Source organism: Medicago sativa, chromosome 4 (genome assembly GCF_051527215.1).
Source record: "Medicago sativa cultivar Bolivia chromosome 4, Bolivia_mono, whole genome shotgun sequence".
Taxonomy (NCBI): domain Eukaryota; kingdom Viridiplantae; phylum Streptophyta; class Magnoliopsida; order Fabales; family Fabaceae; genus Medicago; species Medicago sativa.
In genome coordinates, this window is record NC_140752.1 from 80,423,711 (window position 1) to 80,477,238 (window position 53,528).

At 34.4% G+C, this 53,528-nt stretch overlaps 1 protein-coding gene, 1 long non-coding RNA gene, 1 other non-coding gene and 3 pseudogenes across 4 annotated transcripts; 3 read left to right on the top strand and 3 right to left on the bottom strand.

Moving 5' to 3' along the window:
- Positions 1 to 2,864: 2,864 nt before the first annotated feature.
- Positions 2,865 to 4,836, bottom strand: LOC146932455 (berberine bridge enzyme-like 17 pseudogene; annotated as a pseudogene).
- A 10,011-nt stretch (positions 4,837 to 14,847) lies between these two features.
- On the bottom strand, positions 14,848 to 16,534 carry LOC146932456 (uncharacterized). The gene is made up of 6 exons (XR_015008397.1): positions 16,444 to 16,534; positions 16,043 to 16,203; positions 15,885 to 15,959; positions 15,632 to 15,718; positions 15,389 to 15,543; positions 14,848 to 15,112 (listed from the first exon to the last, which is right to left on the bottom strand). It is a non-coding gene; the product is annotated as an uncharacterized LOC146932456 (long non-coding RNA).
- Positions 16,535 to 26,495: 9,961 nt separating this feature from the next.
- On the bottom strand, positions 26,496 to 32,095 carry LOC146932457 (uncharacterized). Its single transcript, XM_085707762.1, has 2 exons — positions 31,243 to 32,095; positions 26,496 to 31,208 (listed from the first exon to the last, which is right to left on the bottom strand). The coding sequence occupies exons 1-2, from the start codon at positions 32,093 to 32,095 to the stop codon at positions 26,605 to 26,607; spliced, it is 5,457 nt and encodes a 1,818-aa protein (XP_085563888.1). The 3' UTR covers positions 26,496 to 26,604.
- On the top strand, positions 31,434 to 31,540 carry LOC146932458 (small nucleolar RNA R71). Its single transcript, XR_015009191.1, has one exon. It is a non-coding gene; the product is annotated as a small nucleolar RNA R71 (small nucleolar RNA).
- Positions 32,096 to 33,575: 1,480 nt separating the features above from the next.
- Positions 33,576 to 35,276, top strand: LOC146932459 (berberine bridge enzyme-like 17 pseudogene; annotated as a pseudogene).
- A 10,736-nt stretch (positions 35,277 to 46,012) lies between these two features.
- Positions 46,013 to 47,729, top strand: LOC146932460 (berberine bridge enzyme-like 10 pseudogene; annotated as a pseudogene). Its single transcript, XR_015007108.1, has one exon. The product of XR_015007108.1 is annotated as a berberine bridge enzyme-like 10 pseudogene (transcript).
- Positions 47,730 to 53,528: the final 5,799 nt, after the last annotated feature.

Below are 53,528 nucleotides of genomic sequence, written 5' to 3' on the forward strand. Positions count from 1 at the left end.
TTTAATCTTGTTATCTACTAATTCATTTTGTGAGAATTTGTTTCATGAGAACAATCTGAGAACGTTCTGGCAAATACGATGAAAATGAAACAGTACATCAAAAGTGAACAAGTCTGCACAGCAAGAAAGCATGGCAAAATAGCATTTAATAAATGTCTCTTGGGCCTTAGGAAAAGGGTTCGACCCATTTGGATCCAAGAAGCCCATTAAAGAAAAAATGCACATGGCTTAAAGCATGACATCACTAAAACAAAGGACAATGACATCATCTGCATTGGGCAACAAGTTATACAGCTCATAACAGCTGGTTATCTCATGCGCAAGCAAGCAACAGTGCTGTAAAAGCCAGGCTGTTCATACAGAACATTCTGAGAACGTTCTGGCTATTTTAAAGAAGAAAAGAGAAATCAATTGAGTCTTTGGACAGCTATCAAAAACGTGTCCAACAGCTCTATTTTCTCCCTTGATCACCAAGACACTCCTCACCTATAAATACAAGGGCCTTTGAAGGTTATAAGCAAGAGTTTTGCAAGCTAATATCTCTCTAAGTGAAAATCATCACTACAAACAAAGCTCTTCGCAAACAAAGCAAATTCCAAGCTCTCTCACTATATCTCTTGGATCTTCTCTTTCGAATTTGCTATTGTAAAACTCAAACTACGAGTTGAGTATTTTATTTGATCCACACAAATCTCATTATACAAAGTGTGTTGTATTCTTCTCAAGTCTATTGGGCTTAATAGTTTGAGGTAGAAAATTCCAACCTTTCTTTTGCTAGTGCGCAAAGAATTGTAGAAGCCTGCTGAGGTTGATAATACAGGTGTAACGGACTGATCTGGTGTGATCAAGATCTTATAGTGCTAGTCAGAAGTTTCTGTTAGCAAGAAAACTATAGTGGATAATCTCACACGAGGTGTGGGGACTGGAAGTAGCCGGGTTTGGTGAACCAGGATAACTCTCCTGTGTTATTCTTCTTTCTCTCTCTCTTTATTTAAAGTTGCACAACACACACACTTTATCACACTTACATTAATCTCCAGAACATTCTGGTCCAAGATAAAACATTTACTTAAATATTTAACTAAGGTTTAAAATCAGCATATAATATTGTTTTATCATTCTGTCATCATTCTCCAGAACATTCTAGTCTTTGTTAAAATAAACTTATATTTTAACTTAACATCATTTTTCTCATTCTGCTTATAATCATTCTTTAGAACATTCTGTTTTGATTAAATTGTTATATACTCTAAACTTGTTGAACTAACGTACACCAAGAACATTCTTGAGTATATAAATCCAAACTTAACTTTCAGGAATAATTTTTAAAAGGGTCACAATTCAAACCCCCCCTTTCTTGTGACGTTTATTGCTACTTCAACACTAACGGTCTGTTTGGTAGAGGAGAAAAAGGGGAGAGAGAGAGGGGGAGAGAGAGAGAGAGAGAGAGAGAGAGAGAGAGAGAGAGAGAGAGAGAGAGAGGTTGAAGAGAGAGAAGTTGAAGAGAAATACAACACTTCTCTTGTTTGGTGGAGGTTAGAAAGTGGGAAGAGAGAGTTAGAACATGTGGACCCCACACTTTTTAGAGTCTCCCCACATCAATGAAGAAACACGCGAGAGATATATCTTTTGTGCCTTTTCCAATTTTATCCCTCCATTGTGTCGTAAAAGACAAAGAAACATGCATATGAAAATGGAAACTGTTACTAGTGCTTAGGCCATGTGTATTTGAGAAAATGTTATGGTACGGGGATAATAGAAATTGTTATTGAATATTTATTTAAAGGGTTAATTAAGTAAATGGTCCCTATAAATATTCAGAATTTTGTTTTTAGTCCCTATAAAATAAAATCACACTTTTTAGTCCCTGTGACATTTTCCTTAAGCATTTTAGGTACCAAAAATGTTGACGAAATTTTTTGACATGGACTAAAAATGATGATGGAAATTTTTTATAGGGACTAAAAATGCTGACGGAAAATTTTATAGGGACTAAAAAGTGTGATTTTACTTTGCAGGGACTAAAAACAAAATTTTGAATATTTATAGGGACCATTTACTTAATTAACCCTTATTTAAAAAGTGAAAAACCAAATGATATGTTGTTTAATTTAATTTGTACAAAAAACAACTTAATTAATCATAAATTATATGTTGTTTCTATTTGAGGATATTTGTACAAAAAACAACTTAATTAATCATAAATTATATGTTTTTCTATTTGAGGATATTTTTGTCTTTTCAAAAAATAGTAGCATCTCTTTCTCTTCAATTTCTCTCTTCTTTCTCTTATATCAAACAACCCATTAAAACTACTATATTTCTCATCTATTTCTCTTTTCTCAAACTCTCTTACCTATTTCTCTCTTCTCACTTTCTTCTCACAACCAAACTCACCTTAAGGGTACGTTTGGAACCATAGATTGTGGAAGGAAGGGGACCTAAGAGAAAATAAAGTTTTTTAAATTTTGTGCTTCCATCGTTTGGTTTGATTATAACCAAGGAAGGAAAGAAGCTTTCTCATGGATCCCACAACAAAAAACAATCCTCTCCAAATTAGAGAGAAAGGTTGCGGAACGTGTATTTTTATTGAAAAGACACAAAAGCTACCACCTTTTTTTATAATATATATATATATATATATATATATATATATATATATATATATATATATATATATATATATATATATATATATATATATATATATATAGCGCACACATATATTAATTGAGTTTATGATATATAATTGTTTTTTACTAATAATATATAATAGCTATATATCTGTCAGTACCGAAAAGTATTAGGTGTGGCAAATAATTTATATGTATACATTATTGGTATGCTATATAATGTATGCTATATATCATTTTTATGAATGGGTATAAATGTCATTTACAAAATATAGCTTATTCTTTCCTTCCATTTTCTTTTCACTTTCATTATAACCAAACAACCATCAAATCATCTCATTTTCTATTTACTTTCCTCTTATTTTCTTTCCTTTAACAATCTTTCCTCTCACTTTCTTTCCTTTAACTTTCTTTCCTTTAACAATCTTTCCTCTCACTTCCTTTAACCTAGTAGGTATACTCTGTTCGTGTCTAAAAAAATTCTCAGGATCAACATTAGTTTTCACACTAATTAATCTTTCAAAATTCTCCTTAAAATACTTGCTTCCATAAGTTTTAGCAACATCAATTTTTGTTACATTACTTGGATGATTGGCACCAATATCAACATCCCTATAATTGAGGAATGCTTCCCTTGGAGAATTCGAAACATAGGGTGTCATGAATTCATAAAACAATCTTGAAAAATTCACATGACGTTCAATAGCCTCGGGAGATTCTTCTATCCAAGAATTAAAGTATTGAATCATGAACAAGTTCCCTGCTCTATGTGGAAATGGTGTTTCTGATGGCAGTATCTCTTCCATCCTTCCACCGTAAGGATTCCATTGCATCAACAAAGTCTCACCTTCAATCATCAATTTCCATATAGACTCTAAAGCCTCCCTTGGAATCGGTTTCTTCACATAATCTGACTTACCTTTGAAATAAACTGGTTTAGGATCTTTTGGTTCATCCAATAAAGCTTCAAGAGGAGTATCAGTTGGCTTACCATACCAAAAAAAAGTGGAATTAATCCAAGACATTGAAGAGCAATCGCTTTTCTTTAAACCTAATTCAGGGAAACTCTCATTGATCAAAGGTAAAAGTCTTTCAATTGTCCCCAAAAATTGACCAATGAAACTAACTTGCACTACTTTTTCACCCTGTTGACCAATTCGAACAACATTAGGTTGCGCTCTAATAAAAAGATCTTTATGCAATTTTGGTGCAATTAATTGCCATTTGTAAAAAACATCGGTCACATCTTCATTCACATTCCTTTTCACATTAAAAACAGTAACTTCTGGAGTTACTTGAATCAATTTGAGTTTCCATGAAAGAATAACACCAAAACTAGAACCACCACCACCTCTAATAGCCCAAAAAAGATCTTCTCCCATTGATTTTCTATCAAGGATATTACCATTGACATCAACAATTTTTGCGTCAATGGTATTATCAATAGAAAGACCAAATTTTCTCATTAAGTTTCCATACCCAGCACTAGATAATTGGCCACCAGCCCCTACTGAAAAACATACCCCAGATGGGAAAGCAAGAGAGTTATTTTTCATTGCAATCGTATAATAAATCTTACCAAGTATTGCACCTGATTCAACCCATGCAGTTTCTTCTTCTAAATTGACATCAATTGAATTGAGATGAAGCAAGTCAATTATAACATAAGGCACGTCTGATACATATGATAAACCTTCGTAGTCGTGTCCTCCACTTCGAATTCTGATCTGAATGTTGTTACTTTTGGCACATTTAACTGTTACTTGGACATGGGAACTATCCTTTACTGTTATAATTGCCAAAGGTTTTGGTGTTGTTGCTGTTTTGAATCTCTTGTTATGTATTTTCTTGTTGAGGATGGTTAAGAATGAGGTGTTATTTTGAGTGTAAATGATGTCAGAAACATGAGAATTCAAAGATTGAGAATAATTAGAAAAACAAGTGAGAAAATTTTGAATGGGAGATTGTGATGTTGTTGTTGAAATAGACAAGACAATTGTTATGGTTGTCAAGAGAAAAAACAAAATCCTCATAGTTTACGTGGAATAGAACAATGTGGTTTGTATTTGTTGTGCATCTCATTGTGCAACATTGCACTCTAAATATATTGATGCATCCTCTACTTGTTAACTACATAAAGAAAAATGCTATTTAAAGCGAAAAAGTGGCAGGCGAAAGTTTCACGATACACTGTGGCATGTATGCAGCTTACCTATTATCTCATGATTTCCATCTTTTTGTCCCCATCTCCCATGAAATCCGCTCAACACAACTTTCTCATTGGCTTGTTTTTAATTCGGGACAACTGTTGTCGCTATGTATAGCACTTATGCTAAATAAAATCTGAAAATTTACTAAATAAAGTCCAATAAAATAGAAAATAACCAGCCAATATCATTCCCTTTCAGAACCAGTTACCAAAAATTTAAAACAAAATCAAACATTCATAAATAACTTCCAAACGGGGCAGTCCAATTTTAGTATATGCAAATATTATTTTAGATTTTATCTATATCATTTAAGATTTTTTAACTTGTAGCCCTTCCTAAAATTTGATCATTTGAAAATGTTGAGGTACCATGCATAGTCAACAAATTTTTTTTTTAACGATGTGGCTACCTGACTCACTTTTTTCAAAATAATTTAAGTATGAAAAGTCTCGAAGTTTTTAGTAAGATTGTTGAAGGAGTGTATTACGTCTAGTTTTAACTAAAAAAAGAAGTCTTTGAAGAAGTATGAAAAGTAGATTTTTAGTAAGATCCTTGAAATCCTTTAAAAGCTGTATACTTTTAAATATCAAAAGACATTTTTGAAGTGAGGAATCTCAATTGAATACCTTTTGATTCGTCCGATGAGGAACTGATGGAGGCAACGGTGGCGGAAAATGTTCCGGTACGGTGGCAACGTGTCTTCGCGGTGGGACGAAAGGTGCCTGCAGACACTTTAGCACTTCAATGCTCAAGTCGGTATGGAAAATGAGATGGAATGTGTGAAAAGCGTGGGAAAAAGGAATCATACATTTGGGTGAAGCTAAGTCATCCTTGTATAGGCGTGTGTAAGAATAACCATCTCCGTGAGATGCGGCGCATCATCAGGAGGCCGTTGGAGGACACGTGTACGATGTCTGATGCACGTGGGAATGCTTCAGTGGGACGACGTGCATCGTTGTTGGTGTGCTCCCTCAAGCAATGCGCCTTGGTCAGGTGGACTTCTGGGTCCATGTCTCATCATAGGATTGATCTTTGGCAAGTCCAGAACAACTTTAGATTTCGTTGCGTTGAATATCACAAGATTTATTTATGTTTTTTTGTTAAAAAAAAATATTCATTCATTCAAATTGATAGCTTGATCGAATAACAAAATATTTTTTTATAATGAACTAATCTAATACACCCCCTAATCAAGATCCGTTTTGTGAGATTGTTCTAGATTTAATTTTTTTCTTTTCAATAACCCCTTTTAAACTCCACGGTGGCAACAGAACTTATGATTCGGATTAAATCATTAAATTTGAATTTAGATTTATGAATAAAGATGTTTATATGATGCTATATTCATAGTTATATGCATCTATCTATTTGAATACCATATGTACTTTTTAGCCTACACGAGTTTGAATGTGATTCAATTGTCGGATATTGTTATGTTCTTGGTGAGTAAAGTACGTTAGTCTTCTTGTTTTGGTAAATCTGACGAATTTAGATTAAATTGATTTGCTGATATCCGGTTATGATTGTTTACCGATTTAGAATTAGTGAATTCAATACTGTCATCATGTGAATATATGATATTGCATAACAAACTTGGTACGAGATATTGGGTTTTCCTTTTGAATTGGATTCAATTTTTATTTATTTTTTGTATATGAGTTAGAATCCTCTCCAAAATACATCAAATTGAACTGCGTCTCAAAACTCTTTGGAAAATGCTTCGTTATACGGTATCTCTATCAACCTTGCTCACAAAACTACTCCCTCCATTTCAAAATGAGTGTCGTTTTAGGTGTTTACACACATATTAAGAAATGCAATGATTAAAAGAAAAAGAATGGTTATTTTACCAAATTATCCTTATTAACTATTGGTTAGTTTTAAAAGTAATACTTTGGAAGTAGTGTGCAGAGTATTAATTGAAGGGTACAATTGAAAAGAAAAAGTTATTATTGCATTGGAAACTGAAAGTGACATTCATTTTGAAACAATTTTTTTGGCTAAAGCGACACTAATTTTGAAAGGGAGGGAGTAGTTGTTTGTTACATAAAACAAAATCATCATGTCAGGATTTGCCTTTTAATTCATGATCAATCCAATACTTCGCAAAATATTTAAGATATGGATTATATCTTAAAGGGTCTTGTTAAGGAATTAAAAGTAGAAATAAAAGTTATAATTTGCATTGAAAAGAGATAATTTGTTAACTTTTAAAACATAGAATACACAATTTCTAAGGAAATGTTTGCTTTTATAACTCCTTAACCAGTGTCCCGAGGCACCGATTAACATTTCCCTATCTTTTAACTTACAGTTCTGTTTTTTTCTCGGCATTATTTTTTTAATTGGTTTTCCAAAGCAATTTTTTTTTGGGGTACAGAAAACAACGGTTGTTTACTTGTTTATTCAGAACAATTTTGGAATTGAATTTTTTTTTTTTTTTGAAGAATTTTGGAGTTGAATTGTCAATTGAATACTATCACAAAAAAAAAAAAAAATTGACGCATAATCAATTGTGATTTGTTTAGCAATTAAAGGCGATTTGGTTTTAGCTATTTGATTTGATTTGGATATTCTCTGTCTGTGCTTTCAAGAGCATTAGACAACATTCCTTTACTATTTGATTTGGTAACTGAAAGCGAACATCTCAAATAATGGTCGCATATGGTTTTATCTGGCAACGTGGTATAGTCGTATGGCCTGAAATAATTTTTTTTTAAGGAAGGCCTAAATATGTTAATTAGCTTGATATGCGATATCTGATATAATTATTAGGGGTGTGTAGTTATGGCTTTAGTATATTTGTTTTTTAGTTTGTTTAATTAATTATAAAATTACATGCATGTCGTGATTTATTTGTAATCGTGGCTTGAATGTCGTCACATTTATTTATTTTATTTATATTTATGTCAAATAATCGTAAATTGCTCGTGATGATGGGAGGCAACGTCAAACAAGGACGTCAATGAAGTAACTTGACAATCCAACTCAAAGACCGAAGAGTTTTAATTATTTTAGTTTAGTTTCATGCGTTAGATGGTCATACCCATATTACCTAATATTTTACATTTTGCATGATATATAGGTTGTTTGTTTGTATACTTTATATAATTGTTTTATATGTTTTAAGTTGTGAGTGTATATATATTTGTATGTTGTGAGACTTTTGTATGAGATACTTGGTGAGATCAACTAATTAAAATCTTCAAAATACTTATCAAGACTAATGTATCTAAAATGCAAGTTTCACCCATCACAAGGTACATTTTATATGCTAGTAAGAAATGTAAATATTAAGTTGAAATTCTTTCTAAAATCTAGCACTCATCAAGACTAATATCGAATAATGTATGTTTCTCCTACCGTGGGATGCATTTATATACTATTAAGGTGTGATGGGATAATTGTAAAATCCAACTTCTATTTTTTTTGTCTAACTTAACTAATTATAATAAGATAATTTAAGTTTAGAAGCAGGAGTTATGAAACAATTCATATGATGGATTAGAATAAGGAGTTATTCACTCAACTAAATAATATTCGAGAGTTGTATGATACACAATTGGAAGGAGTCCTACCCAAATAACTGAGTTTTGTATAATTAGCCTACCATTGACTTGAAACAAAGTGAAATATTTCAACCCATTAGAAAATCTTTCAATGAAATTTTTTAGGCCCATTAGAAAATCTTCCAACGGAATTTTCTGAATCAAATGTTGAGGGTCATTTGACTTGGATTAACTTCAACGCTTGTATTAATATTACACAGCCTCAAACTAGACATCACACCATGAAAGGATTTTGAGCTAGCATCTCCCTCTTTTAACAAAAGAATATGCACATTTTTCCATTGCATACTACACTAAATTTAGGAAAGAGATAAAACCACGAAAAATTTGGAATGCAAATCCTCGCGTTCAGAATCATCTAATCCCACCTCTTACCTCATTTTATCAAGTTGTAGCAACCGATCCTTAGGCTCTGCAATTTCGTCGTCAATATTGGAGCTATGAGCCGAATTCCGTTCTCTCATACTACACTTGAATGTTCAACTTCTTTAAAACAAAGACACCATATCCTTTGACATCAAAAGACCTCCACTTTTCCCTAAAAAATTCATCGTAGGTTGGAAATTCCTTCCAACATTTTAGCATATGAAATGACTTAGGTCCTTGGTTTTCATCACCAGCAGACAACATAAGAGGGCAATGATTTGACAAGTCACACTGCAAAGCTACTTGAGAACAGTTAAACCAACATGAACTCAGCTCTTTCAACAACAAAAAAAACCTATCCGACCACTCATAGACAACTCATCTCTGCTATACAAAGTGAAACGTCTCCCATTCAATGATAAATCCACCAAATGAGAGTCTTCACTAAATGAGTTAAAGAAATCAACATTATCTACCATCGACACCGTCCTTCTACTTCTTATTTCTTTCTCCAAATAAACCGAGTTAAAATCCCATCAAACACACCAATTAGAGTTGCCCTGATTAAGAATGAAGCTACTTAATTTTTTCCACAGAGCCTTTTTCTCCCTCACATCACAAGGTGCATACATATTAGCCAGCAGTAAAGGAAAATGATATCTCTTGAACCTAACATCAATTACAAGAACATATTCAAAGATACTCGAAACACCTACCGTCACTGCCTCAGATCGTAAGAATACCTCCAACAGCTCCCACTGAGGGCCTAATCAACAAAGTTAAAATTATTGGAACTCCAAAGTAATGCACCGATAAAATCATCAATCCTTTCTAACTTTGTCTCTTGAATACACTCAATATCTGGCATTTTTCCTCTAATCAAGCTTAAGACCTCATTTTTCTTAGCCACTCCCCCAACCCTCTAACATTATAATAAATAATCTTCATTGCGAACATCCAACACCCACAAGAAAACTAATCCACCAGCTCTAATTAACCACCATATGACCCTCTTCCACATGGGCATCCAACTTCCTCCCCTTCCTTCAACCTAAAAAATTTCTTTAGTAATTAAATTCTTGTATCTTCCTTGTAGTTAACTCCAATTGCCTTACCTAACCCCTACAAATCATCAACAAAAACTTCAGCTTTATCATGTAATATAACCCGGTTATTCCAGTCACTAGAAATATCATAAAGGCCAAAACTTACTTTATTATAGGGGTTACCCACATCGTCCAACCCTTGTTCGATTCCTTAAGCATAATTTTTATTTCTAATAGTGATAGCCTAGAAGTCTTGAAAGGAAAAACAACAACATTATGAAACCTTCTACGAGCATTTTTGTCAAAAAAATGAGCTATCGCATAAAGTTCTCTTCAAGCTTAAACACAAACTCTTTCGACTAACACCATTGGCCTCCTTCACAATTTTCCCATCTCCTAACTCAAAGAGTAAAGGCATATTTTCTTTAAGAAGAGGGAAGAGAACAATTCAACCCACATCGGTACGACCCAAAGGAAGGGAAGAAAAACAATTCAAACCAACTTTCCTTATATTGACTCCTGAACCAATGGCATGAAGAGAAAAAGTTTTAAAAACCTTGTGTCAACCCACTAGTAACTGGTCTAACATATCAGACTTCCACCCCATATCATTAGTACAAGAGAAATTTCCATTGCTCGTCGACACTAACAATCCAACCTCCACAACCCCACAAGAGCTTACATATTGCTGACCCACTAGCGCCACATTTCTACTACCGCTAGACTCAATTGCACCCACCGATGTTTGCAAGTCAACCTCGTTACCCTCCTTTCATACACCAACGCAAACATGAACCAGCCAATATTTTTCTCAGGCAAAACCACCTCCATACCATCACCATTAGAGATATCCTTCACATTGGTCCTCACTTCATTTTGAACAAAACTACCAAAAGGCTGAGAATGGAGAATTGAGTGAACTTTATTATTATTACTATCAAAACCAACGTTATTCCCATTTGCATGCAGCATGGACTGATATTCCGCATGTTCCCACTTTGTCGAATCATCATTCAACTCCTTAACAACGAAAGCTACCTTACTACCATCAATGTCCAAAACCACAGAAACATAAGACCCATTATCAGACTCTGTGTCAGTAATAATATGGCTTACAAATATCACAAGCAATTTGAAACCATGTTCGGAGTTTGAAAATAAATTCTTGCAAAATCAAGACAAGACTTGTTCGCCATATACATGAATCGATCAACAAGATACACCCGTAACTGAAAGAATCTTGTTAAACAAAATCCTTGTACCAGACGTGAATAGGAACCCCGTACATACCCAACCAAACTATTATCTTCGAGTTAGAAACCTTTGGGTGGCACTCCGACAGATTTTCAAAGAATAGACTGAAAAAGATAATTGCATCATTTTGAGAATAAAGAAACACCTTCTTTCCCCCAACAGCGTTGCTGCATTGATGAGATCATAGAAAATCATCCTTAACCTCTCCAACTTTCCCTTTTTGTGCCCATTGCACATCTGACATAGATGCATTATGCACACTAACCCTGTTGGAAGAGGAGAAGGTTATATTGAGAACTTTGTGAGGAATTTAGGTGGAGAGAATATTTGAGAGAAGAACTATTTTATTACTTAGAGAGGGTACTTTGATTCTTATTTGCTTGCTTTAGAAATGACAAGCTCTCTCCTTTTTATAGTCTCATCTCTAAGGGAGAGTTCTAGACACATCCTATGATAACTCTCTACACACTTCAATAGAAAGTTCTACACACTTCAAGAGAGAGTTCTACACACTTCTCTCAACTACATACATGAGAGTTCTACACACTTCTCTCAATGATATTTCTACCAACCTAGTTCTACATGACTCTAGAACTTTCTAGGGGCTACACCATTTATTATCTAATTGGGCCTAACACTTGATTAGTCCAATGGACCAAATCAAGTTTATTATCCAACAAACCCTCTCCCCTCTTCATTCACACGTGCAGTAACCGGTTTTGAACAGCCGTGTGACCGATCACCTTCTTTAAGTTATGGAATTTATACTTTAACCATAGATTAAGTTTATGCAATTTATGCCTTGATAACTTTAAGTTGTATGCGATTTATACTCACTGTGCAATTTATATAGTGATGGGGTGACTAGAGGTAGCATTCTCCATCACTTTTTTCTTAAACCGATTATACTTTTCATATCGGGGTGTATTTTTAATTACTTAGAATTTTTTTAATGGAAAATTACTCAGCATGTCATTTTTTCATATACAGAGATATTTGACTCAATTGTTGCTTTTATTAACTCTGCAGATTAATTAATCACAAAATATAAGATTGAAGATAACATAAAGTAGACGGTGGTTTTGCTGTAAAGAAGAAAAAAAAACAAGAAACCTCGACCAAAATGGGGCGTCTAGAAAGAATATACATGACACACATAGATTTGGATTCTCTGCCTTTCAAAGTGGAAGTGACATTTTCACAATAAATGTACAATGCAGAAATAATTCAGTTGAGCTTCTGCTCAATGTCAATTTTAACATTCAACATGTTTATTCAATTTTTAGGGCCTTTAGCTTTTATGAAATGGGGAAGAAGAAATGGAGATTAAAATACCTTAACAAATCTTAAGAAAAAAAATATTAATTTGAAGATTATTAGGTTTGTAGAGGATGAAGATGATGAAGAAGAAGGCAGTGGCGGAGTCAGACAAAAAAGTTTGGGATGGCCGCCAAACACAAAATTGTTCTGGACCAGATGAAAAAATTATAACTTCATATTCAATATCGTCGGTCTTCCTCTTAAAAAATGAATTATTTTTGGATGTTGCAAAGAAACAAATTTATAAAAATAATATAATCTGTGCTAAGAAATAAGAAATAATTGACAAATAAGAAATAGAGAATCCTATTTTACCCACAAAAAAAAAAAAATTAGAGAATCCTATTCAAGTGAACCACTAAATATATGAGATACATTGGTTAATTACTTATCCAGTCATTTTGCAGCTTGAATAAGACCATTTCAACAGTAGAAGAAAGACAATTGCATGAACAATGTAAAGAGTAGACACTAACAAAACCATTGTGCATAAACGATTCAACAGCATAATAACAAAAAATAACAATTTGCTCAGTTTCAATTTCAACCAATATATATTCACAATTTCAATTGAATATATATTGAATGGTATATAGGAGAGTTTAGAATAATTGCTGGAACACCAAATAACATAAACCATTCAACAACATAATCCCAAAACTTTTTTTTTTGTTTTCATTTTCACATGCCATAATGTAACAAAAATTTAATTTCTTCAGTTTCAATTTCAACTTATGTATCTTCACAGGTTCAATTTCAGTTTATATTTCCCTTCCCTTTTCCTTTTTATTTTGATTAGGGTTATGGGAAAAATTGAAGTTTGAAACCAAATCAAATTCATTAACAAATAAAAGGAATTTGAAGTAGTATCATTATAAATCATATGAAGAATGAAAGATACCCTTACAGTTACTCATTTAGGGTTTGTGGAGAGATTGAGACAAATGAAGAATCAAAGATTAGAGATCGATGCAGAGACTGAGAGAGGAGATGGAGAATTCGAGTTCTACAAGATGGAAGCATTGCCGGTCGCGGCGTGCTTGACGGCTGGTGATGGAGGTTCACCATTCTCTCCATTCCCAAGAGGAGAAGATACGCGCAGGAGAAGAAAAATACAGTGACATGTTTGTAATAATCAACTTAATTCAAGGGCAATATAGTAATTTCCATAAATTAATGGGTAGGCCATGGCCAACCCATGTCCTCACGTGGCTCCGCCACTGGAAGAAGGGATGAAAATGGTTGTGTTTCTAGATTTGTTTTCTTTTCTTAACTTATGTTTGTAGGGGGAAAGAAATTCAAGCAAATTGATCCCTTCCAAAGGCAGAGAGACTAAATCGACAAATTTCATATAATTTAGGCACCATTTATTATAATTACATAATTTAAGGGTTGAATTGGAGACAATTTTAATTTAAAGATTAAATTGGAGTTTTATTAAAAAAGAACTTTAAAATGTTGATTCAAATATTTCAAAAAAAAAAAAACCATGATACAGTGTACCACATCAAGGATTTTGCATGGCCAGATTCCATGAATGACCAAAAGTTGGAGAATCTCAAAGCAATGGATTTTGGTTCTTGCAATATGCATAAAAATGCTTTTTTATAGATTCTCCAACTTTTGGTCATTCATGGAATACATGGATTCTCCAAATAAATCATTTTAATACATGGATTCTCCAACTATATTAGCAAATCATTTTAATACATGGATTCTCAAACTAATATATTAGCAAATCATTTTAATACATGGATTCTCAAAATAAAAAGCAAATCATTTTAATACATGGATTCTCCAACTATATTAGCAAAAAAGCAATCAAAATAAATTTTCCGCAGCAACATAACTATGACTTCTCAAAGCAATTTCGCAACAAATCTACAGCAATAAAACTGAGGACATTTCATAGCAATTTCGCAGCAAATCTATAGCAAAATTTTAAAATTAGAATATACCAAATTTAATGCCTATCCATAACCAATCCTAAACAAATACATAAATTTGAAACTATAGATCACCTTTTGCGGCTATTTCAAATTAATTTCAGAAGACATGTTTTAGTAAAGTCAGAGAGATAAAGTTTTCAGAGGTAAAACACAAATAAAAACTATTATCAATGCTCTAATACATAGTAACCTCGAGAAGACATTGCCATTAGCTACTCCCATGCAGAGCACTTTCTTAAGCTAGAATTTGACCATAGCATCAGTCCTATTGACCTTAGTCTCAAGATATTATTCGTTGGAACCAAGACTAGGGAACTTCCTTGAAAATTCATGCAGAATATCCAAATCAGCCTAAGCAATAATTGAAATTGAAATAGAACATGTTACAGAAACTCCTTCAAAAAAAGGCAGGTGATAAAGTACGAAACAAGTACAAATAATATCATGCAATAGTGCAAAAGGACAAGAGTGGACGTATATCATGTATGGATAAAATCTTGAAACATTATAAATTTCTTTTAGCAACATATATTAATCTGAGCCAAATTTGAAATTGAGAAGGATTGGAAGGTGTGTACCTCATAACCTAACCATTTGGCTCAGGAATCTCCATAGAGAGAGTCTAGCTCATCAGTGTAAACTTGGTTACCTGAATCTCCTCAAATGGTCCACTTGCATCGCCTCTAAAATAAAAGGATCAGCTTGCAACTGTTCAATTTGATTATGCATTTTCTGCACTTCAGCGGCCACTTGATCACAATTAATCTGAACAAAACCATATTTCAAAACAGAATGAAGCACTTGTTAAAAGTGACAGCACGCAAGATAGAAGAAACATTTGTTAATATTTACACTAATAAAGAAGAATTATTTAATCAACAATCAATAATACTACAATATGACATATCTAACTATCGATCAATAATATTAAATTAAATAAAGAACTATTTACACTAAACAACAATCAATAATAATACAGCATTGCATCTAACTATCAATCAATAATATATATATGATGTTAATATAACTTTAGTTAATTACCTCCATCTTATCAGAGTTTACTAAGTCACATTTCCTTCCTCTGCTACACAAGCTTCACACACCAAATTTGTTTTTGCATACACGTACTTTAGGTGACCCCAAACCAAACTCTTTATTTGTATAGATATCACCTTTTCGGTCACATGCTCTATCATCTAAATAAAACTAAAATCTGTCAATTACACTCGGTCAATTCAAGTTACACTCAGTCAATTACAAAAGTAAAATCTATCAAATGCATACCTTGTGTTTGATTCTATAATCTATCAAATTACACTCAGTAGCTGTAATTTCATTTGTCGCTTCTGCATCAGGCCTACACATTGTGTTCTACAATATGATAAATTAGCTAAAATTATCAACTGCTGATGCGGATGTAAAAACATCCCTATAATCTATAATCTATAAATTAACATTCAGACATTCGCAAAAAACACAAGGCATAGAGGCAATATATTAAAATGATTCATTAAGAGAATAAGAATTTGAGGCTCACGGCTTCTGTAATACACTGTGTGTGGTTCTGAATGGTGTCTCGGCCAAACATTGGTCCACAGTCAATGCACGAAAGCTACATCGCGTAAACAACAGAAAAATTAAGCATCGTTTAATTAATTAATATGTGAAATGAACATGAATTGAATAAGAACGAACCTTGTTGGCGGAGCAAGATCAGAAGTAATTGGGTAACTTAGGTTTTTTGAGGTTGTATCCACAATCTTCACATTGAAACCAAACCATAGTCTTAGTTTTAAAGTTGCTCTAATATGCACAGTGAAGCAGAACGATGGCTCTGTTCTGCAACTGGCGTTAACCTAAAACAACAGAATAAGATACAATCAAGGAGACGACTTTAATTAATTAGGAAAATCAAGCATATAACTACCAGTCACATTTTAAAAAAGCCTCCAGAGTTACATTTCAAAGTCTTAACTGCAGACCAAATTATGAATCAATAGGTACAAATTTAACAGACCCTGATAAGATACACCACCCTCATTAAAAACCAGACTCTGAATATATAAGCAAAGATATTGAGACTACTAATAGTATACCTAACAATAGTTTCTGCCCATTCCTGCGCAAACTACAATAACACCAAATATCAGATGTCAAATCCACTAGCTTATCATCCATCTGCTATCCCCTACTTTATGCCACTCAAAGCCTAATATAACCAAAATATAGAAATTAAAATAAAAGATAATTATTCTAATAAGCTGTACTTACTTAACAAAGAATGAGAACCCCCTTCTTTTTTTCTTGACAGGCCTCAAACTCGTAACTGACAAGAAATCATTATAAGTTAGCAAACAAATTAACGAGTATTAGCAGCATACCTATTGACAACAAAAAGTAATGCTTTGCATCCTCCTGGGTTTGTGCTGCAACAAAGGCTAGTGGAATTACAAAATGGAGCGATGCCTTCTCATGCACATGCCACCCAAAAAGAAAACCACAGGTATACACATGTGATATCCATCTAGTAATCATTTGTGGCTGTGTGGATTCTTCCAAGCCTTGAAAAGACAAGGAGATAAGGCAAACAGAACCATTATAAATGTCACGGATGGAGTGATCTGCATATTAGTTTACAAGAAAGTGAATATTTTGATGAAACTTTTAAATGACAAAAGCGAAGTGGTAAAACTAAACAGACATTGACCAGTTATCAAGTTCGTTTGCGGACGTCATGGTGCATGATTACAAACTTGAAGTGATATAAATATAACAACGATGGATTCATCTAAAAATCATATTTAATCTATTTATCCAATCAGGGCAAAAATTCACTTACAATTTCGTGCTAAATCTAGATAAGGGATCAAAGCTGGATTATCTTGATACATGTGTACTATGACAGACAAAGAACCATGACCTATGTGGAAATGGTGCTCCTGAAATGGTAAAACCATAATCAATATTCACAATGAAGTATGTAGCACCAAAATCAACAAAAAAAGGTATACAAACAAATATGAAATCAACACTATCTTCCTCTTAAATCTTACAGAAAGAAGCTGCTTGAGAAATTCTACTCTCTTCCCCTAAACTCTTGCAACAAGAAGAATCAACACTGTCCTGAAACCTAAAACAGAAAATTCTATAAAATCAAAAAATTCAATAAACATACACATTAATATATCACTATCAAACAGTATAATAAACTGAAACCAAGCTTAAATCAAATAACCTAGAGTACCTATTTGAAGTTGAATCTACATGCTCGATCAATGAAGCCTAAACATGCTCAAACAGTCCAATACATGCTGGAGCAGTGCATACGATACATGCTAGAAATATCGAATTTCAGAATCAGTGATCAAAGTTAAGAATCAACTTGTAATTAAATCAGAAATATCAAATCTAAACAAGCACAATATCGAATCAGAAAATCAAAACCCTAATGTGTTCAAAACCAGAAAAATTGAATTGAAATTAAGAAAAATAGATCCAGAGGAACTACATACCGCTGATTTGTGAGATTTAGAGGGAATTGCGAGAGATTCAAAAGGGAATGCGCGACTTCAGAATGGAGAATGATTCAGAATCGATTTTGGAATCACGAATCGATTTTGAGAAAACTTGGATCAGGAATGGAATTCAGAATCGATCAATCAACCAATAAACATGTGAAGAATCAATCGATTGAGAGTGAAGAGGATTCCATTCGAGCGTTTGGTGCAGATGAGAGTGAAGGGAGAATGATGAATCGCGGAAGAGAAAGAGGTTAGAGAAGAGTTTGTATCGCACGCGCGAGAGAGAAAGATGTGTGTTTCGGCGTTTTTTGTTTTTTGAGGAAAAAAAAGAAAATAGTAAATTTTCAACGTGTGACTTATCAAAAATAAATTAAAATTAAATAGTTAGAGACTGCGTATCCAAATGGTAGTCAATTGATCTAACATTAACTACCAATTCAGTTTATAGCAAATTTCCATAGCAAATCTAGTTTTTTCTTGTAGTGAAAATTTAAAAAAAACACAATCTTAAAACTTATTAATAAATCCAACAGATTTAGAAAATCAATCTCATTATATTTCTTTTCAAAATCGATTTCCAAAAACTTAAAATCAAATCAAGTATATTCATAAACTTGATAGCAAAGTGCAACTTAGTTGGTTAAACACTTTATCTACACCCAAAGGATTGTGGATTCAAGTTATGATGGTTAAAGTGAAGAACATTATTTATCCTCTTAAATAAACATATTCATTACATAATTTTTTACTTACTGATAAGCTCGTATATCGTAGGATTTTAAGAGGGTTTTTACTCTCTTTTTAAATACTCATAAGCTCTTATTTAGGATTTGAATCTCACTTACCCTTATTTATTACTCATATTTGCGAAATTGATCTAGATCAGATAAATAAATATTGCATACTGGTGAAATTTGAAAAAGGAATATAAAAAAAAGTAAAAGAAAAAACCGACTTTGGTAAAAGAAAGAGCATTGTGCAGAGAGGTCAAACTGAACAGCCTCATCATGGTCCCTTGACAGACAAGCAAGATGACATTCCCACTAAGATAGATACTGAGCCATATAGCTCCTCATGATAACACATCTACCTTAGTATCACAAGAAGTTTGCCTGAATTCAGAAGCAGAAACTACACCTCCAGTTCTGTCACATAATATGAATGTTATGCCTGCAGCTGATACTCAGAGAGAGGGTATCCAAGGTGTTGGTGCTAACACTAAGGAAAGGAAGTAGTAGTGAACCTTTGTGCTCGCATTGACCTGGGTTCTAAGGGTAGCCATTCTATCTTCGTATGGAAGCAAGATGATTAGGTTGACCAAATTCTTGAGCTTCATAACACTTTTGATGTTCTGGATGTTGAGAATATTAAGCAAGATGGGGAGGCTTTAATTACCTGAAGTATCAGATAATTTGGATGTTCCCTATGGTATGGAGGTAGCTGCCAGGAACACCTCCAAATCTATCCTAGATGAGGGTGTTTCATCAGTAATCCCCAATTCTCTAGAGCCACCTACTTCTGAGCAAGCAAGGCCCTATGAGATTATGTGTTGCTCAACTGATAAGTAGTTGAAGATGAATTATGGGAGGCATTCATTCCCCCGTCATTCATATAGCTTCTGACACGCAAGTGTTGGATCCTGCTCTAGTAGAACAATGGGCCGGCTCGCAAGTTTTACCTCCTACCTATATGGATTCTTTTGGTTTGGATAACACACTCATGTCTAGTGCTACGCCTCAACCTATCACCACTTACCACACCTCTCTTTCAGCAGACAAGCTTCCTGTTTTGGAATCTGTCAACACACCAGTGCATACTGCAGTTGTTTGTTCTGCTAAAGCTCAGAAAAGTGTGGACATTTTACAAAAGTTTTGGGGGGATTATACCAATAAGGAGCATGAGTCTAGCCTTTTCTATCCATCAGTTGCTAGAAAGAAGGAAGAAAAGTAAAAGAGGCAGAAAAATAGACAAGCTTCACCAAAAAGCACAAGTAGTGAGCACATACAAACTCGTTTCAAAAAGGGTGTAATCAAAAGCAATCCCAAATATTTGTGATTAAAGGATTAGAAAGGTTTAATACTCAAATATACTGCATAACTTCCACTATGTCTGATTAGATTTCTTTAGGGGTTTGTGCAGCCTTTTGCTTATCATGGCAGACTTCTCTTTGTTTTTCTTGCTAAAGGATAGCCTTAGGCTTCCTTTCTTTCTTTTGTGTAATCAGATTCAGGCCATAATCCTGGTTTGCAATTTATTTTCATTGCTTTGATAAAAATAAAAAAATTAATGTATAAACAAAAGCAAAAAGGTATAGGGATCTAAAGATATCACACAAAAAAAAAACTTGTTTGTTTTGATTGCATGTGTTAATTACAATATATGAACATACTCCCTCCGGTCCTATTTACAAGAGAAAGTTGACTTTTTAGATACATTGAATAATGTATGTATCTAGTCAAGAACCTAAACCAAATACATAAATTATTTAATGTATCTAAAAAGTAAATTGTCTCTTGTAAATAGGACCGGAGGGAGTAGTATTTATAGTGTTTCTATTTTTTTTATTAGTCAAATGACGCGACCTTCAATAAATGATAACTCCCTTGTTACATCAGAGTTCCCCACATTCGGCTTCAGTCTCCTCTCTTTAACATGATTAGTTGACAAAGTCGTTTTATCTGTATCTCCATTGGCAATCATGTCTTCAAGAGCTGTCAAAACGGGCTACCCGACCCGCGACGGACCGGCCCATGACGGGATCGAGCTTTTTCGGGTCGGGCCAAAAAGACCCGGAAGATAAACGGGCTCACAAATATTTGTCCAAGCCCGACCCTTTGTGGGCTACGGGCTTTCGGGCCAGCCCGGTTACTTAATATTATTTTTCTTATAGTAAGTAATAACAAATTATAAGAATTTTGCTCTAAAAATATTCACACCCAGGAATCACCAACTTCATCGAGTATTTAGTACGTGTTTGATTGCACGTTCTCCAACTCACGGTGCCAAGTCAAAACGTGATTTGACATTCTTGAATGTGTTAAAATTTGATTTTAGAAATCATTTCTAATGTCCAAACTCAAACAGTAGCTTCTATAGTAGTACATGTCTATAAATTGAGTTTGCTAGTTTGGCTTGACTGCTTCCCCAACTACCCTTGCTAGTTAATATTTTTACTTAGATATGTCCAAACATCAATCACATTAATCAACTCACTTTTAAATAAAATCAATTCTCCCTCAAAAAAAAAATCAATTCATTCAAAAAATAATTACAAATTAAACGGGCTACCCACGGCCCGATCGGGCTAGCCCGCGACGGGCTCGGGCTTAAAAGGCTCGGTTTTAAACGGGCCTAAATTTTTGTGTTCAAGCCCTACATTTTTTTGGGCTGCCCGACCCGTTTTGACAGCTCTGGACTTCCCCATGTTTTAGTAAAAAAAAAATAAAATTTGAATTTTGAACCATATTGCACGTTTTTGACTTAATATAATTCTCTCCATTTTAAAATTTTATTTAGTATTATCATTGGAAAGGATCGATTACATGTTCGATATTGAGGATTTTATATTCTAAAAAGATTTTTAACAAAACAAAAGTTAGAGTGAAAAACATCACATGATGACTATGACATTTCCAACTCTGTTTTCATTTCAAAACCACCACCTATCTTTTGAAGAACCCTAATGATTTTACTAAAATAAAATCAAAATAGAAAACTTTCATCTTGGGGAACTAGGCAAAAACCAAGGAATAAGTTTTATATTTGACATTTAGGTGTTTTTATTGAATGAAATAACTTATTTAATACTTTATGTTACATTTTTAAATTCATGTTTTTTGGAGAATTTTTAAAATTCATGTTAAACCTCCTCAATATACAGGGAATAAAAATGCAATCAAATTTATTAGTTACAAACCCTTTTTTTACACAAATATATTATATATTATTTTTTTTTGAAGGAAAATATATTATATATTATTTGTTTGTTAAAAAAAAAATTAAAGCGTGGTTAACTGTATTTATATATTGTAACCAAAAAAAACTGTATTTATATATTATTTTCATTTCCATTCAATGCAATTTCTACATTCAAAATTTAGCAACTGTTTAGTAAAAAATCTGAAAAGGTGTTGACTAAATTTATATATTCTTTTCATTTCATTTTAATGCAGTTTAGTAAACAATCTGAAAAGGTGTTGACTACATTTATATATTCTTTCCATTTCTTTTTAATGCAGTTTCTCCATGATACAAATTTAGCAAGTGTACTAACTTATATCGACGTAATAAAATAATTCGTATCCACAGGGACTGTTATGATTTCGACTAAGCAAGAATGTAATTGTTAAGACGTGTAAATCGGGGTTTTTGCCCTAGGCAGTTGGTTTGATTGCAATGATAATTCGAAACAACAAAGAAAGTAACTTTGGTTTAAAAACAATTTAGAGAGATGATTAGGTCATTCGATTCATCTGCGTTTCACTTACGAGCAACCTGATTCTTATGCTTATGAATATTACAAAGTCAACGACGAACTAACAAAGTGACTTAGGTCAATCCCTTGATCCTAAGTCCGCTTATCTAATCATAATTCCCTAATTCCTTAGGTGAACCTATAATCATCAAAGGCTATGAATTCCGTTAATCCAATTATCACAACCTAACAATTCTCTATCCATAGATCATCCGTTAGATTGAACAGCATAACTATGTCTGAGTTACAAGCTATTGTCAGTAGTCAAGTAAACCCTAAGATCAATTATATAGTGTCAATATCATAAAAGCATTAAGCACAAGATATACTGAATAAACTAGATTAATATTCATAAAACGATAAGAGTTTCAGGTTACAATTGGTGCAAGCTAGTACAGAATCATCTATTGACCTAATCAAAATGGATCTAGCTACTCATGATCAAAACACAAATAACCAAGTACAAAAGAGAAATCATTACATGAAAATTGATGACCGGCTATGAGTTTTTGGTGGTATTCCACCGTTTTCTCAGTTATCCAGCTCCAAAAGTACGATTCCTCCTCTAAAATTGCGAACCCTTGCTCCATAAATCGACTCCCCTTTTATAGATAAGTTTCCAGAAACGCGTAAATCGTACTCCGATGCTGCAGATCGGAGCACGATGGATCATTCAAGTCAGATTTAATGCCAGGAGCGTTGTCAAATCGTAGCCCGATTGCATGAAATCGTACTCCGATTTTTTACGAGACAACATGTCTCAAATCATCACCCAAATCGTAGCCCGATGTAACCAAATCGGAGTACGATTTCCTTCATCTTCAGAATTACAAAAGAGTCCTTTTTCAGCTTCAAATTCATGTCAAAACACCTGAACTCAACTAAATTTACATAAAAACTGAGCTAAAAATAGTGTATGACCTAGTGTCATCACAACCCCAAACTTGCATCATTACTTGTCCTCAAGGAATAAACTTTAAAAATTGAAAATCAACAGTAATATAGCATTTACCTCCACAATGGCAGTGTCAAAAGTTCATCTTCTTGCTAGCAATTAGTGGGCTAACATGCTTGCCAACCATCATCCCACAACTTCACACAACAAATTGAATACAGGGTGCACACAGTCGACATACTAATACTATATTGCCAAAATTTGAAAACCTTCTAAACATCAATCAAAGTTGCATCACATTCCACACTTTTAAGGACTTTCAAGGTGTAACGGGGCCAGGGTTAATAAGGTGGGATAATTTGGGAAGTAGGTTAAAATAAAAACTTTGGAGTTATGCTACTTCTTGAATGAGAACACCCCACAAATTGGAACCACATAAACATTTGGGAATTTAGAGAACACCATGAAGCTCTTAGATCACTTATAATTACAAAGTCTCTATTTATTATATAATATTTTTTTTTTTTGTAAGTTGATTTTTCTGTACTTCAACTTGATTTTCATTCATATTATTATTTTATATTTTTTTTAGAGACATAGTGATCTTCCAAAAGAGTATAAAATTTTGTACTCTAAACCCCCTACCCCAAACTTAGAAAGTTGCTATCCCATGAGCAACCCCGAACTTATATTTCTACCAACATATAACAGTGCATAACTCCAACAAGAAACGGGTTCAACATCCTAAGGCTCTAGGCATATAACATGGTTTGTCACCGAAACAAAGGGGTCTAACCTATTGGCTCAAAGTTGGCTTAAAAATGGAAAAATTCAATGCAAAGGGTAGGCTTCAAAGGCTCAGGGTACAAGCACTTTGCCTTAGTGTGTTATGAGATGCAACCAATTGACATAAAGAAAGTCCGCAAATCCTAGAAATAGCATAGCATGGAACACTCATATTTGTGAAAATTGAAAAATAAGAATTTGGCTTATGAACTTACAAGTTGAGGTTTATGGAAGTTGTGACCATTTACACTGCCGTACACTTCACCGTTGACACTTGTGCAAGCTCTACCTCCTTTGAACCTTTGACACACCAATGAGGAACCACATGCTACAAAACTGGTAAACTTCAAAATCAAAGAAAATTCATCAATAACAAATTCCGATGCAATTACAAAACAAGGGGAATGTCAAATTATAAAGACACTAGCAGCAATCACACATGAGTTTTTATTATACAAAGTACTAAATCAAAAACAGAAATAAAGACTACACTACTGAAATGACAAGTGAGGATCACTCATCATGCTGTCCTGGCTGTCCATCCTGAGGAAAGAAATCTGACTGTGATGGCACATCAGCTAAGTCAATCTCAATGTCCATACTTTCACCATAGTCGTAGTCTTCCTCAATGTCTTTCTCCCTCTGCTGAGCTCTCTCCCTAGTCACCCGGAAATAATTCTGCATGTTAGCTCGAGAACCAAACCTCTCATAAGAGTAACCCGGCTTCCTCTTGTACTGAATCTGCATTGCTGCGAACTGCTCTGAGAAACGCGGGGGCTCAATCAGCATCTGTGAGGATGCTTCATCCATCCAATTCGCCGAGGTATAGATGTATTCAGCCAACGCCGGATGCATAGGCGGATATTCAGCTTCTGGTGGTGCCTGGTGCTGCTGGTGGGGCGCCTCTGGTGGTGCTTGGCCTTGCTGGTGGGGTGCTCTTGCGACTTTCTTCTCCAACCTCGCCATTGTAGACTCGGTGATGGGCACTTGAGACTTGAGAATCACATCTCCCGGTTCTGGTAACACACCAGCTTTTTCACACAACAGATTGATTAAACAACAATGACCCAAAGCAGTGTTTTTGTGGACCATCTCATGAATGTTGTAGGCTATCAGCTTCCCTACGTCCATCTGCTCTTGTTCAGAAAACAGCACCAACAGGATAAAAGCACGAGACAATATCATCTCCGCGGCAGCAGAAGTACTCACAATTGTGGATAGGATGAACGACGCCCAGGCCCTCGGTATTGGTAGCAAATCAGCGGTGTCAATTCTTTGAGGGTTGTTGGTTGGGTGCTTCCTTACCCAACCCTTTCCTTCTTTCATCAATCCTACAAGTAAATTATCCCACGCCTCTTGACCACGGGGCCAATTTCCCGAAAGTCTTCTCCTTTCAACATCACATACAGCAGGTACCAGTAGCCCTAAGATACGGTTAATTGCGTGGGGGCTAAAATCAATGACCTTACCTCGAACTTTACTCACATAACTCCCAGCTTTCTCACAAACAGCATTTGCGAAAAACTCCATGGCTATTGATTTGTTGCTTGTTTTATCCACCATGGCGTTCAAACTTTCCCATCCTTTCTCTCTCAATGTCCTATCAAACGTGTTATACCCAGTAAGCTTCGTAAGATCAAATGCTCTCTCACCAGTGAAGTCTAACGTCTGGATGACTTTGAATCTTTCCTCTGCCTCTTCGTTGGTGAATCGCTTGTAAGGGGGTGGTTGATTTTGTGGTGGTTGAACTGGTGGTTGGTTTGGTGGTGGAGGGTTAGGATTTGATGAAGAAGCTTTTGTCTGATTTCGTGTGCGTTTGCGTGGTGGTACTTCGGTGTTGTCGGATGTTCGGGCCATTTGTGTGGTTTGGGTGAAGGATTAGTTGTAGGAAGGGTGTTTGACGGTTTGGGTAGATGAAAATTTGTGAAAATTTTAAGGTTAGAGATATGGGTTGGAATTTGTTTGTGAATTTGAAGGTATTTTATGCAGGTGGGATGTTAGAAGATGAAGATTGGGTGGTTTGTTATGTGGAAGATGATGAATTGCGGTTTCACACAGAAATTTTGGCAGGGCTTCGCCAGGAAAGGAATGACTGTACGGTCAGAGAGAATGGTCTGATATTTAAAGACTCAGAAAAATCGTAGCCCGATGATATAATCGGAGCACGATTTGTTTTGTAACGGTCAAACCTCTGGAAAAAAATTTGAAAATCGTAGCCCGATTCCCTAAAATCGGAGTACGATTATTTACGTAGCAAAACGTTTTCAGCTGCATAAAATATCGGAGTACGATGGAATGAAATCGTAGTCCGATAGTTTATTATTTTTTTTTTTTTTTTTTTTAGAAAAATCGTAGCCCGATTTAGGGACATCGGACTCCGATTTTTTACGAGAGTGAAGTTCTAATTGAGACAGCAAATCGTAGCCCGATATTGAAAAATCGGACTACGATTTTTCTTTTGCTTCAACACTCTTTTTTTTTTTTTAACAAGAAAATGTAAAATTACCTGAAACATAAAACCAGTGGGTTGCCTCCCACTCAGCGCTCGTTTTCCGTCACTAGCTTGACTTCTGACGACCTTTTAGAGGTCGGAAAGTACCAGGCCCACTCTTTCTTTGGGCATATCACCTCCGTGATAGGGCTTCAACCTTTGCCCATTCACCTTAAAACTCCTCTCACCATCAGGTGTTGTTACCTCAACAGCTCCGTGTTGTGACACTTCCTTCACTATAAATGGCCCGGACCACTTGGATTTCAACTTACCTGGAAACAACTTCAAACGAGAATTGAACAATAACACTGGTTGCCCAGCATAGAACTCTCTAAGAACAAGGTTACGATCATGATATTTTTTTGTTCTTTCCTTGTAAATTAGCGCATTCTCATACGCTTGCAACCTCATTTCCTCCAATTCATTTAGTTTCAGAAGTCTTTCCTTACCAGCTAGAGTCTGATCAAAGTTTAAAAATTTAATAGCCCAATAGGCTTTATGCTCTAACTCAACTGGTAAGTGACAAGCCTTTCCATAAACTAATTGATATGGCGAGAAGCCAATGGAAGTTTTAAAAGCAGTTCTATAGGCCCACAGTGCATCATCAAGCTTTTTAGACCAATCTTTCCTAGAAGATGCTACCGTTTTCTCTAGGATTTGTTTTAACTGTCTATTTGACACTTCAACCTGCCCACTGGTCTGAGGATGATAGGGAGTAGCAACTTTGTGCTTGACATTATATTTTGCAAGAACACTTTCCAAATACTTATTGCAAAAGTGCTTCCCCCCATCACTGATCAAGACCCTAGGGGTTCCAAACCTAGGAAAGATATTTTTCTTTAAAAAATTAACAACAGTATGGGCATCATTAGCTATGCAAGCAATTGCTTCCACCCATTTGGTCACATAATCCACATAGACAAGGATATAAAGATTAGAGTAGGAGGATGGGAATGGACCCATGAAATCTATGCCCCAACAGTCAAATGGCTCAATCTCAAGAATTCCCTTGAGGGGCATTTCATTCCTCCTAGATATGTTACCTATTCTTTGACACTTGTCACAGTGTCTGACAAACTCTTGGCAATCTTTGAACAAGGTAGGCCACCAGAAACCACTCTGTAAGATCTTAGCTGCGGTCCGTTCACCGCTGTGATGGCCTCCATAAGCTGAGCTATGGCAGTGCCACATGATACTTTTCACTTCTTCACCTGCAACACATCTACGCAACAAACCATCAGCGTTAGTTCTAAATAAGTATGGGTCATCCCACACATAAAAATTAGCCTCCTTGAAGAATTTCTTCTTCTGCTGATATGTAAATTCTTCGGGGATCAAATTCCCTGCTTTAAAATTTGCCATGTCTGCAAACCATGGCCTCTCAGCTACCACAAACAACTTCTCATCTGGGAATTCGGCCTCAATGGCCTTCTCCTTCTTTGTAACCTCTTCATTCTCCAACCGGGAGAGGTGATCAGCCACCACATTCTCTACTCCCTTTTTATCTCGGATTTCCACATCAAACTCTTGTAACAAGAGTATCCATCTCAACAGCCGGGGTTTAGAGTCCCCCTTTGTAAGTAAAAATTTCAGGGCTGCATGATCTGTGAAAATAACAACTTTGGATCCAATTAGATATGATCGAAATTTTTCCAAAGCAAATATTATAGCAAGCAATTCTTTCTCAGTAGTTGCATAATTCACTTGGTTCTCATTTAAAACCTTGCTTGCATAATAGATGGCATGGAAAAATTTCTCATGGCGTTGGCCAAGCACTGCTCCAACCGCGTAATCGCTTGCATCACACATTAGTTCAAATGGGAGATCCCACTTTGGTGCAATGATTACCGGCGCAGTGACCAACTTCTTCTTAATTATAGAAAACGATTCTAAACATTCAGCATCAAAGACAAAATCATTTTCTTTAACAAGGAGGTTACAGAGGGGCTTAGCAATTTTGGAAAAATCTTTTATAAATCGCCTATAAAAACCAGCATGCCCCAAAAAACTCCTCACTCCCTTCACATTGATGGGAGGAGGAAGTTTTTCTATAACCTCAATTTTGGCTTGATCAACTTGGATGCCTTTCCCAGAGATTTTATGGCCCAAAACTATACCTTCAGTCACCATAAAGTGACATTTTTCCCAGTTTAAAACAAGGTTAGTTTCAATGCATCTCTTAAGAACAACATCCAAGTGATGTAAACAATTATCAAAGGACTTACCGAAAACAGAAAAGTCATCCATAAATACCTCTATGTTCTTCTCCAGCAAGTCTGCAAAGATGGCCAACATGCACCTTTGGAAAGTGGCTGGTGCATTGCATAATCCAAAGGGCATTCTTCGATAGGCGAACACACCAAACGGGCACGTGAAAGCTGTCTTCTCCTGATCTTCCGGAGACACCGCAATCTGGTTGTACCCCGAATATCCATCCAAAAAACAATAGAAGGCCTGTCCAGCCAACCTCTCCAACATCTGGTCCATGAAAGGTAACGGAAAATGGTCCTTCCTAGTAGCCTGATTCAGCCTTCGGTAGTCAATGCACATCCTCCACCCTGTCACCGTCCGAGTAGGAATCAACTCATTCTTTTCGTTTGCCACCACGGTCATCCCTCCTTTCTTGGGTACCACATGCACCGGACTCACCCATGCACTATCTGAAATCGGGTAAATCATGCCTGCATCCAACAACTTAAGGACTTCTTTCTTGACCACCTCTTTCATTGTGGGGTTAAGGCGCCTTTGGGGTTGGACCACCGGTTTATATTCAGCCTCCAAATGAATTTTATGCATACAATAGGCTGGACTGATTCCCTTTAAATCTGATATGTGCCACCCAAGAGCTGCCTTGTTTTCCTTAAGCACTCTCATCAATTTTTCTTCTTCAAGAGGCGATAAGGTGCTACTTATGATAGCTGGATGGCTGGCATCTTCACTTAAAAACACATACTTCAAATGAGATGGAAGCTCTTTCAATTCTGGTGCAGCTGATTTCTCCTCACTTTTTGCTTCCAAAACTTCAAATTTTCTGCTTAAGGATTCAACTTTTAATGCCTTCAATTGCTGCACACACTCATCAACTTCATCATTAGTGTCCTTCTCACCAACTTCAATTGAATTTGCCATCACTCTTTCTAAGGGTTGCATAGGAGTCACCTCTTGATTTGTCTCATCAACCAGATTATCAATAACATCAATCCTATAGCACTGAGGATGATCATTCCTATGCTTCATGGCCTCAAAAATATTAAATACAACCTGTTCATTCTGAAACCTAAGTATCAATTCTCCCATCTCAACATCAATCAAAGCTCTCCCCGTTGCTAAGAAAGGTCTTCCCAACAACAATGGTGTCTCCTCGTCTTCCTCCATGTCTAATATTACAAAATCAGCAGGAAACATCAGATCATTTACCTTTACCAATACATCTTCCAACACTCCATAAGGATGAGAAATAGATCGATCGGCAAGTGTGAGAGTCATCTTTGTTGGTTTGGGCTCCCCGCATCCTAACTTTTTCATCATAGAGAGCGGCATCAGATTAATGCTAGCCCCCAAGTCACATAGTGCTCTTCCAACATTCACCTTTCCAATAGTGCAAGGGATGGTAAAAGCGCCTGGGTCTTTCAATTTAGGAGGTAGCTTCCTTTGAAGGATGGCACTGCAATTTTCTGACAAGGCAATGTTTTCACCATCTCTAGGTTTCCTTCTTCCGGTTAGCAAGTCCTTCATAAACTTTGCATACAACGGCATCTGTTCAATGGCCTCACTAAAAGGAATGTTCACTTGTAGTTGAGACAATAGCTCCATAAACTTTTTGAATTGACCAGCCTCCTTCTCTTTCTTCTTTGATATATGCGGGTAAGGCAATTTCACATACGGAGGGACAACTTGTTTCTTCTCACCATCTTCAAGGAGCTGGCTCTTCGTCTTCCTCAACCTAGACTCCTCATCAATCAACTTCTCACTTTTTTCTCCCTCTTTATTTTTTTCTCCCTCTGAATTTTTCTCTTCATGTTCATTTTCAACTACGCCCTTATCATTTTCAACTACTTCTTGTTCATACTCCTCCACTTCAACTGTTTCATTCTTTTTAGTCACCTTTTGGGGTAAAGGTGTCAACACCTTCTTACTTCTCAACTCAATAGCCTTGCAACTTTCATTGTTCTTTGGATTGTCTTGAGTGTTGCCTGAAAATCCTCCCTTAGTGTGCTCAGCCATCTGTTTTGCCATTTGCCCAATTTGTGTTTCAAACATTTTCCGGGCTGCCTCATTGTTTTTCCTTTCGGCTTCCTGGCTTGCCTTCATCTCTTCCAAATTGGATTGAGTCATTTGCATAAATTTGGTCATGGCCTCTTCCCAAGCTGCTGGTGGCTTTTGTTGTTGCTGCGGTTGTTGGCGTTGAGGGTTAGGAAGAAGAGGGTTAAGGGTATTTGTGTTGGAGTAACTCAAATTAGGATGTTTGGCATATCCAGGATTGTAAGTGTTAGAGTAGGGATTATTTTTCTGGTAATTGCCCATGTAATTGGCTTCCTCACTAGATCCCTCTAAGGTACACTCACCATTTGGATGATCCCCTTGGCAAAAATCGCACCTCTGTTGCACTTGCTGGACTTGGGCCTGTTGTGTTTGCCCCATGGTTATGGCTTGAACCTGTTTGGTCAAAGTTTCAAGGTGTTTGGTCATGGCTGCTTGGTTAGCCAAAATGGCAGTATTATCAATCACCCACCTCAAATATTCCTCTCTTCTTTTTCTCAGCCTCAGCTCGATGCTCATTTTGGGTCATGTTCTCTATCAGGTCCCGAACTTCATGATCAGTTTTGGTTCTCATACTTCCACCGGCTGAAGCATCTAAGAACATTCTATGGTTGGCATTTAACCCTTCGGTAAAGACTTGGAGATAAGATTTTTCATCTAGGCCATGTGAAGGACATCTCTTAAGCAAAAGGTTAAAACGCTCCCAAGCATCATACATGGTCTCACCCTCCCCTTGTTTAAAGTTGGTGATCTCATGTTTCTTCTCCCAGTATTTTGACATCGGGAAAAATCTCTTAAGGAATTTAAGCTCGAGTTCATCCCACGTTTGAATGGTTCCACTAGGTATGGACAGCAACCAGTCTTTGGCTCTACCGGTTAGAGTGAAAAGGAAGAGTCTAAGCTTCTTTTGGCTCTCGGTGACATTAGCGGGTGGCACACAAAACTGACAAGTTTCATGGAAATGGCTCAGATGCTCATGAGGGCTTCTGTCATCGCGCCCATCATATTGGTTTTCCTTAAGGTTTTGTTGGACAGAACTCTTAATGTCAAACGCTACTGGGTTGGCTGGTTGGAAGACATGAGTTAGATGGCCACGGTTGGCATCCAATCCATAGTCCCCCATCATAGGTCTTTGTGGTGGAGGTTCTCCCATAATTATGACTTCAGGTTCAGATTCAACGTCCTGAATTTCTGTTGATGAAGAACCTTGGCTTGTACTCTCAGCTAATTTAGCCAACCGAACTGCTTTGCGATTAGCTCTTGCGGTCTTTTCGATTTCCGGATTGAACTGCAAGTCCTCAGGTGGAATTCTACCTCGCATACACAGCAAAAGAATACCTTAGTAGCACTGCACCACAACAAAAATAGATTTTCTTTTAAAAAAAATACAGACAAAAATTAAATGACAGAAATCTTAACAATTAACGTTGTTGCCTCGTTGAAATTAATCAACAGTCCCCGGCAACGGCGCCAAAAACTTGATACAAATTTAGCAAGTGTACTAACTTATATCGACGTAATAAAATAATTCGTATCCACAGGGACTGTTATGATTTCGACTAAGCAAGAATGTAATTGTTAAGACGTGTAAATCGGGGTTTTTGCCCTAGGCAGTTGGTTTGATTGCAATGATAATTCGAAACAACAAAGAAAGTAACTTTGGTTTAAAAACAATTTAGAGAGATGATTAGGTCATTCGATTCATCTGCGTTTCACTTACGAGCAACCTGATTCTTATGCTTATGAATATTACAAAGTCAACGACGAACTAACAAAGTGACTTAGGTCAATCCCTTGATCCTAAGTCCGCTTATCTAATCATAATTCCCTAATTCCTTAGGTGAACCTATAATCATCAAAGGCTATGAATTCCGTTAATCCAATTATCACAACCTAACAATTCTCTATCCATAGATCATCCGTTAGATTGAACAGCATAACTATGTCTGAGTTACAAGCTATTGTCAGTAGTCAAGTAAACCCTAAGATCAATTATATAGTGTCAATATCATAAAAGCATTAAGCACAAGATATACTGAATAAACTAGATTAATATTCATAAAACGATAAGAGTTTCAGGTTACAATTGGTGCAAGCTAGTACAGAATCATCTATTGACCTAATCAAAATGGATCTAGCTACTCATGATCAAAACACAAATAACCAAGTACAAAAGAGAAATCATTACATGAAAATTGATGACCGGCTATGAGTTTTTGGTGGTATTCCACCGTTTTCTCAGTTATCCAGCTCCAAAAGTACGATTCCTCCTCTAAAATTGCGAACCCTTGCTCCATAAATCGACTCCCCTTTTATAGATAAGTTTCCAGAAACGCGTAAATCGTACTCCGATGCTGCAGATCGGAGCACGATGGATCATTCAAGTCAGATTTAATGCCAGGAGCGTTGTCAAATCGTAGCCCGATTGCATGAAATCGTACTCCGATTTTTTACGAGACAACATGTCTCAAATCATCACCCAAATCGTAGCCCGATGTAACCAAATCGGAGTACGATTTCCTTCATCTTCAGAATTACAAAAGAGTCCTTTTTCAGCTTCAAATTCATGTCAAAACACCTGAACTCAACTAAATTTACATAAAAACTGAGCTAAAAATAGTGTATGACCTAGTGTCATCACTCCATTCACAAATACTACTAGACTAGACTTCCCCATTCTTTCCATTTCTTTTTAATGCAGTTTCTCCATTCACAAATACTACTAGACTAGACTTCCCCTTCCCCATCTTTTGAGTCAAAAAATAAATATAAAAAAGGAAAGGAAAAAAAGGAAAGAAAGACTCGATTGTAAATTAAATGACACAGAATATTACCAAGACGTTCACTTAAAAAGTATATATAGAGCGCAACAATGAGATGCACAACCAAGTAACAAACCATTTCTCAAAAAAAAAAAAAAACCAAGTAACAAACCACGTTTTATTAGTACCATGGAAACAATGAGAGCGTTGTATGTTCTCTTGACAACCTTAACAATTTTCATGTCTGTTTCAACAACAACATCACTATCACCCATTCAAAATCTTCTCAATTGTTTTTCTCATTATTCCCAATCTTTAAATCCATTTGACATTATTTACAGTCCAAAAAACCCCTCATTCTCAACCATCCTAAACATGAAAATACATAACAAGAGATTTAAAACAGCAACATCACGAAAACCTTTAGCAATTATAACTCCAAAAGATGGTACTCATGTCCAAACAACAATTAAATGTGCCAAAATCAACAACTTTCAATTAAGAATCCGAAGTGGTGGCCACGACTATGAAGGCTTCTCATACTTATCAGACGTGCCTTATGTTTTAATTGACTTGCTTCACCTCAATTCAGTTGATGTCAATTTACAAGATGAAACAACATGGGTTGGAGCTGGTGCAACACTTGGTAAGATTTATTATGCCATTTCAAAGAAAAATAATTCTCTTGCTTTCCCATCTGGGGTGTGTTTTTCTCTAGGTGCTGGTGGTCATTTCTCTGGTGGTGGGTATGGTAATTTGATGAGAAAATTTGGTCTTTCTATTGATAATATCATTGATGCAAAAATTGTTGATGTCAATGGTAATATCCTCGATAGAAAGTCGATGGGAGAAGATCTTTTTTGGGCTATAAGAGGTGGTGGCGGTGCTAGTTTTGGTGTTATTCTTTCATGGAAACTTAAATTGGTTCAAATAACTCCACAAGTTACTGTTTTCAATGTCAAAAGGAACATGGATGAAGGTGCAACTGATGTTCTTTACAAATGGCAACTAGTTGCACCAAAATTGGATAAAGACATTTTTATTAGGGCGCAACATAATGTTGTTACAATTAGTGGTAAAAAGATAGTGCAAGTTAGTTTCATTGGTCAATTTTTGGGAACAATTGAAAGACTTTTACCTTTGATCAATGAGAGTTTCCCTGAATTAGGTTTAAAGAAAAATGATTGCTTTTCAATGCCTTGGATTAATTCCACATTTTTTTGGTATAATATTCCAATTGGCACTCCTCTTGAAGCATTGTTAGATGAACCAAAAGATCCTAAACCAATTTATATCAAAGGTCAATCAGACTATGTGAAGAAACCAATTCCTAAAAAAGATATCGAATCTATATGGAAATTGATGATTGAGGGTGAGACGTTGTCTATGCAATGGAATCCTTATGGTGGAAGGATGGAAGAGATAAAGTTTAATTCTTGGATAGAAGAATCTCCTGGAGCTATTGAACGTCATGTGAATTTTTCAAGGTCGTTTCACGAATTCATGACTCCCTATGTTTCAAATTCTCCAAGGGAAGCGTTCCTCAATTATAGGGATGCCAATATTGGTGCCAATCATCCAAGTAATGTAACAAAAATTGACGTTGCGAGAACTTATGGAAGCAAGTATTTCAAAGAAAATTTTGAAAGATTAGTTAGTGTGAAAACCAAAGTTGATCCTGAGAATTTTTTAAGATACGAACAGAGCATACCTAGTAGGTTATTTAAAAGTCATATTTAGTGTCAATTTCTAATGTAATAAAATGGAATAATACGTCCCTCTGAAAAAAAATGGAATAATACGATTTTTTATTAAATTGCATACCCTATTTTGCTTTCCTCTCTTTATTTTAGTTCTCTTTTTCCTATTAAGCTAAATTATATAGCCAACGAAACAATTTATTTATTTTAGTGGGTTAAGGAAACAATTATGTTACATTCCCTCAGCCAAAGACATCAAATACAATCAGCAGTCAGCAACCATTTTGAAGGCAGATCAGATGTTTATAAAAATTATTAATTCTATCGACATCAATCAAGAGATAAGCTTTTTGCTACTCTATTTCTTAAAATAATTGTTTCTTTAACATATTTTTTTTCTTTCTCAAAATAATTGTCACTTTCAAATACAAATGCAGCATTATTATAATTATTTTTTCCACTATTATATCCTTAAGTAAGGGCAAGCTACACTGATAATCCTTTCTCGATGACAAAATCAATCATCTTAAATACAATGTTTGTAAACCTAGGTGACACCCCATTGTTTGAGGGTAATAATTATGTTCTCCTTTGAATTGTCACATGACCAACTAATGGTTTTAGTTTTAGGAAACGCTAACATGTATTTTTATTAATGATTTAAGCTAAGATAGGAAATTTGTATTAAAAATTATGCATTTTATTTTATCAGAAAATTAAAAACGGTGGTTTTCAAAATATATATTAATTAGTATGTTATTTGTGAATTCTCTAACATGTATCTTTAGAGCGCAAGTTATTATTAAGTTAACTAACATGACCATAAAATTTAATAATCCCATTGGCGTTAGAAGAGCCTTTACTTCCATTATGATATTAAGGGTTAAATATTTTTTTGGTATCTATAAATATTCAAACTTTTTATTTTAATCCGTTTAAATATTATCTTCGACTTATAGTCCCTCAAAAGTTTTTCATCATCATTTTTGTCTCAGCTTTTAAGTTAACTCATGTCTATCATTTTTATGTCTTTGTTTGAACGTAGTGATCCTTAATTTATAACAAAAGGATCACTACGTTAAAATAAAGTTTTTTTTTTATTTCTGTTAACAAATTCAAGTATTTTTGGGAAAGATTCTTAAAATATTCTAAACATTCCTGCAAAAATTCATTCAAAAACTAAATGTTTCAAATGAACTAATTTAAAATCAGAGACCAAAAGTCAAGGTCAACGTTAGTCATAGGCTGAGAGTGCGACGACTTAGGGCTCAGGTTTGTAGGGCCTGAATTTTTTATAATGGGTGTATATAGAAAAACTTGTTTTATATGAGGTTGTATATAGCAAATCGCACTAGGGGACCCAAACATGAAAATAGTTTTCAGCCCTAATGATGTTTGAATTTTGCTCTTTACCCAAACGGTTCTGCTCATTCCCAAAGTAAAAGTCCAAAATACCCCTACGCAACTTAAGTTGCGCTAGTGTATTCTGAGCTTATGTTAAGTTGTGGTCAGAATGCACTAGCGCAACTTAACTTGAGCTCAGAATACACTAGCGCAACTTAACATGCGCTAGTGTATTTCTGTTCAGAATACACTAGCGCAACTTAAGTTGCGCAGCGCAACTTAACATGCGCTAGTGTATTTCTGTTTTATTGCTCATAATACACTAGCGCAACTTAAGTTGCGTAGGGGCATTTTGGACTTTTACTTTGGGAATGAGCAGAACTGTTTGGGTAAAGAGCAGAATTCATGATGTTTTGGCTTTATACCCGCCTAGTAAGTGTTTTCAACCCTAAATTTTACTAGATTTCTGCTCTTCCCCCTGCACTTTTCGCTCGCGCCCAGCTGAACTTCCTAAAATACCCCTGCGTGTGTTAACTCACGCATGTACTATACCCAGCATACGCTCCTTGAGTTAACTCATGCAGGGATATTTTTGGCCCGCGTGAGTTAACTCACGCCAGTTGCAATTGTCTTGCATGCTATTAATGTTGCCGTTAAGTTGTATAATGCTATGCCGTTTGTTGTGTTGTTAGACTATAGGCTGCTTACATGCATGTAGTTGTTTGAAGATACATCCTCCTTCAAAAAACAACAAATGTTAGTAATCCCTAAGAAAATATTAATAAATCAGAAGCATATTAAGAATCAACAACAAATGTACAATGCTACGCCGTTTGTTGTGTTGTAAGCATATTAAGGATGTGAAAGAAACAATGGTACAGCCAAATGAGGCCACGAGGCAGGTCATGTACAGGTGTTGTAAGCATACTAAGTTTTAAACTATATTATGGTTGTCTTATAATTCATTGGAGGCTGCCACCTTCTTTCCAATTTAGAATTATTAACTTGCGTGAGTTAACTCACGCGGCGTTAGTTAAGTAGCGCAACATTTAAACTCACGCGACGTTAGTTAAGTAGCGCAACATTAACACTTGTGTTACTTAACTAACGCAGGGGTATTTTGTGCAAGGCTGCAGGGCGCGAGTGTTTTGTGCTGGGAGAAGAGCCGTAATCATTTTACTATCACGAGAATCTTGCAAAACTTAGAAAATTTGAACCATGAAAATGAAAATGAGGAAATTGATCATAATTCAAGTGTTTATGTGCCAAATGTATCTAATATTGAAAATCTTGGTGATGATTATGAAAAGAAAATTCCTCATTTTGATATTTATGATCCAAGAAATTAAGAGAATCTTGATAACAACTCAAATTATATTATAGTTAAAAAGGAGCCTATTGAAGAAATGAATCTTAATTTTCCCAATGACAAATATCTTAGGAATTTCTCATATGTGAATTATTAAAAAAAAAATAAGCAATGGTGAGATTAGTGATAGAAAATGGTTACTTTATTGCAAATATGTTGACAAAGTATATATTGTTTTTGTTGTAAATTGTTTAAATCTTCCACTTCTATTAACTTGAGTTTCCTAGCAAGTGAGGGCTTAAGCGATTGAGAGCATATTAGCCAAAGAGTCACATAACATAAAAATAGTGTCGACCATATGACTAATATGAATACTTGAATGAATTGAAAATAAGATTGGATAAAAATCTAATAATTGATAAACACTTGGAAGAAGAAATTATGAAAGAGAAAGAGTTTTGGACGAGAAGTTTTAGGTTTAATATTTTCAATTGTGAAATGTCTTGCTAAATATAATCTTGTCTACCTATTGTTTTACTTAATTTTGTTGGGTTTGGTTTGGTTCTCCCAATTTTTTTTGTTTAGTAGTTGTTTCTTTTTATTAATAATATATAGGATGAGGTGCATTTGACACACGATGTATTGATGTGTCAACATAGTTGGAATGTCAAAGTATCGTATTATGATCCGAGTTTTTTAAAAGTCGTATTATGGTGGCATGGGGTGCCAAAATAGTTGTGATGTCAACCGCTATAACTAATGCATGTTTCGTTCATCATTTATATAAAAAAAATGATGTAATATGTAATAGTGTCTTTTTCTCACGCTTTTACTAAGGCCAGTAATACACAAGGAACGAGGCTGCCAAAGGTGTGGACCGAAAAACTTTTGAAGAAACAAAACTCAAAGAAAAATTTTATGATGACTAAAATGAAAAGTTAATATATTTATAAATAAAAAAACAGATTTAACTCTTGTATTAATTGAGAATTCATCATGGATGATGTGAATGAAATGTGACAAGACCGCATGTAAACGATGAATGATGTAATATGTAAAAGTGTCTTTTTCTCACACTTTTACATGTTATCTCACATTTAACGTTGTTAATAATGCTTACTAAGGGTAATTTAGTAATCACACATATTTGAGACAATTTTATTACTCTAACAACTTTTTTTAATACCTGCGATTTTTGTAAAATACTCTTATAAAATGGGATGAACGGAGTATATTTATAAATTTATACTATTTGGTTGAAGTTTCAAGTTGACATTTAAGTTGGAGGTGGAAGGCACGGTAGGCAACCTTGTGCAGAAATTGCATAAAAATGAATATGTCTACACCAGAACGTCTAAGAGGAAAGCTTGATAATGTGGTTGTATACTTTTTTTGACAGTATTATAATTTTCCACTTTCCACAAAATTATGTATGAGATGACAGCAAAGCAGCACCATTCAAACTGATATCATGTTGACCCGTCAACAGCAAGACGACGGCAACCCAAGAGCGCTCCACAAAAATGAAGGTCGAGGATTATGACTTGAAATATATTATTATATTGATGACTATTCTGGTAAACTGGTATACTAAAAAATCTCATGTTAATAGAGAATTCAGACTATGATAGTTTTTAAACAAAATTCACATTCTTCTACCTAACAAGACCTCTTTTAGCTTAAACATGCACCAAAGCTAACATCCCCTTAACCTCAACAATAGTTCTACTGTTTCAGTACACCAAAAGTTTTTCCCATAAATGTTGCCCATGCTTCCGACCTTTAACCACATTTCCGACATATTGCATGTGGACAATAAATACACTTATACTAAAACATTAAGAGTATGTTTGAATAAAGAAATATGTTCAGGTAATATAATTTTATTTTAAAAACTAAGGTTCATCTAGGTAAATTTTGTTGTTTGGATGATTTTTTGAAAAAAAATTCAAATTTAGTAAAAATTCAAGTTAAAAGTAATAAATAACTGGACCTAAAAATCAATTTTTAAGCTTACTTTTTTTACCAGAGTAACTTTTTATAATGTTACAGATGTCTAAAAACAAATCATTCAAAATTTATAAGTTTAAGAATAATTAAATAAATTCAAATTTAGCAGGAATTAAAAATGCACGCTGAAAAACTGCATAAGGATTCAAAATGCTAGGACGAACTAGGTTTAAGCCTGGTTAGTCGAAAATTTTAAAAACTAAGTCTGGCGTGTGATCTGTCATAGGCTTATTTTTGAGACCTGAATCTGACATTAAAAAGTTTGATATGACATGCTAGCGTGTTTAAAAGCATATTTCATATGAACATCTTTTTTCCTGTGGTGGTCGGGGTTTGAACCCCGGACCTTGCATATGCATTGTCTCTACCAACTGAGTCAAGCTCACGGGACTTTCATATGAACATCTTTAAATATATAATGTGATTTAAATTTAAATAGACTAACGAACTAATAGATCAATGAGATTAAACTCTCTTTTGATATTTAACATGAATTTTTTAGAGAACTTGACTATATATTATGTTGAATGTCAATTTTAGTTTCTAATAATACATTTAAAAATGCTGAAAATTAAAGTATAATAATAATAAATAATATTATTCATATTTTTTTAAGTTGGCCTGCCTAATAGACTTAACGGTATGTTTTAATGGCATGTGATCCGACATTTTAAACTACACAAGTCTCTAAAAAAACTCAGGTCTCCTTCTATCGAAGAAAAAAGTTTGGTCTGGTCTGATTTGTCATAATCTAGGTCGTATGTATTAGTGCAGCAATGGTTTCTTGGTGCGCAAGCAATTTTAGAAAACTAGGGTTAGGGTTTCAATGGAGAAGATGAAGTTGGTTAAAGGTGTTGATGAGTTTGTTATGATTGTAGAGAGAGAAATATTGAAAGAAAAATTGTATTCAACATATGAAAGAGTTACAAGCATTTATATATACAATGACTTAGAGATTAAGTCTCTTGTAACTAACTAAAAGCAAGCTTATCCAAAAGTAACAAACTAAAGTATTAAGAGTTTGCTAATCATGATTATGGATTAAAACACACAAACTAATACACCCCTCTTAATCCATAATCCTAACATTCAATGAGACCCAGCTTGTCTATCAAGCAATTGAACCTATCAATCTTCAGAGCCTTTGTGAAACCATCTGCCAATTGAGCTTCAGTAGGACAATATTCCACTTCAATTATTCCTTTTGAGACTTGTTCCCTGATGAAGTGGAATCTGGTTTCTATATGCTTGCTTCTGCCATGTGCAATTGGATTCTTTGCCAAATTTATGGCTGACCTGTTGTCAATCTTCAGTTTCAGTGGTTTCTTAACTTCACAGTTAAGTTCCTTCATCACATTGTCAAGCCATATTGCTTGACAAGCTGTAAATGTACCAGCAATGTACTCAGCTTCACATGAAGATAGAGCAGCGACTGGTTGCTTCTTAGTGCACCATGAGATTGCAGCACCATTGAACTTGAATAGGTAGCCAGAAGTGCTCTTCATATCCAATCTATCACCACACCAATCTGAATCATAGTATCCCTCTAGTTCAGCTTCTCCTCCTTTGTTAACAGTTGGAAATAGCAGGCCATACTTCAGTGTACCTTTCACATACCTCAGTATCCTCTATGCTGCAATGAGATGAGACTTTCTTGGATCATTCATGAATCTACTGATGATACTTACTGCAAAGCATATATCTGGCCTGCTATTGCATAAGTATCTCAGTGATCCAACTATCTGTTTGAATTCAGTGGACTCTACCCTTTCTTCACTACTGCATTCATCCACTTTAGCATTTGTTTCAGATGGATTTGATGCAATATTGCAATCAATCATTTGAAACCTTTCAAGCAGTTCTCCAATGTACTTCTGCTGATGCATCACTATGCCTACTTTGCTAGTTGTGAATTCAAATCCAAGGAAATATGATAGCTTTCCCAAATCTGTCATTTCAAACTCACTCTTCATAGTGTGTTTGAACTTCTCAATCTCACTTTGATTACTTCCAGTCACTAGTAAATCATCTACATATAGGCAGATTATAGTTATGTTCTCATCAGCTAGTTTCTAAACATACATACCATATTCTGCTTTGCATTTCCTGAAGCCAGTTTGAAGCAGGAACTGATCAATTCTTTTGTTCCATGCTCTAGGTGCTTGTTTCAGACCATAGAGTGCTTTATGTAATTTGTACTCCATATGCTCCTTCCCATTTACTTCAAATCCTGGTGGTTGTGTAACATACACATCTTCATCCAAAGGTTCATTCAGAAATGCAGATTTTACATCCAAGTGTGATAGTGACCAGTTTTTGCTGCTTGCAAGTGCCGCTACCAATCTTATTGTTTCTAATCTAGCAACAGGAGCAAATACTTCATTATAGTCAACACCATATCTCTGTAAGAAACCTCTAGCAACCAATCTGGCTTTGTATTTAGAAACTGACCCATCAGGATTCAGTTTTACCTTGAAAATCCATTTGATATCTATGGTTTTCTTCTTCTCAGGTAACTCAACAAGTTTCCAGGTGTTATTCTTCTCAATAGCTTTGATTTCTTCAATCATAGCTTTCTTCCAAACTTCAGTTTGAATTGCTTCTTTGTAGTTTAGAGGTTTTGCATCAGCTAATAATGCAAAGTGAATGAGTTCACCTTCATTATTGACTGCACTATCAGGCAATGTCTCACAATCTTCCAATCTTCTTGGAATATGCCTGTTTCTTTGTGGCCTTAGGATTGGTGGTGTGACTTGATCATTATTAGAATCAACTTCAGAATCAGCTGCAATCTCTTCATCATGTTGAGCTACCTCCATATCTTCATCAGATGCTTCACTCTGATATGATTCAGTGAAGAAATGTGAGTTCACATTCTTAATCTCAGTGTCAATCTCCCATTTCCAGGCTTCATTCTCATCTACTATTACATCCCTTCTAATGTGAACTTTCTTACTTATTGGATCATACAACTTGTATGCTCCAGTTGAATGATAACCAAGCAAGATCATTTCCTCACTTTTATCATCCAACTTGCTTCTCTTTGCATCTGGAATGTGCTTATAGCAGATAGATCCAAACACTTTCAAGTGTTTGACACTTGGTTTTCTTCCACTCCATGCTTCTTCTGGCACTTTGTTCTTCAACTTCTTAGTTGGACATTTTTTCAAAATGTAAGTAGCTGTACTGACTGCTTCTCCCCAAAACATATGAGGCATATTCTTCTGTTTCAACATACTTCTGGCCATGTCAAGGATTGTTCTATTTCTTCTCTCTGCCAAGCCATTATGTTGAGGAGTATAGGGAGATGTCACTTCATGAGATATACCCTCATTGCTGCAAAATTCTTCAAAGCACTGAGAGGTATACTCTCCACCACCATCTATTCTTAAAGTCTTAATTGATTTTCCACTTTCCTTCTCAGTCAAGACTTTAAATTTCTTGAACACTTCTAAAGCTTCACTCTTTAGCTTTATAGTGTATAACCACAACATTCTGGTATGCTCATCTACAAAGGTGATAAAGTACTTGCTTCCACCTATTGTAGGTACCTCAAATGGGCCACAAATATCAGAGTGAACAACCTCTAGAGCAGTTTTGGACCTCTTAGGCTTCTCAGACACAAATGGGAGCCTACTTTGCTTGCCTTTCAAGCATGTTTCACAGGTTTTCTTATTTGCATCCAAAACTGGTAAACCAGATACTAAATTCTTAGTGCTTAAGTATGATAAGCTTCTAAAATATAGATGACCATACCTCATGTGCCATAACCAGTTTACACCTTCATCAGAAGCAGCTGACATACACACATCTTTGGCATTTTGAATGCTGCACAGAAAGGTTCTATTCTTTGTTAACTTTGACTTCAGTATCAGATTATGTTGCTTATCATATAGATTCAAGATGTTGCCATGCATAGTGACTGAAAATCCCGTTTCATTCAGTTGCCCAATACTCAATAGGTTGCATTTTATTCCTGGAACCAGTAACACCTTCTCTATCAATGCATTTCTTCCATCCTTCATCTTTATAGCAATGTCATCAATACCTTCTGACTCAAGATTTCTATTGTCTGCAAGTCTAACATTTGTTTTCCTTGAGGAATCAAAGTTAATCAGCCATTCTCTATGTCCAGTCATATGATTGGAGCACCCTGAATCAAGGTACCAATCTTCACAAAGTGGATTTCCTTCACATGTAGTAGCCATCAGCAAAACTACTTCACAATCTGAACCATCTTGTGCTATGTTTGCCTTTTCTTCACCTTTCTGATTTTTCTTTCCATCTTTCTTGAGCCAACATTCATCAGCATAGTGTCCAAACTTATCGCAGTTGTAACACTGAATCTTTCTCTTATCAAAATCTTTCCTTTTGTTCTGATTTTGACCAGAAGCTGCACCAGATTTTGAGTTTTCACCCTTTTCATCAGACTTTCCCCAATTTCCCTTCTTGGATCTTCCTCTTCCTCTTTGCTTTGAATTCTTGTCATTTCCATCCTTCTTGATGGTTTGTGCTTGCAAAGCATGTTGAGCACTTCTTTCTGAACTTCTTTCAATCACTAACATCTCATGAGCTTCAAGTGATGATTGAAGTTCCTCAATCTTCAGAGTTTTTACATCTTTGGATTCTTGTATGGCAACTACTATGAAATCAAATTTAGATGTGAGAGATCTCATTATCTTACCCACAACTTGCTGATCTGAAACTTCTTCTCCACATGCCTTCATCTGGTTCACTACAAATTGTAATTTGGAGATGTAATCACTGATCCTTTGATCATCTTCCATCAGCATCAACTCATACTTTCTTCTCAATGACTGAAGCTTCACTTGCTTCACATTGTCACTTCCTTCATAGTATTTTGCCAGAATATCCCAAGCCTCTTTGGATCTTGTTATCTTTGAGATCTTCTCAAAGTGATTAGAATCCACATTCTGTTGGATGTAGAACAACACTTTGCAATCTTTCTTCTTCTGTTCCATGAACGCAGCTCTTTGAACATCGGTTGCATTTGCAGCAAGATCTTCATATCCATTCTCAACCAATTCAAGAACATCTTGTGCGCCAAATAGCGACCTCATCAATGCACTCCACCTTTCCCAATTCTTCCCATCAAGAACCAGTATATTTGTACCAAAACCTCCATTGTTGGCCATGATTGCTTCGCACGAAACCTTTGAATCTTCACACTTCACTCGTGTTTCTCAGAAAATTCACCCCTCACAATGTCTCTCGTGTTTCCCGGAATGAAAAAACCAGAGCTCTAGATGCCAATTATTAGCGTAGCAATGGTTTCTTGATGCGCAAGCTATTTCAGAAAACTAGGGTTGGGGTTTCAATGGAGAAGATGAAGTTGGTTAAAGGTGTTGATGAGTTTGTTATGATTGTAGAGAGAGAGAAATATTGAAAGAAAAATTGTATTCAACATATGAAAGAGTTACAAGCATTTATATATACAATGACTTAGAGATTAAGTCTCTTGTAACTAACTAAAAGCAAAGCTTATCCAAAAGTAACAAACTAAAGTATTAAGAGTTTGCTAATCATGATTATGGATTAAAACACACAAACTAATAGTATGCCCGTGAGGCTGACCTGGTCTATTCTCATCCTTGCTTAAGAGACACATTTAAGTGTTTTTACTTAATGAAATATTCAATAACTTGTGTTTTTCTACGATAAAACAACTTATTCAATAGTATACTAGCTAATACTTTTTTACGGTTTAATTAAAAGTTGACGTTACACTTTTTTAATTGATGCATAACCTCTTAAGATGTTAATAGACGCTTCAAACTTAGAAAAACAAAAATCCAGCAAGTTCTTTGAAGAAAAACTGAAGTGATGTCAAGCATTGTCTTTATATATTATTTTCATTTCCATTTAATGCAATTTTTCCAGGCGAGACTTCCTCTATTATTATTTTGGAAAATGTTTTTGTTTTCCATTTTTTATTAATCAAATACTCTAGCTTATGGAGAAAAGTCAAGAAAAAAGACTTGACCATAAATTAATTTTCTATGCTTAATTTTCTATGCCGTACAACTTTCGTGTTTGAAAAGTAGAGGATTGCATAAAAATATATATAGAGTGCAATGTTGCACGAAGAGTTCATCATAAAGTAGCAAACCAAATTGTTACTACTATACCATGGATACAATGGGGAAATTGTTTTTTCTCATGGCAACCTTAACAATTGTCTTGTCTAATTCAACAACAACAGCACAATCACCTATTCAACTTTTTTTAAATTGTCTTTCACATTCCCTTGTCTCTGAAGTTACTTACACACCAAACAACGCCTCATTCTCAACTATCCTCAACATGAAAATACAAAATAAGAGATTTAAAACAGCAACAACACCGAAACCTTTGGCGATTATAACTGCAAAAGACGATTCTCATGTCCAAGAAACAGTTAAATGTTCCAAAAGCAACAACATTCAGCTTAGAATTCGAAGTGGCGGTCACGACTATGAAGGTTTTTCATATGTATCAGATGTGCCTTTTGTTATACTTGACTTGTTTAATCTCAATTCAGTTGATGTCAATTTACAAGAATCAACAGCATGGGTTGAATCAGGTGCAACACTTGGTAAGATTTATTATACCATTGCAAACAAAAGCAACAAGCTTGCTTTCCCATCTGGGGTCTGCTTTACTCTAGGTGCTGGTGGTCATTTCTCTGGTGGTGGGTATGGAAATTTGATGAGAAAATTTGGTCTTTCTGTTGATAATATTATCGATGCAAAAATTGTTGATGTTAAGGGTAATATTCTTGATAGAAAATCAATGGGAGAAGATCTTTTTTGGGCTATAAGAGGTGGTGGTGGTGCTAGTTTTGGTGTTATTCTTTCATGGAAACTTCAATTGGTTCCGATAACTCCACAGGTTATCGTTTTCGATGTGAAAAGGAATGTCAGTGAAGGTGCAACTGATGTTGTTTACAAATGGCAATCAATTGCACCAAAACTGCATAAAGATCTATTCATTAGAGTGCAACCTAATGTTGTTCAAATTGGTCAAGAGGGAAAAAAGGTAGTGCAAGTTAGTTTCATTGGTCAATTTTTAGGAAAAGTTGAAAGACTTTTAATTTTGATGAGTAAGGAATTCCCCGAATTAGGTTTGAACCAAAGTGATTGCCTTTCAATGCCTTGGATTAATTCCACTCTTTTTTGGTATGGTCAGCCAATTGGTACTCCTCTTGAAGCATTGTTGGAAGAACCAAAGGATCCTCAACCAATTTATCAAAAAAATAAATCAGATTATGTGAAGAAACCTATTCCTAAAGAAGCTCTAGAATCTATATGGAAATTGATGATTGAAGGTGAGAATTTCCTTATGCAATGGAATCCATATGGTGGAAAGATGAAAGAGATATTGCCATCAGAAACACCGTTTCCTCATAGAGTAGGAAACTTGTTCTTGATTCAATACCTTAATTCGTGGTCTAATGATTCTTCTGAAGTTAGTGAACGTCATGTGAATTTTTCAAGATCGTTTTATGAATTTATGACGCCTTATGTTTCGAATTCTCCGAGGGAGGCATTCCTCAATTATAGGGATGCTGATATTGGTGCTAATCATCCAAGTAATGTAACGAGATTTGACATTGCCAAAACATATGGAAGCAAGTTTTTCAAAGGAAATTTTGAAAGACTAGTTAGTGTAAAAACCAAAGTTGATCCTGAGAATTTCTTTAGATATGAACAAAGTATTCCTACTAGATCATTGTAAAAGTCATATTGAGTGATCGATATAAATGTCATATGTAGTATGAATTCCTAATAAATAAATTAATAAATAAATGGCATTATACGAATTCTTATCGAGTGAATAGGCAATTTCCCCCCCGAAATTGTAAGTTTCATTAATTACCCCCCTGTAGTTAACGAAACATCAATTACCCCCCTGAAATTGCATAACGTTAATCAATTTACCCCCTCCGTCAATTTTTCTGTTAACTGTTTACGGTTATGATCAATTACCCCCTTGAAATTTTACACTTATGTGCAAAATGCCCCCTGAACTTGAAAAAAATTGAAAAAATTCTGGAAAAATATTAAAAAAAAATCTGAAAAAATGAAAAATCAATAAAAAAAATTGAATAAAAATATTAAAAAATTCGGGAAAATTGAAAAATTAATAAAAATGAAAAAAAAACGTAAAAAAATTAAAAAAATCTGAAAAAATTTAAAAATTCTGGAAAAATTAAAAAAAAATCTGAAAAAATTAATAAAAATAAAAAATGATTAAAAAAATAAAATAATCTAATAAAATGAAAAATAATGAAAAAATTCTGGAAAATAAAAAATATTCTGATTAGTATATATGTCGAAATTTTGAAATTCTGGTTTTTTATGTATTTTTCGAAATTCTGAAATTTTGATTAGTATATATGTCGAGCTTAGGTTTATTCAGTGTATTTTTTCCCTTATTCTCGGTTTATAAATACACAAAAAGTTTCCGGTTTATAAATACAGAAAAATTCCCGAAAAAAATACTAATGAAAATTTCGAAATTTCGAAAAATACATAAAAAACCTAAGCTCGGTTTATAAATACACATATTTTTTCCCTTATTCTTGGTTTATAAATACACAAAAATTCCCGGAAAATTTTTGAGAAATGCTAATGAAAATTTCGAAAATTTTTCATTAAAATTTCATTTTTCCAGAATTTCATTTTTATTTTCGAAAATTTAAAATTTCATTAAAATTTATTTTCGAGAATTTCCAGAATTTTTATTTTCCAGAATTTCATTAAAATTTCGAAAATTTCATTTTTCCAGAATTTTAATTTTTTTAGAAATTTAGAAATTTTATTTTTTTCCAGAATTTTTTAGTCTTTTTTATTTTTTTCAGAATTTTTTCATTATTTTTCATTTTATTAGATTATTTTATTTTTATTAATTTTTCCAGATTTTTTTTATTTTTATTAATTTTTCCAGATTTTTTTCATTTTTATTAATTTTTCAATTTTCCAGAATTTTTTAATATTTTTTTCAATTTTTTTTATTGTTTTTTTATTTTTTCAATTTTTTTTAAATTTTCAAGTTTAGGGGGCATTTTGCACATAAGTGTAAAATTTCAGGGGGGTAATTGATCATAACCGTAAACAGTTAACAGAAAAATTGACGGAGGGGGTAAATTGATTAACGTTATGCAATTTCAGGGGGGTAATTGATGTTTCGTTAACTACAGGGAGTAATTGATGAAACTTACAATTTCGAGGGAGAAATTGCCTATTCACTCAATTCTTATCAGATTGCATGCACTGCTTTGTTTTCTTTATTTCAGTTCTCTATTTTTCTTAATAAGTTGTTAAATTATATATTCAAGGATTTCAAGGGAACAATAAGTTATATATTAAAGGATATCAGTCTAATATCCTTGAATATATAACTTATTATTATCAGTCCACAGTACCAAATTCCAAGCAGATCAGTTACTTCTAAAAATTATTAATTCTATCGCGTCGATCAGAAAATAAGTTGTTTTTTTTAGCATCCTATTCAAACAGGTTCCACTTTCACGTGGTTACAAAGTCAAACACTCCGTACTTTATAAATAAAGCTAAATTGGGATCCCGTGCAAATCTATTTTGAAAATGATTGAATGTGATATTTATAATTTATAAATGTTTCATTCTTGGTTTTATAAATGTTTCATTCTTGGTAAATTTTATAAATTTTTAACTGTTTGGTTGTACGTTTCCGTTGCCAAACAGATGATTACAGATGTTCTCATCGCGATTTACATAAGCTTCAAAACCAAATTTTTGTGATAGCGTTGTTTTTCATCGCAGAAATGGTAATCACACCGCTAAAACAAACACGCGCGATGTTTAAAAGGAGTATAAAAGAGATTGAAAAAGTTGACAAATTTGGAATTAAATATTAGTGACTTTAAATCCTAAAAAATCTAATAAAAAATTTGAGAGATTGTTAGCAAGTAGCAACGCAACTAACACGGGTTAAATCCTGTTGAAGGGATTAGACTACAAAAATATTGCAAAACAATATTTGAATTTTTACCGTGAGAAATATTTATGTTTAGTATCTAACACACGTCAAATATGATTATGTGTATCGATAAGGACTTACGTGAAGAAAAAAATAAATACTTGAAAGGAAAATTAACGAGGGTTGAACATGTAAACATTGATTTTTAAATAATATCTATTGTAAGAACCAAATTGGTCCTATGAACAATTCATGGAGACATTGATGTTTTGATTATAACATAGCATGAGAACAATTCGTCTACTGACTTTTTGTTAAGTGTCACTACCAGAAAGTTGTCATTCAATGACCGATTTAGAGAACGAAAAAATATCAGTCACTCCAGAGATAAATTTAGAGACCAAATAATTTGTCCTCGTGAGCTTAGCTCAGTTGGTATGGACAATATATAAAATATGCAAGGTTGGGTATTTTGTGCAAGGCTGCAGGGTGCGAGTGTTTTGTGCTGGGAGAAGAGCCGAAATCATTTTACTATCACGAGAATCTTGCAAAACTTAGAAAATTTGGACCATGAAAATGAAAATGAGGAAATTGATCATAATTCAAGTGTTTATGTGCCAAATGTATCTAATATTGAAAATCTTGGTGATGATTATGAAAAGAAAATTCCTCATTTTGATATTTATGATCCAAGAAATTAAGAGAATCTTGATAACAACTCAAATTATATTATAGTTAAAAAGGAGCCTATTGAAGAAATGAATCTTAATTTTCCCAATGACAAATATCTTAGGAATTTCTCATATGTGAATTATTAAAAAAAAAATAAGCAATGGTGAGATTAGTGATAGAAAATGGTTACTTTATTGCAAATATGTTGACAAAGTATATATTGTTTTTGTTGTAAATTGTTTAAATCTTCCACTTCTATTAACTTGAGTTTGCTAGCAAGTGAGGGCTTAAGCGATTGAGAGCATATTAGCCAAAGAGTCACATAACATAAAAATAGTGTCGACCATATGACTAATATGAATACTTGAATGAATTGAAAATAAGATTGGATAAAAATCTAATAATTGATAAACACTTGGAAGAAGAAATTATGAAAGAGAAAGAGTTTTGGAGAAGTTTTAGGTTTAATATTTTCAATTGTGAAATGTCTTGCTAAATATAATCTTGTCTACCTATTGTTTTACTTAATTTTGTTGGGTTTGGTTTGGTTCTCCCAATTTTTTTTTGTTTTGTAGTTGTTTCTTTTTATTAATAATATATAGGATGAGGTGCATTTGACACACGATGTATTAATGTGTAAACATAGTTGGAATGTCAACGTATCGTATTATGATCCGAGTTTTTTAAAAGTCGTATTATGGTGGCATGGGGTGCCAAAATAGTTGTGATGTCAACCGCTATAACTAATGCATGTTTCGTTCATCATTTATATAAAAAAATGATGTAATATGTAATAGTGTCTTTTTCTCACGCTTTTACTAAGGCTAGTAATACACAAGGAACGAGGCTGCCAAAGGTGTGGACTGAAAAACTTTTGAAGAAACAAAACTCAAAGAAAAATTTTATGATGACTAAAATGAAAAGTTAATATATTTATAAATAAAAAAACACATTTAACTGTTTTATTAATTGAGAATTCATCATGGATGATGTGAATGAAATGTGACAAGACCGCATGTAAACGATGAATCATGTAATATGTAAAAGTGTCTTTTTCTCACACTTTTACATGTTATCTCACATTTAACGTTGTTAATAATGCTTACTCAGGGTAATTTAGTAATCACACATTTTTGAGACAATTTTATTGCTCTAACAACTTTTTTTAATACCTACGATTTTTGTAAAATACTCCTATAAAATGGGATGGACGGAGTATATTTATAAATTTATACTATTTGGTTGAAGTTTCAAGTTGACATTTAAGTTGGAGGTGGAAGGCACGGTAGGCAACCTTGTGCAGAAATTGCATAAAAATGAATATGTCTACACCAGAACGTCTAAGATGGAACCACCACAACATCGACCAAGAACAATCCTTGACGAGGCTGCACCAGTTTTTGAACGACTGAAGAGATTTGTGCCGGAAGGATTAAGGGATGTTATAATTGATTAAAGAGAGAAGATATATACATCTTATATGCTTTACAAAAAGTGGAAAATAGTGGCGGCACCACTTCAAATCTAGGTTTTATGTTTGAAACCTATAGAAATAGAATACGAAGGAGTGATGGAAAATAGGCTAGCGGCATGCGTCATCAGTAAGGAAATAATAGGTCTTATACTGTCAAACAAATAAATAAGGAAAGCTACTAGATTTACTATGATTGAAATTGAGTTTGGTCCGTTACAAGAGGGTATGAGTACCTAAAGGCAAAGAAATAAAGGGGTGCATAGAAGGACCAAAAGCACATTAACTCATTTTTAAAACTTTTAAAATAAAAAAAAATATATAAACTCTAAAATATTAATAACATATCAAGATAATTATTTATTTAATAAATGAATAAAATAGAATGATATTTACAAGAAATAAAAATGTAGATTCGCACACATTTACTATCGCACATATACACATGAAAATAAACTTCAAATTATAGCAAGTGATTTATATATACAAAATATCAAATTATAATATAAATAAAAAATGGGGTGTTACAATTCTCCCCTCGTTAAAGAAATTTCGTCCTCGAAATTGAAATGACCGTGAACAAATTAACATCTAACCAAACTTATCTAAGATTTACTATGATTACTAAAATTATATTGAAATCAAGACTACTATCTAAGCATCAATACTACCTATCTTAACCTATATCTCAATCCAAAGAAATAAAAGTTCACTAAAATCAATAAAACTTGAATATGGTCAAGGTTTCTCTATAATGGAAATATAACAATACAATTAAGCACGCATGAGTATAAAATTAGGAATACATTGATATGTTTCTTGGGGGTATGGAAAAAATAGCCTCCGAAAAAATAAAAAGAATTTAAAAAAATTTACAACGACATATCTCAACTAATTCAAGAAAAATTAAAATAAAGTTACATTCATTTTAAACAAGATTAGTCCACAAAAAAAAAAAACACAGTTATTAATCAACATAACATGGTACTGACATAGTAGAGAGAAAAATAAAATAAAAAAAAAGTTTGTCACACTTAATAGTATCAATCATGATATGAAATAACCAAGTTACTTTATATAATATATAGACAACAAAGGGAACACAATTTTAGCAGCAATACCCCATGCAACAGAATAAAATTAAATATATCTTAAATACACAAGAGTCTACTTAACCTCACAACCAATGTTTTACTCTTCCTAAAAAATGGAAAACAAAGTTGAGGGGACTAAATCAAACTCAACCGAAAAAAAGAAAAGGAGAAGAAAACTAGCAAAAATGATCATTTGGTAACCGAAAACTATCTCTAAGAACTGGGAGTGGATCCTCTCCAGTGGAGATACCTCCAGTTTTCTACAGTGTTTAACTATCCACCTTTGATTATACTCTCTATCCTTTTTATTGTTACAAAAACACTCTCTCACCTATTTAATAGAGGGTTAATGGAGGGCTTAGATTACACATGAGAGAAAAAAACTGGAGACAATCTCCTCCCCTAAGAACTCAATCCTAAAAATGGATA

Bases quoted from the DNA above. Each gene is read 5' to 3' on its own strand.
- LOC146932457 (XM_085707762.1), bottom strand. From the start codon at position 32,095: ATGCGAGGTAGAATTCCACCTGAGGACTTGCAGTTCAATCCGGAAATC. The intron at 31,209-31,242 runs GTGATTGATAAT...TGGCTAACCAAG, and splicing joins GAGAGGAATATTTGAGGTGG to CAGCCATGACCAAACACCTT.